This window comes from Salmo salar, chromosome 10, assembly GCF_965601325.2.
Source record: "Salmo salar chromosome 10, fSalSal1, whole genome shotgun sequence".
Lineage (NCBI taxonomy): Eukaryota > Metazoa > Chordata > Actinopteri > Salmoniformes > Salmonidae > Salmo > Salmo salar.
Window position 1 is genome coordinate 65,344,457 of NC_138300.1, and position 72,089 is coordinate 65,416,545.

General features: G+C 41.9%; 1 long non-coding RNA gene across 2 annotated transcripts; it reads left to right on the forward strand.

The window, feature by feature from the left end:
• The first annotated feature begins 32,171 nt into the window (after positions 1-32,171).
• Positions 32,172-54,638, forward strand: LOC123724435 (uncharacterized). 2 transcript variants are annotated; one of them, XR_006756987.2, is made up of 3 exons: positions 32,172-32,423; positions 51,277-51,338; positions 52,624-54,638. It is a non-coding gene; the product is annotated as an uncharacterized LOC123724435 (long non-coding RNA). The 2 variants fall into 2 exon arrangements; XR_006756986.2 differs by having other exon boundaries at positions 51,277-54,638.
• Positions 54,639-72,089: the final 17,451 nt, after the last annotated feature.

Sequence of the window (72,089 nt, forward strand, 5' to 3'; positions counted from 1 at the left end):
TCCTTACAGGAAGTGCCCTGTCTGACCATTTCTTGCCCTTCTTGATTATCTCTATCCATTACAGGGGATCTCTGCTGTTACGTGACACTTCCTACGGCTCCCATGGGCTCTCAGAAGGCGGCAAAAAGCTGAATCGTGGCTTTGCAGGCTCTGGTTGAAAAAAAGTAGCGCGTTTGGATAGTGGCTGGTCACAGTACTGTGAGACTCAGGCTCGTGCACGAGGGGATCCCATGCTTTTATTTTCTCTCTCTTTCTACGTATACACGCTTTCCCGGTCGGAATATTATCGCTTTTTTACGAGAAAAATTGCATAAAAATTGATTTTAAACAGCGGTTGACATGCTTCTAAGTACGGTATTGGAATATTTAGATTTTTTTTGTCACGAATTGCGCCATGCGCGCGACCCTGATTTACCATTTCAGATAGTGTCTGGGACGCACGAACAAAACGCCGCTATTCGGATATAACGATGGATTATTTTGGACCAAACCAACATTTGTTATTGAAGTAGCAGTCCTGGGAGTGCATTCTGACGAAGACAACAAAAGGTAATCAAACTTTTATAATAGTAAACCTGATATTGGTGAGTGCTAAACTTGCCGGGTGTCTAAATAGCTAGCCCGTGATGCCTGGGCTATGTACTTAGAATATTGCAAAATGTGCTTTCACCAAAAAGCTATTTTAAAATCGGACATATCGAGTGCATAGAGGAGTTCTGTATCTATAATTCTTAAAATAATTGTTATGCTTTTTGTGAACGTTTATCGTGAGTAATTTAGTAAATTCACCGGAGGTTTGCGGGGGGTATGCTAGTTCTGAACGTCACTAGCTAATGTAAAAAGCTGGTTTTTGATATAAATATGAACTTGATTGAACAAAACATGCATGTATTGTATAACATAATGTCCTAGGGTTGTCATCTGATGAAGATCATCAAAGGTTAGTGCTGCATTTAGCTGTCTTCTGGGTTTTTGTGACATTATATGCTAGCTTGAGAAATGGGTGTCTGATTATTTCTGGCTTGGTACTCTGCTGACATAATCTAATGTTTTGCTTTCGTTGTAAAGCCTTTTTGAAATCGGACAGTGTGGTTAGATTAACGAGAGTCTTGTCTTTAAATAGCTGTAAAATAGTCATATGTTTGAGAAATTGAAGTAATAGCATTTCAAACGTTTTGAAAATCGCGCCACAGGATTCAACTGGCTGTTACGTAGGTGAGACGAATTCGTCCCGCCTAGCCCAGAGAGGCTAAACAACTACAGTCACATGTGATCTCCAATGGCCTCCTACGAGACTTTCCAGTCTGGTTTCAGGCCTAACCACAGTACAGAAACAGCCCTCGTCAGAGTGGTAAACAACCTCCTGTCAGCTGACAGTGGACTCCTGAGCATCCTTGTCCTCCTTGACAGTGGACTCCTGAACATCCTTGTCCTGCTTGACTTCAGTGCCGCCTTCGACACGGTTGACCACAGCATCCTCCTGGGTTGATTGAAGGAACACATAGGTCTTGACAGTACTGTCCTTAACTGGTTCACCTCATACCTTTCAAACTGCACACAATATGTTTTCATAGGAAATGCCAAGTCAGAACCCACCGCGATCACCTGTGGTGTCCTTCGAGACTCCGTCCATCCTATTCATCATCTACATGCTCCCCCTTTGTCTCCTTATCAGGAAACACAACATCCAATTCCACTGCTATGCTGACGACACACAGATTGTCAGTGTGCAGCGGTAGGACGGAGTCAGGCGCAGGACACAGAACTGAGTAAAAGACGTACTTTACTCGAAAAGAAACAACAATAATTTCCATGCAGGGAAAAACACACCAGTGCACAGAAGTCTAGAACACTAAACAAAGAACAAACACGCACAAAACCATGTGGGAACCAGAGGGTTAAATAGGGAATAAATTATAACGTAATGGGAACCAGGTGTGTACAATCAAGACAACACAAATGGAAAAAGAAACATAGATTGGTGGTAGCTAGAAAGCCGGTGACGTCGACCGCCGAACACGCCCGAACAAGGAGAGGCACCAATTTCGTCGGAAGTTGTGACACAGATCTACATAAAAACAACCACGGACTCCCTCTCTTCCATTAACAACCTCACCAACTGTCTGGATGACATCACGGCCTACAATTCAACAATACTAAAACAGAAGCAATCCTCATCGGCATTCCACTCCAAAACCACTCCCATCACCACCCTTAACCATGGCAGCCACTCAATTCCCCTGTCCTCCTACATCTCCAACCTTGTAAAGTTACTGAAACACTCCCTCTCTTTCTCCGTCCACATAAAATCTGTTTGCAAAAAAACATTATTTCACTTGAGAAACATCACCCGGCTTCATCCTGTTCTCTCCAAACCTGATCAGGAAAAGCTGGTCAATTCCCTCATCACCTCCCGACGCAATTACTGCAATGCCCTCCTTGGTGGTCTCCCCTCAAAAAGCATCCACAGGCTGCAGCTTGTGCAGAACAGCGCTGCCAGGGTCCTTAGAGGAACCCGGAGATCTGCCCACATCACCCCCATTCTAGCTACCCATCCAGTTCAGAATCAACTTCAAAATTCTCCTGTTAGTCTTCAAAACCCTCAATGCCTCTGGTCCCTAATACCTCAGTGAACTCCTCAGCCCCAGTCTTCACAGTCACTCCGGTCAAATGATCAAAGGCTCCTTGCAGTCCCAAAGACACGCTTAAAAACAATGGGTGACCGAGCATTCTGTTGTCCCGGCCCCCGGTTCTGGAACAAGCTTTCCCCCCACCTCTGCATGCCTCAGACCAACACTGCCCTTAAGTCTGAGCTCAAGAATCACTTCTTCAAACTGGCTTTTGCTTAATATGATCTCTGTTGTGGTGTGAATTGTTGGTCTTATATGTTGGTTTTGAGTTCTATTGTTCTGTCCTTGTTGCCTCCTTTATTATTTTGTGTATCTTGTATATTACTAGACCTCTAGCTATCTTAGAATGTTTTTAGCCCTTTTATTAAAGATTTTTATTTAAATGGTTGCTCTCTATTTAAAGAGCTTTGTGATTTACATATGTAAATGAAAAGCGCTCTACAAATGTCATTTATTATTTAACACAATATAAAACCTAATAGGCACAAAAAGTCTATCCCGGGTATTTTCACATCCACGTACTATAGACCTACTGCTCACTTTTGAGTCAAGTGAGAACTTGACTATGGAGGTTATGAATTTCAAGTTATTTGGAAGAATATTCCAAGGAACGGCAGTACAAAAGGTGGATTTTCCCATACCACTCTTAAATCTGAAAGGAACAATGTCGATTTCACTCCTTCTAGTGGAATAGTTATGGTTCAAAAAGGAAACGCAGCGTAGAAATATGTTTAACCATTTATTAAAGAATGAATAATGCAAATTGAATAGGCTTGCGGGTTCAGGTGCACTTGCAAGTCCAACAAAGGGAAACCCTGCTATTTACTTTTTACCCCCGGGGAGATGGTCAAGAGACGTGACCAGATGAATGAACTCATCAACGGTAAATGTTTTCCATGTGACTATTAGTCAAGTTTAGTTGGCTGTGTGTGAGTAATGTGTACAGTGCTCATGTTTCGGTGTCTGTCTATCTGTCAGTGTCTGTGTTTGTGTGATGAGGCTAGCTAGCTAGTCAGTCTACCTGTGTGATATAATTTAAATTATAATGCTACATAATTGTCATATTGGCCATCAAAGTTATTACATACCTTTATATCAAACATGAACCATTTATAATACTTGTAAAAGTGTGTGTGTGTGTGTGTGTGTTCATGCGTGCATTTCAATGAGGTTATGTGTAGTTATTGAAAGTGTGTTGATAGTACTTGAAAATGTATTGGCTAGAATAGATTATGATGATGGACTGAATGTTAAAGGATTATATATTGTTATTTTTCTTATTCTTCTGATGAAAAACATCTGCAAGAAAACAGTCAGCTAGAAAAGGAGCAAACAAAAATACATTTAATATCAGAGCTGAATACAATACTGAAGAAAAACATAAACGCAACATGTAAAGTGTTGGTCCGATATTTCATGATCTGAAAAAAGACCCCAGACATTTTCCTTATGCACAAGCTTATTTCTCAAAAATATTGTGACTGTATTTTAATTGTATTATCCACGTTTATTCGCTTCTCAGTCTCTTCAGACAACGAGTGGGTCTTAGTTTATGAGCTGTAGTAACGAGTGACTCTGGTGTCGGATTACATTACATAGCCACTGGAGGCTGGAAAAGTCCAGCATATTTCCTTCGCTGAAAGGCCCGTCACTTCTTAGCAGAAAGATCGCATATGCACACTGTCAAATGAAGCACAACGCTGGAAATCTATTCACATCCACATAAACTAGTTCAGGCATCGTTCTATGACAAACACAGAAGGTTTTATATTGAATTCAATAAAAGAAAACAGAGAGAGGGAAAGAGAAAATATACAGCCAAAACATTAAGGAACTGGCAGTCTCTCTCCCTACTTCTCTCGCTCTGTTTTCTTATATTGAATTTAATATATACTGAACAAAAATATAAACACAACATGTAGTGTTGGTCCCGTGTTTCATAAGCTGAAATCAAAGGTCCCAGACATGTTCTATAAGCACAAAAAGTTTATTTCTCTTAAATGTTGGGCACAAATTTGTTTATATCCCTGTTAGTGAGCATTTCTCCTTTGCCAAGAGAATCCCAACTCCTGACAGGTGTTGTATGTCAAGAAGCTGATTAAACAGCATGATCATTACATAGGTGCACCTTGTGCTGGGGACGTCTCAGGGAAGCTCATTTGCGTGTTCATCATCCTCACCAGGGTCTTGACCTGACTGCAGTTTTGCGTCATAACCGACTTCAGTGTGAAAATTCTCACCTTCTATGGCCACTGGCACATTTGGGATTGCTCTGGATCGACATATGACAGTGTGTTCCAGTTCCCGCCAATATCCAGCAACTTCGCACAACCATTGAAGAGTGGCACAACATTCCACAGGCCACAATCAACAGCCTGAACAATTCTATGCGAAGGAGATGTGTCACGCTGCAAGAGGCAAATGTTGGTCACACCAGATACTGACTGTTTTTCTGATCTACACCCCTACTTGTTTTTAAGGTATCTGTGACCAACAGATGCATATCTGTATTCCCAGACATGTGAAATCCATAGATTAGTGTCATGTGTGCTCCCTCTCCGGCCTCTAGGTCACCAGGCTGCTCGTTATGGCGCACACCTGTCACCATCGTTACAGGCACCTGCGCGCCATCAGACTCACCTGGACTCCATCACTTCCCTGATTACCTTCCCTATATATGCCACTCCCTTTGGTTCCTTCCCAGACATCATTGTTTCTGTTCCAGTGTTATGCCTGTGCGTTGTTCGTGTTGCTTGTTTTGGATTAAGTTGTGTTTATTTATTAAAACACTCACTCCCTGAACTTGCTTCCTGACTCTCAGTGCACATTGTTACAATTAGGGCCTACTGAATTTATTTAAATTGACTGATTTCCTTACATGAACTGTAGCTCAGTAAAATCTTAGAAATTGTTGCAAGTTGCTTTAAAATGTTAAAGTGGGCAGAAACAGTATTAAAAAGTTAATGACGTATTTAAGAAAGAATGAGTAGTAGGCATTATCATGAATACACATTAAAGGCATGTTTTAAACAATACATTTTGTGGTTTCAGAATTGATACAGATAAGCTGCCGTTTCTTATTTTAGTTGCTGCCTAGAGAGACCAGAGCCTCTGACTCTGACCCTTTTTAGCTCTCACCCCCTCCACCCCCTTCCCTGTTTTAGCTCTTTTCAGATGTTGTTCACTCTGTGCCCAGGGACGTGTCAGATGGAAAAATTGTGTTTGAGTATAGCCTATACACATTCTCTGTGACATGTATTTATAGGAGATTTTATTCAACTCAATATTAGGGTGTCCTTAGTGTTGTGTACACTCAGTGAATGTGCATGTACATGTGTGCACATGTAGGCCGTGCGCAAGTGTGAAAATAAGTGAATGTAGCCAATACATTCTGTTGCTTGTATGTGTAAACATATGTGTAGACATAAACGTGTGCACGTATATATGTGCACGAATACATGAGCACGTGTATGCATATATGTGCACTTGTGTGCGTGACAACAATGCAGACACTAACTGTATAGTTAGAACAAGATGTAATTTATATGTTGTGTGTGTGTGTGTGTGTGTGTGTGTGTGTGTGTGTGTGTGTGTGTGTGTGTGTGTGTGTGTGTGTGTGTGTGTGTGTGTGTGTGTGAGTTTGATATTTTACATTTACATTTTAGTCATTTAGCAGACGCTCTTATCCAGAGCGACTTACAAATTGGTGCATTCACCTATAATATCCAGTGGAACAACCACTTTACAATAGTGCATCTAAATCTTTTAAGGGGGGGGGGTTAGAAGGATTACTTTATCCTATCCCAGGTATTCCTTGAAGAGGTGGGGTTTCAGGTGTCTCCGGAAGGTGGTGATTGACTCCGCTGTCCTGGCGTCGTCAGGGAGCTTGTTCCACCATTGGGGTGCCAGAGCAGCGAACAGTTTTGACTGGGCTGAGCGGGAACTGTGCTTCCTCAGAGGTAGGGAGGCGAGCAGGCCAGAGGTGGATGAACGGAGTGCCCTTGTTTGGGTGTAGGGCCTGATATAACAGAAGACATCATCCCCAGAGAAGAGTAGACAGTAGAATGCTGCAGTGGCACATCTCAACCATGACATACCATCACATAGAGTAAAACAACACAACATACTCCCTAAAACTGCACCTAAACGGTAGCTACGTGTAACCACCTGTACCATCTAATTGGCCATTGGAACACAGGAGTGATGGTTGCTGATAATGGGCCCCTGTACGCCAATGTAGATATTCCATAAAAAATCTGCCGTTTCCAGCTACAATAGTAATTTACAACATTACCAATGTCTACACTGTATTTCTGATCAATTTGATGTTATTTTAATGGGCAAAAAATGTGCTTTTCTTTAAAAAACAAGGACATTTCTAAGTGACCCCAAACTTTTGAATGGTAGTGTGTGTGCCGTTAAGCCATGAGAGAAGATAGATGACCTGATAACAAGTAGAAATAGATCTGAGGAAAAAGGATTAGGGTTATGGTAAGGGTTAGCATTAGTAATAATTTTAAAATGAGCTGTTCTTCAGCTAGTTCCACAGCAGTGTCAATTCAGCAAAGGAAGCAAACACATACAGTGCCTCCAGAAAGTATTCATACCCCTTGACTTATTCCACATTTAGTTGTGTTACAGCCTGAATTCAAAATAGATTAAATGTGTTTAATCATCTTCACACAATACACTAGAATGTCAAAGTGAAAACATGTTTTTAGAAATGTTTGCAAATTGATTGAGAATGAAATGCAAAAATAGCTCATCTACATAAGTATTCACACCCCTGAGTCAATACGTTACAATTTACATTGGCAGCAATTACAGTTGTGTCTTTCTAGGTAAGTCTCTAAGAGCTTTGCACACCTGGATTGTACAATATTTGCACATTCTTTATTAAATAACTCAAGCTCTCTCAATCAATATCATCTTGGTAGGACACTCCAGTGTATATTTGGCCTTGTGTTTTAGGTTATTGTCTTGTTGAAAGGTGAATTAATCTGCGGATGTCAGGTACTAAACCAGGTTTTCCTCTAGGATTTTGCCTGTGCTTAGCTCCATTCCGTTTCTTTTTTATCCTGAAAAACTTCCCAGTCCTTAACGAGCATACCTATAACATGATGCAGCCGCCACAATGCTTTAAAATATGGAGAGTGGTACTCAGTAATGTGTTGTATTGGATTTTCCCCAAACATAGCACTTTGTTCTGAGGTAAAAAAATGTAATTGCTTTACCACATTTTCTTGCAGTATTACTTCAATGCCTTGTTGCAATCAGGATGCATGTTTTGGAATATTTTTTATTCTGTACAAGCTTCCTTTTTTTTCACTCTTTCAATTAGGTCAGTATTGTGGAGTAACTACAATGTTGCTGATCCATCCTCAGTTTTTTCCTATTACAGCCATTAAATTCTGTAACTGTTTTAAAGTCTCAGTTGGCCTCATGATGAAATTCCTTAGTGGTTTTCTTCCTCTCCGGCAACTGATTTAGGAAGGATGTCTTTATCTTTGTAGTGACTGGGAAATGTTCTTGTTACTTCCAACCTCATGCTAATCACATTAGTGCACGTTAGCTCAACCGTCCCGCGGGGGGACACCGATCCTATAGAGGTTTTAAGTTGTTACTGATATGCAGTTGAGATACTGCTGATAGTCTCCTGATTGTTTGTTGTGAAAGTGAGGGTACATCGTAAAGATGGACTATAGACTACCTTGTTGAAAGTTATGAGCTATACTGTTGAGGTACTACTGAAAGGCTACATACATGCTGTTGAACTGCTGCTGAAAGTCTACAGTTTGTTGAACATTTCTTGTTGAAAGTCAACAGACATGCAGTTGACATGTTACTGATAGTTTGTAGAGCATCTACATATGGACTATCCAAATAAAGTGTTATCGAAAGAGTGTGGTGTTTTTAATTTTTTTATTTCACCTTTATTTAACCAGGTAGGCTAGTTGAGAACAAGTTCTCATTTACAACTGTGACCAAGCCAAGATAAAGCAAGGCAGTGCGACACAGACAACAACACAGAGTTACACATGGAATAAACAAACATACAGTCAATAATACAATAGAGAAAGTCTATATACAGTGTGTACAAATGAGGTAGTGCTGACAGCTGGTGCTTGAAGCTAGTGAGGGAGATATGAGTCTCCAGCTTCAGTGATTTTTGCAGTTCGTTCCAGTCCTTGGCAGCAGAGAACTTGAAGGAAAGGTGGCCGAAGGAGGAATTGGCTTTGGGGGTGACCAGTGAAATATACCTGCTGGAGCGCGTGCTGTGGATGGGTGCTGCTATGGTGACCAGTGAGCTGAGATAAGGCGAGGCTTTACCTAGCAGCGACTTATAGATGACCTGGAGCCAGTGGGTTTGGCAACGGATATGACGCGAGGGCCAGCCAACGAGAGCATACAGGTCGCAGTGGTGGGTAGTATATGGGGCTTTGGTGACAAAACGGATGGCACTGTGATAGATTTGCTGAGTAGAGTGTTGGAGGCTATTTTGTAAATTACATTGCCGAAGTCAAGGATCGGTAGGACTGTCAGTTTTACTAGGGTATGTTTGGCAGCATGAGTGAAGGATGCTTTGTTGCGAAATAGGAAGCTGATTCTAGAATTAATTTTGGATTGGAGATGTTTAATGTGAGTCTGGAAGGAGAGTTTACCGTCTAACCAGACACCTAGGTATTTGTAGTTGTTCACATATTCTAAGTCAGAACCGTCCAGAGTAGTGATGCTGGACGGGTGGGTAGGTGTGGGCAGCGATCGGTTGAAGAGCATGCATTTAGTTTTGCTTGCTTTTAAGAGCAGTTGGAGGCCACGGAAGGAGATTTGTATGGCATTGAAGCTCGTCTGGAGGTTAGTTAACACAGTGTCCAAAGAAGGGCCAGAAGTATACAGAATGGTGTCGTCTGCGTAGAGGTGGATCAGAGAATCACCAGCAGCAAGAGCGACATCATTGATGTATACAGAGAAAAGAGTCGGCCTGAGGATTGAACCCTGTGGCACCCGCATAGAGACTGCCAGAGGTCCGGACAACAGGCCCTCCGATTTGACACACTGAACTCTGTCAGAGAAGTTGTTGGTGAACCAGGCTAGGCAGTCATTTGAGAAACCAAGGCGTTTGAGTCTGCCGATAAGAATATGGTGATTGACAGAGTCGAAAGTCTTGGCTGAGGTCAATGAATACAGCTGCACAGTATTTTCTCTTATCGATGGCGGTTATGATATCGTTTAGGACCTTGAGCGTGGCTGAGATGCACCCGTGACCAGCTCGGAAACCAGATTGCATAGCGGAGAAGGTGTGGTGGGATTCGAAATGGTCGGTGATCTGTTTGTTAACTTGGCTTTCAAAGACTTTTGAAAGGCAGGGTAGGATAGATATAGGTCTGTAGCAGTTTGGGTCTAGAGTGTCTCCCCCTTTGAAGAGGGGGATGACCACGGCAGCTTTACAATCTTTGGGGGATCTCAGACGACACGAAAGAGAAGTTCAACAAGCTAGTAATAGGGGTTGCAACAATTTCAGCGGATAATTTTAGGAAGAGAGGGTCCAGATTGTCTAGCCCTGCTGATTTGTAGGGGTCCAGATTTTGCAGCTCTTTCAGAACATCAACTATCTGGATGTGGGTGAAGGAGAAATGGGGGAGGCTTGGGCAAGTTGCAGTGAGGGGTGCAGGGCTGTTGACCGGGGTAGGGGTTGCCAGGTGGAAAGCATGGCCAGCCGTAGAAAAATGCTTATTGACATTCTCAATGTAATGTGTAATGCAAGGGTGAGAACTAACTGATGCAAGGGTAAGAAAGGTGAGGCAAAGGGCTGATTTCTGACCAATGCAGTGGTGAGGGTTGAGAAGGAGGGGTGACTGTTGACTAGTGGAGGGTTGATAGTTGACTAGAGGAGGTGTGAGGGTTGAGGAGGAGCGGTGACACTTGACTAGTGCAGTGTTGATACTTGACTAGGGGAGGGGTGAGGTCTGACGAGGATGAGGAATAATTAAGTTCACATCCACTACTGCTCCCCCCCATTCCTTTTGCCCCACTCCCTAGCCCCAATCCAGTGCTCTCCGCCTTGGCTCTCTGCCGTCAGATGTGGCCCAGCAGAGTGTGGAGCTGCCTGTTTCACAGTGGGTACTGGCAGTGGCCTTTGTGTGCGAGCATGCAGAGCAGCAGGTAGCCGACAGAAGCCGCACTGCAAGGCCCTTTGGACAGGAGTCAGCAGGGGCCACGTTTAGGGGGGATGGGGGCCGATGTGATGGTGGGCAGAGCAGCACTTTAATAAAGATATTTAATACCTTTTACAAAGGAGCCTTGCCTTTGAAGGGACAGGATGAAAAGGGATTTAGGGGAAACGGAGCGGGGGTTAGAAATGAGGGGTATCCCTCTCCCCCAGACCTCTCCAACCAATCATGGCTATGGATTATGGGGTTGAGGAAGGGAGGGGTATGAATGAGTTCACGCAACCGTCACACAACTCTCAATCTGCTAGTAATATCTGAGTGTGAGACGAACTGAAAGAATGCAGAGAGTGAATGATGTATGTGTTTAAGTTTGACACAAACTTAAGGTTTTGGTTTGGTCATGTGTTATTGTGACCAGAAAGAGGGCTGTTTGTATGTACAAGTGATAAATCAATTATAACAGTAGTAAGAGGAGATGTTAAACACACATACTTTTCTGGACTAGGCTAGTTAAAAAGTGTGTTGTAGACTGAAATGTTGAATTATTAATTTGCTCGGTCAAAATGACATTCAATATCCTTTAGGTATGTCCCAACGCGAAACAATGAACCACTGTTAATTGTATCATTGTGCTAGTAGAGGTGTACGAGAGACTATGCCACATTATAGGCTGGGGCAATGTGTAGGCCGTACGGCAGACATGCCAAGTGAAAGAGGCCTCTTGTGCTCAGGCCAGACCGTGGGCAGTAAATCTGACCGATGACTAGACCTGAGTTAGTCTCTCAGCCTCCGGTCTCCAGACAGGAACAGGACAGAGCCTTTGTCCCCCCTGCACCACGCTCTCCTCCATATTCATACAACTGAGGCCGACTTTAATAATGTAGGCTCGGAATGGCCTCACACAGAAAAATCAGTCATTGATTGTATAATGTCATGGATCTCATGGCCCAACAATGTGTGCCTTCAGCTCAGCCAACTGTGGGATTCTACAGAGGCTGGGAAATCTGTACCTTTATATGTCGTATTTTAACCAGGCATAAAGTTCTCATTTGAAACTGAGCATGGGAGAGGAGAATGAGTTAAAATGGCGGTAATTGAGCGTCAACTTTATACAGTCAAATATTATGCAAGACTGACATTCAACCTCATTTGTTTCTTGTCTTGTTTCTTGTTTCATTGTCTTGTAGTCCTCTTTGAAATTCTTTCAGCTATGTAGGAGTAAAAGCTATCCATCGTAGCTGTGTCTCTTCAGTCGATGTGAAAGACTCCATTGCAGTGCCGAAAGTTGCCTACGAAAGTTGCCGCTGCTGCCATTTCCATGTTGTTAAATTTACTCTGCATTTAATCACCACCTTCTCACACACATCTTAAAATTCTATTGGTTCAATAAATACTATTCATGTGTTATGAGTAACAATCGTTTTGCACACTTCAGTGCTGTTTAGTGGACAGAAAATCCCACCCTGAGTATTTAAATTGGCCTAGAGTATCCCGTTACTTTTGCCTTCACTCTCACTTTTTCCTTCTTGTCAAGTAATAATTTGTGACTCATATATTCCTGTCTCAAGGCCTAAAATGTTTTTCTTGTTGAACACTACCCCATAAACATACCCCATGTTTACATCCTAGCTTGCTGAAAACAAAACTCTGCCTTGCCCAGGAGAACATGTTTAACCCAGAGATGATGTGTAGACATTTTAACTGGTAACTAAAACTTAAACTTAAAAGTGTATTATTACAGTGCCTTCAGAAAGTATTCATACCCCTTTACTTATTCCACATTTTGTTGTACTACAGCCTGAATTCAAAATGGATTCAATAAATAAAAAATCTCACCCATCTACACACAATACCCCATAATGACATGTTTTATACATTTCTGCATATTTATTGAAAATGAAATACAGAAATATCTCATTTACATAAGTATTCACACCCCTGAGTCAATACATGTTAGAATCACCTTGGTAGCGATTACAGCTGTGAGTCTTTCTGGGTAAGTCTCTAAAAGCTTTGCACACCTGGATTGTACAATATTTGCACATTATTATTTTTTAAATTCTTCAAGCTCTGTCAAGTTGGATGTTGATCATTGGTAGCCATTTTCAAGTCTTGCCATAGATTTTCAAGGTGATTTAAGTCACAACTGTAACTAGGTCACTCAGGAACATTCAGTGTCTTCTTGGTAAGCAACTCCAGTGTATATTAGGCTTGTGTTTTAGGTTATTGTCCTGCTGAAAGGTGGATTTGTCTCTCAGTGTCTGTTGGAAAGCAGACTGAACCAGGTTTTGTGTTGCATTTGCCCCAAACAACTTTGTATTCAGAACATAAAGTCGATTTTATGCAGTTTAACTTTAGTTCCTTGTTGCAAACAGGATACATGTTTTGGAATATGTTTTATTCTGTACAGGCTTCCTACTTTCCACTCTGTCATTTAGGTTAGAATTGTGGAATAACTACAATGTTGTTGATCAATCCTCAGTTTTCTCCTATCACAGTCATTAAACTCTGTAAGTGTTTTAAAGTCTCAGTTAGCCTCATGGTGAAATCCCTGAGCGTTTTCCTTCCTCCGGAAACTGAGTTAGGAAGGACACCTGTATCTTTGTAGTGACTGGGGTGTATTGTACACCATCCAAAGTGTAATTAATAGCTTTGCCATGCTCAAAGGGTTATTCAATGTCTGCGTTTTTATTTTGTATTACCCATCTACCAATAGGTGTCCTTCTCTGCGAGGCATTGGAACACCTTCCAGGTCTTTGTGCTTCAATCTGTGTTCGACTGAGGGATTTAACAGATAATTGTATGTGTTGGGTACAGAAATGAGGTAGTCATAAACACTATTGTTGCAAGTCCATCCAACTTATTATGTGACTTGTTAAGCAAATGTTTACTCCTGAACTTATGTAGGCTTGCCATAACAAAGGGGTTTAATACTTTTCATTTGTAATTAATTTCTTTAAAAAATTCTAAAAACATATTGTCTGTAGGCCAGTGACACAAAATCTCAAATTAATCAATTTTAAATTCAGGCTATAACACAACAAAATGTGGAATAAGTCAAGGGGTGTGAATACTTTCTGAAGGCACTGTACATTTTATACTACAGTACTATCAGGAAAATGGGGGAGATAGGAGTTTTGTTTTACACAGCATATTATACACCACTGTCCCTCTGCTGTAGCAGTTTCGGCTGGCCGCAGTTAGAAGGCCAATCTGGGGCCTGGAGCCAGGGGGTGTTGGGTTACAATTTAGAGAACAATAGAGATAATGCCTGAGTCAGCATTCTGTCTCTCTCCCTCCTTCTCCCTCTTTCCCTCTCTGCACCAGAACTGGCCAACCAATTACATCTTATTCTCTCAATGCCAGTACAGACACAAGCCAGCCAGGTCAGTGGGGGAGGGTTATGAGAGAGAGGACAGACAGACCGACACACAGGCAGGCAGGCAGGCGAGAGATAGAGAGAAGCAGCAGAGTACAGCAGAGTATGATAGAGCCTCTGGCACACTCTCTCAATTCAATTCCATTCAAAGGAGCTTTATTGGCATGGGAAACATACACTGAGTGGACAAAACATTAGGAACATGACATATGTGCATCCAGGTGGAAGCTTTCATCCCTTATTGATCTCACCTGTTAAATCCACTTCAATTGGTGTAGATGAAAGGGAGGAGACAGGTTAAAGAAGGATTTTTAAGCATTGAGACAATTGAGACATGGATTGTGTATGTGTGCCATTTAGAGGGTGAATAGGCAAGACAAAAGATTTAAGTGCCTTTGAACAGGGTATGCTAGTAGGTGCAAGGCGCACCGGTTTGAGTGTGTCAAGAACTGCAATGCTGCTGGGTTTTTCTTGTTCAACAGTTTCCCCTGTATATCAAGAATGGTCCACCACCCAAAGTACATCCAGCCAACTTGACACAACTGTGGGAAGCACTGGAGTCAATTATGGGCCAGTATCCCTGTGGAACGCTTTCGACACCTTCCATGCCCTGACGAATTGAGGCTGTTCTGAGGGCAAAAGGGGGTACAACTCAACTTTAAGAAGGTGTTCCTAATGTTTTGTACAGTCAGTGCATGTTTTTTATTTTACCTTTATTTAACTAGGCAAGTCAGTTAAGAACAAATTCTTATTTTCAATGACGGCCTAGGAACAGAGTGTTAACTACCTTGTTCAGGGGCAGAACGACAGATTTTTTTTACCTTGTCAGCTCGGGGATCGATCTTGCAATGGTTACTAGTCCAACGCTCTAACCACTAGGCTACCTGTCAAAAACAAAAAGCGAAACGAAACAAATTTAGCAATATCAACAAAAACTATTAGAAATTAACCTCTTACATCTAGACGTTCCGCTCGCGGAACACCGCTCCAATATCCAATGATTGGGCGTGGCGCGAAATACAAACTCCTCGAAAATCCGAAAACTTCAATTTCTCAAACATATGACTATTTTACAGCATTTTAAAGACAAGACTCTCCTTTATCTAACCACACTGTCCGATTTCAAAAAAGCTTTACAACTGGCAGCCTGTGGCGCGATTTTCAAAACCTTAAAAATCCTATTACTTCAATTTCTCAAACATATGACTATTTTACAGCTATTTAAAGACAAGACTCTCGTTAATCTAACCACACTGTCCGATTTCAAAAAGGCTTTACAACGAAAGCAAAACATTAGATTATGTCAGCAGTGTACCAAGCCAGAAGTAATCAGACACCCATTTTTCAAGCCAGCATATAATGTCACCAAAACCCAGAAGACTGCTAAATGCAGCACTCACCTTTGATGATCTTCATCAGATGACAACCCTAGGACATTATGTTATACAATACATGCATGTTTTGTTCAATCAAGTTCATATTTATATCAAAAACCAGCTTTTTACATTAGCATGTGACGTTCAGAACTAGCATACCCCCCGCAAACTTCCGGGGAATTCGCTAACATTTTACTAAATTACTCACGATAAACGTTCACAAAAAGCATAACAATTATTTTAAGAATTATAGATACAGACCTCCTCTATGCACTCGATATGTCCGATTTTAAAATAGCTTTTTGGTGAAAGCACATTTTGCAATATTCTAAGTACATAGCCCAGGCATCACGGGCTCGCTATTTAGACACCCGGCAAGTTTAGCACTCACCATAATCATATTTACTATTATAAAAGTTTGATTACCTTTTGTTGTCTTCGTCAGAATGCACACCCAGGACTGCTACTTCAATAACAAATGTTGGTTTGGTCCAAAATAATCCATCGTTATATCCGAATAGCGGCGTTTTGTTCGTGCGTTCCAGACACTATCCGAAATAGTAAAGAAGTGTCGCGCGCATGGCGCAATTCGTGACAATAAAATTCTAAATATTCCATTACCGTACTTCGAAGCATGTCAACCGCTGTTTAAAATCAATTTTTATGCCATTTTTCTCGTAGAAAAGCGATAATATTCCGACAGGGAATCTCCTTTTCGGCAAACAGAGGAAAAAATCCCAAAGGCGGGGGCGGTCGGGTCACGCGCATAAGCCCAGTGTCCCTTGATCGGCCACTTGAGAAAGGCGATAATGTGTTTCAGCCTGGGGCTGGAATGACGACATTCTGTCTTATCCCGGGCTCTGAGCGCCTATGGACGACGTGGGAAGTGTCACGTTAGAGCAGAGATCCTTAGTAAATGATAGAGATGGAAAAGAAGTTCAAGAAATGGTCAGACAGGCCACTTCCTGTAAAGGAATCTCTCAGGTTTTGACCTGCCATTTGAGTTCTGTTATACTCACAGACACCATTCAAACAGTTTTAGAAAATTTAGGGTGTTTTCTATCCATATGTAATACGTATATGCATATTCTAGTTACTGGGTAGGAGTGGTAACCAGATTAAATCGGGTATGTTTTTTATCCAGCCGTGTCAATACTGCCCCCTAGCCCTAACAGGTTAACACTAAACATTGCACTCAAAAAGGTTTCAAAAAGAAAAAGACAGTTCAAAGATTATATTATCAGCATTTTAGCAATGTGCAAATAGTTGTAGTACAAATAGTGGGGGGAGATTGAGGGACAGACGTTCCGCTAGCGGAACGCCTCACCAATATCCAATGGTAGAGCGTGGCGCGAAAAACAAATACCTCAAATGCTGTAACTTCAATTTCTCAAACATATGACTATTTTACAGCATTTTAAAGACAAGACTCTTGTTAATCTAACCACATTGTCCGATTTCAAAAAGGCTTTACAGTGAAAGCAAAACATTAGGTTATGTCAGGAGAGTACCCTGCCAAAAATAATCACACACCCATTTTCAAAGCAAGCATATATGTCACAAAAACCAAAACCACAGCTAAATGCAGCACTAACCTTTGATGATCTTCATCAGATGACACTTCTAGGACATTACGTTAAACAATACATGCATGTTTTGTTCAATCAAGTTCATATTTATATCAAAAACCAGCTTTTTACATTTGCATGTGATGTTCAGAACTAGCATACCCACCGCAAACTTCCAGTGAATTTACTAAATTACTAAATTATCTATTCTGAGTAGATAGCTCGGCCTTCACAGGCTAAGCCCAGTCAGATTCCTCCCTCTGTGGCTCCAGTCTTAAATCAATGCCATAAAGTCAGAGGAGCCCGGCTCCAACCGTTCCTCAGAGCCACTGTTTGCCCATAGCTGATAAACACCAGGGTCCTCACAGGGGCCCCTCAACTAGACTGAGAATGCTCTATCCAAACGCTGCTTTTATGGCAGGTGATATTGAGGGGAGAAGGTGAAAGGTTAGTTCACAGTGACAGTGAGACGTGCCCAAAGGGAAGTTGTATCGATGTGGTCACTGTGTCAATATGAATTAATGGGGGGGTTGGTGGGGTGAATGGATCGGACTGGGGTTGTTGGAGCTATGAAAATACAAATGGCTTTTGGACATGAGCAAGTAGGAAACTGCTGCAATTTTGTTTTGGTCTGAATCTGTCTTCTCTTTCTTTCTCTCTCGCTCCCCCTCTTCCTCTCGCTCTCATACACGTGTCTGTGTATATCGGAGAAAGGGAAGCCCTTGGATGTGTGATGAGCTATGTATACTCAGCTCAGTGTCACTTTCCATATCTCCATACTAAAGCACATGTCTTAAACCACAGACACTGACAAAGGGAAACGGGACATAGGAACCAATAAGAGACTGGTTTAGAGAGGGAGCGACAGATACAATTATACGAAGAGGAATGGAGAGCGGGAAATAAACGTATAGACCATGATGTTAACACTATAGTGAGGTCTGTGGTTGAGTATGATTTTTATCTTTGTGTTGAGTGTGATGTTGACTACATTAGGTGGTATGGTTTAGGTGTGGCGTCACTGTTTGGTGTTTTCAGGCTGTTTGCTCAGGCAGTGTCCCAGCTAGCAATGAGGAATTGGCCCAGAAGCGGCCCTCTTTCGGGGCCCGGAGCTAATTGAATCCGGCCGGAATCAAAATGAATGACTGCCCAGAATCGGCCCAAGTACATCGGCTCGTTTCCGTCTACCAGAATACAGCCGACTTTGCCCGGCATTTTACCAGAATCCCCCCAGAAGTGGCCCGATGCAAATTTAAATAAATCTATACAAAATTACCGATTTAGTAATTTTAAATACTCTATTATACATTTTATGCATACAAATTATACCCATCCACCCCCAAAAAATGTATGTTGGAAACACTGTAGACCTGGTGACTGTGTCAGCGTGCATGTGCATGGCCCGCCACAGGAGTCACTACAGCGCGATGGGACAAGGACATCCTGACTGACCAAACCCTCCCCTAACTCGGACGTGCGTCGCCTCATGGGTCTCTCGGTCACGGCCGGCATCGAACTAGCATCTGTAGCAACTCAGTTTGCACTGCAATGCAGTGCCTAAGACCGCTGCGCCATTCTGGAGGCTCCATCCACCAAGTTTTTAATGCTTATCAATTACCTTGCACAAAGTATCAAAATACTAAAATACTACACAGGACTCCTAAAGAATTTCATTTAAATGTTACATTCATTTTTGGATCACAGAAACAAAGAGAAAATATGGCCAAATAAATAATGAAATACTAATTATATAAAGCAGCCCGTATAATCATCTGCCAGAGAGTAGGTCAATCGGCCTGAGACCCAAGTAATACATTTGAGCCAGATAACTCACATAGAAATCGGCCCGAGCTCAAAACCTGCATCCTAGCCATAAGTAATACTGCCGAAGGCGGCCCAGACTCGGGCTACATGACATCGGCCGAGTTTGACTCTCAGCCGAGTGCCCCAACTCCACTGTGCTAGCTGGGGTGTGATCAACTCAGAGAGTTTGTTGGTTTGTTAAATATCTATTACAACACATCTGTGAAGACAAGCTGCCTCCCACTGTGTGTGTGTGCATGCGCACATATTTATGTGTGTGCGTATCTGTGTGTGAGCTTGTGAGTTCATGCACATACAGTACCAGTCAAAAGTTTGGACACACGTACTCATTCAAGGGTTTTCTTTTTGTAAACTATTTTCTATACTGTAGAATAATAGTGAAGACATCAAAACTATGAAATAACACATATGGAATCATGTTGTAACCAAAAAAGTGTTAACCTCTCTGGGCTAGGCGGGACGAATTCGTCCCACCTACGCAACAGCCGTGTAATCCAGTGGCGCGATTTTCAAATACCTTAGAAATGCTATTACTTCAATTTCTCAAACATATGACTATTTTACAGCATTTTAAAGACAAGACTCTCGTTAATCTAACCACACTGTCCGATTTCAAAAAGGCTTTACAACGAAAGCAAAACATTAGATTATGTCAGCAGAGTACCCAGCCAGAAATAATCGGACACCCATTTTTCAAGCTAGCATATAATGTCACAAAAACCCAGAAGACAGCTAAATGCAGCACTAACCTTTGATGATCTTCATCAGATGACACACCTAGGACATTATGTTATACAATACATGCATGTTTTGTTCAATCAAGTTCATATTTATATCAAAAACCAGCTTTTTACATTAGCATGTGACGTTCAGATGAATTTACTAAAAATGTACTAAATTACTCACGATAAACGTTCACAAAAAGCATAACAATTATTTTAAGAATTATAGATACAGAACTCCTCTATGCACTCGATATGTCCGATTTTAAAATAGCTTTTCGGTGAAAGCACATTTTGCAATATTCTAAGTAGATAGCCCGGCATCACAGGGCTAGCTATTTAGACACCCAGCAAGTTTAGCACTCAGGCCATTGTCCTCTGATCGGCCACTTGCCAAAAGCGCAAATGTGTTTCAGCCTGGGGCTGGAATTACATCATTCAGCTTTTCCCCGCCTTCCGAGAGCCTATGGGAGCCGTAGGAAGTGTCACGTTACAGCAAAGATCCTCAGTCTTCAATAAACAGAGGCAAGAAGCTCAAGGAATGGTCAGACAGGCCACTTCCTGTAAGGAATCTTCACAGGTTTTTGCCTGCCATATGAGTTATGTTATACTCACAGACACCATTCAAACAGTTTTAGAAACTTTAGGGTGTTTTCTATCCAAAGCCAATAATTATATGCATATTCTAGTTTCTGGGCAGTAGTAATAACCAGATTAAATCGGGTACGTTTTTTATCCGGCCGTGTAAATACTGCCCCCTACCCCCAACAGGTTAAGTAGGCAGATACAGTAGCTGAATGATGTTAACATCTTCAGGTTTTATTTCATTAAATGTATTTTATTTAATCTGGGCGCTTACGTCACCTACTAACACCCTGGTACAACCCGTAGCTCCCGTTCTCCTCAGTCCGAGAAAACACTGAGAGAGAAAGGTATGTGTTGCAGATTACTCCTTTGTAGAAGTCCATAACGTGAAATAAATAAAACATCCCAAGGTTAATGCTGTAGATATTGTTATAAGGGAGTGTGAGACTATTGAAACATGTAACTTTCAGAGTTTTATTGTTGTTATTAATATAATTTACAGAGTGCTAAAAAGTATTGCTGTTGCTAGCTAGCATGCCTTTCTGTGACGCAAACGGTTAGCTGAGCTGCCGACTGATGCTAGCATTGCATTATGGGAGATGTAGTTTTAGCCCTCTAAGGTCTGAATGGGATAAAGGCGATTTCACGTTGTAGCTTGTATTACAGTGTTTTTGTACATGAGTTGTTGTATTTTAATACTGTCAACACTGAAAGCACCTAGCAATGTATTGGGGGTGTGAGACAGGATATGTGTTTTACGTTTCTTCATGCTCCTGTATAGAACAACTTGTCAGATGGTGCATTGGAGACTGATATGTTCCTGTCCTGTCATTTCATAATACTATTGCAGATCGATATAAAAGCCAAAAAGACAGCCGTGGTGTCGCTCTTCATTTCTTGGTTCTCCTGTGGTACATATAAAGACCGCTACACTAGCAATGCAAATATTACTACACAGAATAATAGTAATAATATTCCTACACAGATCATACATGTAATGTTAGCTAGCGAGCCAGCCAGCTAACATTACCTAGCTAGCTAACAGTACGCTATAACTTGCAATAAAAACAACTTTTTGACAAAATTAGAAACGTATAATATCTGAATATGTAGCTAGCTAGACTTTCTTACCCATATACATGGTTGAACGCTTCTCCCTCTCTGTCACGGATACCATGGTTGCCCTTAGTTTGAAGATGTAATCCGGAGACAGATGTTTTATACAACAGCCTTCTTTCTGTGTGTTCTCTTTTCGACACCCTCCGCATATTTGCAATCAAACCCCAGAATTTTCTCCGTCTTCTTAGCTATCATAATCCACCGGGCATTCCATTGATTTCAAAACTCGGTCCTCCAGAAAGTGGAGAGAATTAGCAACACTTTTGCAGTTCTTCGTGATATCTTAAAAAAAAGCTGCATTAAAAAGGATCACCTACACACATTGAGCAGCTCATGTTATAGACAGAAGCCCGCTGCATGACAGACCAATCCGAACTCATCTCTCGGCATGTCCAGCCCATCCATTATCTCAGCCAATCATGGCTAGCGGAAAGGTTCCTGTCTTTTTCTGTGGCTAAACCAACTGGGCTCATAATTTAATGTATTTACAAATGTCATATACGTTTGTTATTAAGGCACATGAAAGTTCACATGCTCCAGAAGGCATTTCTGCCAGAAAATGCATTTTAACAAAACATGTATGTTTATGTTATGCCATCATTGTAAATAAGAATTTGTTCTTAACTGACTTGCCTAATTAAATAAAGGTTAAAAAAAAGTAATACGTTCCAATGGCTCTGCTGTGAAGTATTGGTGCGCAACATACGCCTAGTTTCCTGAAACAAGTCACATTTGCTTGCCTTGACCTCTATAGGCCTGTGTCTCAGCCTCTCTGGGACCTTGCAGTGTGCCTTGTGGGGACGTCTAGTACACGGTGGGGACCAGGGTCCCATGAACCTGCTGGGTCACCATCTGCTCCGTGCTGGCATGAAACCTGGTCCAGCACTACGCTCCACTGCACTGCCCCGCCGTGCAAGAGTACTCCCCTACATCCTCTCAGTCTCACACTTCATGTGGGGGGGGAGCTTGCGCGTGTGCTTGTATGAGAGAGAGAAAAAGCACGCCTGTTGGTTGTTTGGTGTGCGTGCGGGTGATATTGTTTCGTTTTGTGTGTTGGAATCTGAGTTTCTGCAATGTGTGTTTTTGTGTGCATGTACGAGTGAGATAATATGTGTCTGACTGTGTTCGACTTGAGAGGTAAGAGAAGATGGTACAACTGTTTATGTGTGTACTTCTGTGGGTACAAACAGCCATGGCCTGTCGTTGTTTTGGGAAGAGTGGGTGGTGTAGGTTTGACGGTAGGGGTTTCCTTGGATACACAAGGAGCAGGGGTCCTTATCTGCCACAAACCCAACAGCTGTTTCTAAAGGCTGGCACACAGCCTATTTTCCTGCCTTTGTCTTATCCTGTGTTCTTCAATGTTTTACCTCACTGAAGACACCCCTAGTCAAGAGTTGAGCTCTAGCATAAAGCACAAGCCCAAATGAAATAAAGGTCATTGTAACCATAGTTTATACTTGTAATGTGATGTTTCACACATGCACATATGTCTAAACACACACAAGTTAAAAGGATCGCTCTGAAAAGGGACATCTCTGTCTCTTCTTGTGAACCAACCCTCACTTACTCAGTCTATTCCTCCCTCCTCCCTCCACACTCCTGCACAAAATGACAACCAGATGTTTGTAAGCCAGCTGACTAGTGCATGTGTGAGTCACAGTCAAATGGACAGCATGAGTGATACATTTTCTCTCTGTGAACAGTGTTCACGCATCTCAATTTTTGGCAGAGAAACTGAACAGAAAAAGGAACAACTTAAAAAAAGGTAATGTTGGCAAACTTTTTTTCTCCCACAAGTGATGTTTTATTCATTATGTGTATCAAAACACAGTCTAAACATTGCTTTTGTATCACTAAGCTGAATTACAGAATATAACAAAATAAAGATATGTTTAACCAGGATTCAATTCATAGCACTGACAATGCAGCTTTCACAGGCATGTTCGTTGATGATCACAGTGTCACGCCCTGACCTTAGAGATCCTTGTTATTCTCTATTTTAGGTCAGGGTGTGACTCGGGTGGGAAAGTCTATGTTTTCTATTTCTTTGGTTTTGGCGAGTGTGGTTCCCAATCAGAGGCAGCTGTCTATCGTTGTCTCTGATTGGGGATCATATATAAGTTGTCATTTTCCTTTTGGGTTTTGTGGGATCTTGTTTTCTGTTTAGTGTCCGTGCCTGACAGAACTGTGCACTTTCGCCATTTTGTTTGAGTGTTTTGTGAATAAAAGAATCATGAACACTTTCCACGCTGCGCTTTGGTCGACTCTTCCTACCACCAACGAGAGCCGTTACACACAGAGATCGCATGTCGGCTCAATCGGAAATTACCTTTAAAAGCAATTGAACATAATAAGCAACTTCTCCTTTTGAAAATGGACTATTTGGCATTGACATGAGCCAGAAAAATGCATTCTAGTGTCAAAATGGACTACAAAGTGTTGGCTAATTTTGGTCATAAAATCTGTCTCATCCAAAACGGAGATTTGTGAGAAACTCTTGAAAAAATTAAATGTCATGGAAGGTTTTCCTTCCTTGGGTTGAGTTTATTTCAATTCTGCCAACGCGACCCGATCATAATGCCCATGGCTAATTTGGTTTCACATTCGATATCCCTATGGGGCTAGCTAGGGACCATCATTACACAATGTACACGGGACAATATTTTAAAATGTCAATAGCTCCAAATTTCAATGACTTAAAAACCTAAACCCAACTACAAATTGCAGAAATGAATATACAAATATTGAAAGCGTTTAATGAGAACTAAAATAGGGCAGCAGGTAGCCTAGCGGTTAGAGGGTTAGGCCAACTGAAAGGTTGCTGGTTCGAATACCCGAGCCAACAAGGTGAAAAATATATTGATGTGCCCTTAAGTAAGGCAATAACCCTAAGTTGCTCTGTACTACTATGGTTGACCCTGTAAAAAAAACACATTTCAATGCACCTCTCTGGTGTATGTGACAAAAAAAAGGTGTGCAACAACAAAATATTGTCCCATTTACAATGTATAATTTATTGACAGTCCCTAACTAGCTCCACAGATAGGCTATCCAAAGTCAGACCAACTTTGCCACGGTCGCACACCGGCTGTATCTATTTGTCGAAAGAAGTTGGCTAGCTTGCTAGCTAGTCTAGGCTACTTCCAGACACAATACCTGGTTAGACTGTTTCAAGTTATCTAGAAGGGTGAGTAACTGTGTACTGTTTTGGCAGAGTGAAAGTACAAAGGCTTCCCACATTCAAACACACAAGAGACATTCACATCAAAGCACGCCTCCAGAACCCAAAATCTAATTCTCAGTCGCATTTCCTAATGAGGAAACATTTAACTGAGGCTAAATCAATAAGTTCAGCCCCCTTTAAATGTCAAGCTTGCTATAACGCGAATCTAGCACGGATTGGATTGAATCTCAGCCTAATTTAGAAAAAATTAAGATGTAAAGATAAAAACTAAATAAAGACTCACCTGTCACAAACAACCTGTCCTCACATATAATGGAAAATTGGAAACATCTACCCATGAAAGGAGTCTACCTGCTATTTATTCAGTGTCCCAAACCATTGAGCAATGGTTTATTTCAGTGTTTCCCAATTCTGTTTCTGGGGTGCACTTATTTTTCCCTAACAGTAACACCTGACTCAACAAATCAACTCATCATCAAGCCTTTGATTAGTAGAATCAGGTGTGTGCATTTTTTTGCACCCACTTGTATACCCAGGACCAAAATTGGGAACTGGTTTATTTGATTGTGGAAATGGCATATGTTGATGATACTGGGTGGGTAGGTATGTTACAGGGTAAGAAAGTGCAATTGAACCTTACTTCTGCATTCAAGCGTGGTAGCTAAGTGAACACTGGATCCGCTGACCAGCCAACCAGTCATGGACCAACAGGACACCGGTCATATCAGCCAGAGAGAGACGCTGACTGAACGGCCACTGATACAGACAGTGTTTTTGTGTATGTGTGTGTGTGTGTGTCTCCAAGTGGAGCCGATAACCTGAAACACCACACATTAACCCTTGTGTCTCCAGGAAGACCACACAGTTGTTGCATCTCTGTGTGTGTGTGCGTGCACTTTGTGTGCATGCAGGCAGTGGACTGGCATTGTGTTCAGTGTTATCTACACACTCCAGATTTCTATTTGGATTGTTAGAACAACAATCCCCACTGTGTAAGAGGAGAAAATAGTTACCTTGGAAACACACAGGTTTCACTATCGGAAAGTTGAGTCACAATGGCTCATTAGTACAACGCTATGTTCACCCTTACATTGACATTACCTTTGAATCTGAAGCTTCATAGCACTTAGATTGAATAAGGTCCCATATTTTTGTATTATTAAACGTACTGTCAGCAGTAAGTAAGCAATAAGTAACCCAAAGAGGAAAAGTGCCCATATATGTGAAATTGAGAGGCTAACCTTTTCCCTTCTCGACAGCTCTCAAACACACCCCACACACACCTGTGCAAACTCCCAGGCCAACGTCCTGTCTCTCAACCTCTTCACCACACACATGCACAAGCACGCACAAACACTTTTCCTGTGGGCTCACACACTGGAAGGTCTGTTCACTGGGCATTGGTTACTGGTCAATGTGTACCCAGCCTACTGCCCCATTGCTCTGAGCCTGGCACACCATCACACACAGCATGCACACATGTACACACACAAACACACACACACACACACACACATACAGTACCAGTCAAATGTTTGGACACACCTACTCATTCCAGGCTTTTTCTTCACTTTTACTATTTTCTACATTGTAGAATAATAGTGAAGACATCAAAACTATGAAATAACACATATGGAATCATGTAGTAACCAAAAAAGTGTTAAACACATCAAAATATATTTGAAATTCTTCAAAGTAGCCACCTTTTGACTTGATGATAGCCCTATTTGGTAAAAGACCAAGTCCATATTATGGCAAGAACAGCTCAAATAAGCAAAGAGAAACAACAGTCTGTCTTTACTTGAAGACATGAAGGTCAGTCAATACGGAAAATGTCAGGAACTTTGAAAGTTTCTTCAAGTGCAGTTGCAATAACCATCAAGCGCAATGATGAAACTGGCTCTCATGAGGACCGCCACAGGAAAGGAAGACCCAGAGTTACCTCTGCTGCAGAGGATAAGTTCATTAGTTAAAACCTATTGAGGACAGACGTTCCGCTAGCGGAACGCCTAGCCAACATCCAATGGAACAGCAGGGCGCGAAATACAAAACCTCAAAAATCGAATAATTTCAATTTCTCAAACATACGACTATTTTACACCATTTTAAAGATACACTTCTCCTTAACCTGTTAGGGCTAGGGGGCAGTATTGACACGGCCGGATAAAAAACGTACCCGATTTAATCTGGTTACTACTCCTGCCCAGTAACTAGAATATGCATATAATTATTGGCTTTGGATAGAAAACACCCTAAAGTTTCTAAAACTGTTTGAATGGTGTCTGTGAGTATAACAGAACTCATATGGCAGGCCAAAACCTGAGAAGATTCCATGCAGGAAGTGGCCTGTCTGACAAGTTGTGTTTCATCTTGGCTCTTTTTATTGAAGACTGAGGATCTTTGCTATAACGTGACACTTCCTACGGCTCCCATAGGCTCTCAGAGCCCGGGAAAAAGCTGAACGATATCGAGGCAGCCTCTGGCTGAAACAAAGTATCGCTTTTGGCAAGTGGCCGATCAGAGTACTATGGGCTTAGGCGCGTGCCCGAGTCGACCCCATGTTTTTATTTTCTTTCGTCTGTTTACCTAAACGCAGATTCCCGGTCGGAATATTATCGCTTTTTTATGAGAAAAATGGCATAAAAATTGATTTTAAACAGCGGTTGACATGCTTCGAAGTACGGTAATGGAATATTTAGAATTTTTTTGTCACGAATTGCGCCATGCTCGTCACCCTTATTTACCTTTTCGGATAGTGTCTTGAACGCACGAACAAAACGCCGCTATTTGGATATAACAATGGATTATTTGGGACCAAACCAACATTTGTTATTGAAGTAGAAGTCCTGGGAGTGCATTCTGACGAAGACAGCAAAGGTAATAACATTTTTCTTATAGTAAATCTGACTTTGGTGAGTGCTAAACTTGCTGGGTGTCTAAATAGCTAGCCCTGTGATGCCGGGCTATCTACTGAGAATATTGCAAAATGTGCTTTCACCGAAAAGCTATTTTAAAATCGGACATATCGAGTGCATAGAGGAGTTCTGTATCTATAATTCTTAAAATAATTGTTATGCTTTTTGTGAACGTTTATCGTGAGTAATTTAGTAAATTCACCGGCAGAATAATTTTGCACGCCCAATTTTTCAGTTTTTTATTTGTTAAAAAAGTTTGAAATATCCAATAAATTTCGTTCCACTTCATGATTGTGTCGCACTTGTTGTTGATTCTTCACAAAAAATTAGTTTTATATCTTTATGTTTGAAGCCTGAAATGTGGCAAAAGGTCGAAAAGTTCAAGGGGGCCGAATACTTTCGCAAGGCACTGTATATATATATATATATGTATACTGCTCTAAAAAATAAAGGGAACACTTAAACAACACATTCTAGATCTGAATGAAAGAAATAATCTTATTAAATACTTTTTTCTTTACATAGTTGAATGTGCTGACAACAAAATTACACAAAAATAATCAATGGAAATCCAATTTATCAACCCATGGAGGTCTGGATTTGGAGTCACGTGGAAAGTGGAAAACCACACTACAGGCTGATCCAACTTTGATGTAATGTCCTTAAAAGAAGTCAAAATGAGGCTCAGTAGTGTGTGTGGCCTCCACGTGCCTGTATGACCTCCCTACAACGCCTGGGCATGCTCCTGATGAGGTGGCGGATGGTCTCCTGAGGGATCTCCTCCCAGACCTGGACTAAAGCATCCGCCAACTCCTGGACAGTCTGTGGTGCAACGTGGCGTTGGTGGATGGAGCGAGACATGATGTACCAGATGTGCTCAATTGGATTCAGGTCCATAGCATCAATGCCTTCCTCTTGCAGGAACTGCTGACACACTCCAGCCACATGAGGTCTAGCATTGTCTTGCATTAGGAGGAACCCAGGGCCAACCGCACCAGCATATGGTCTCACAAGGTGTCTGAGGATCTCATCTTGGTACCTAATGGCAGTCAGGCTACCTCTGGCAAGCACATGGAGGGCTGTGCGGCCCCCCAAAGAAATGCCACCCCACACCATGACTGACCCACCGCCAAACCGGTCATGCTGGAGAATGTTGCAGGCAGCAGAACGTTCTCCACGGCGTCTCCAGACTCTGTCACGTCTGTCATGTGCTCAGTGTGAACCTGCTTTTATCTGTGAAGAGCACAGGGAGAGCCAGTAGCGAATTTGCCAATATTGGTGTTCTCTGGCAAATGCAAACACACATGTAATCACAACCCCCACCTGTGGACGTCGGGCCCTCATACCACTCTCATGGAGTCTGTTTCTGACCGTTTGAGCAGACACATGCACATTTGTGGCCTGCTGGAGGTCATTTTGCAGGGCTCTGGCAGTGCTTCTCCTGCTCCTCCTTGCACAAAGGCGGAGGTAGCGGTCCTGCTGCTGGGTTGTTGCCCTCCTACGGCCGCCTCCACGTCTCCTGATGTACTGGCCTGTCTCCTGGTAGCGCCTCCATGCTCTGGACTCTACGCTGACAGACACAGCAAACCTTCTTGCCACAGCTCGCATTGATGTGCCATCCTGGATGAGCTGCACTACCTGAGCCACTTGTGTGGGTTGTAGACTCCGTCTCATGCTACCACTAGAGTGAAAGCACCGCCAGCATTCAAAAGTGACCAAAACATCAGCCAGGAAGCATTAGAACTGAGAAGTGGTCTGTGGTCCCCACCTGCAGAACCACTCCTTTATTGGGGGTGTCTTGCTAATTGCCTATAATTTCCACCTGTTGTCTATTCCATTTGCACAACAGCATGTGAAATGTATTGTCAATCAGTGTTGCTTCCTAAGTGGACAGTTTGATTTCACCGAAGTGTGATTGACTTGGAGTTACATTGTGTTGTTTAAGTGTTCCCTTTATTTTTTTGAGCAGTGTATATTGTTTTTTTATCAATTAGTACAGTGACAAGAAAAATAATGTAAACCCTTTGGAATTACCTGTTTTTCAGCATAAATTGGTCACAACAATAGACAAACGTAGTGTGCTTAAACTAATAACACACAAATTATTGTATTGTTCTTGTCCATATTCATTGTCTATATTTTAAACAGTCACAGTGTTGATTGGAAAAAGTATGTGAACCCCTAGGCTAATGACTTCTCCAAAAGCTAATTGGAGTCAGGAGTCAGCTAACCCGGAGTCCCATCAATGAGACGAGATTGGAGATGTTGGTTAGAGCTGCCTTGCACACAACACTATGTGTGGAGAAAAAAAGGCACTGCAAACCAACATCAAAACCTCATCCCAATTGTAAAGTATGGTGGCTGGAGCATCATGGTTTGGAGCTTCTTTGCTGCCTCAGGGCCTGGACAGCATGCTATCATTGACAGAAAAATGAATTCCCAAGTTTATCAAGACATTTTGCAGGAGAATGCTAGGCTATCTGTCCGCCAATTTAAGCTCAACAGAATTTGGGTGATGCAACAGGACAACGACTCAAAACACAGAAGTAAATCAACAACAAAATGGCTTCAACAGCAGAAAATACACCTTCTGGAGTGGCCCAGTCAGAGTCTTGACCTCAACCCGATTGAGATGCTGTGGCATGACCTCAAAAGAACAGTTCATATTGGACATCCCAAGAATATTGCTGAACTGAAACAATTTTGTAAAGAGGAATGGTCCAAATTCCTCCTGACCATTGTGCAGGTCTGATCCGCAACTACAGAAAACGTTTAGTTGAGGTTATTGCTGCCAAAGGAGGGTCAACCAGTTATTAAATCCAAGGGTTCACATACTTTTTCCGCCCTGCACTGTGAATGTTTTCACGGTTTGTTCAATAAAGACATGGAAACATATCATGTTTTTGGTGTTATTAGTTTGAGCAGACTGTGTTTGTCTATTGTTATGACCTAGATGAAGATCAGATCAAATTGTATGACCAATTTATGCAGAAATCCATGTATTTCCAAAGGGTTCACATACTTTTTATTGCCACTTTATATTTGAGTTTAACCATAATGTTTGTTGTAATATTTGTTCTGTCTTTTCTGGTGGATTAAAATTGCAAACAACTTTCTATGGCTTGTTTTAAAAATAGTGATATTTTGGAGAGGATTTAATTTTCAAATAACCGAAAGTGAGATGTAATCTGAATAAAGGGAAAAAGGCAGTTCTTGAACATGGGGTGAGCCATTCTTACTCATCAGCTAGAGAACCATTTCGGATTTAAATATAACTTTTGAATGACTGAAGCCTTTACTGAGAGGTCTAGGCCTCCCTTCCAGTACTGGGGAACATTTGGTGCATGCTCGCGCCATGCCTATTTCTATTGGCATAAGCACTGTTCATGACACAAACTGTTCACATCCCTCTTGTTGGTGGAGAGAAACGTTTGTAGGTTTGAAGCTTATTTCCTACAATTCCATTGTTTTGTCATGGGGTGCAGAGAAAATGTTGCAGTTTTAAAGCTAATTTTCTTGCAATTCTATACATTTTGCCATGTCTAATGTGTATTCATGTGATATTTGAGTGACTCAAACATCACAACAAAATCTATGGGGGAAAAAACGTGGGCTAAATGTGCCACAAATCATCTATAACTGTATGTCATGCTTTATAAAAGGTTCATAAATGTGTCATAACAACCAACAATGTCAAATGGACATAATCCACTATGTCAAATATGACAAACATATGCTTGTTAAATTGCAGTTTCATAAAGCATCTATAACCCTCTAAAAATCTTCTAGGACAGCCCAACCTCTTTCCCTCTTGGGTGCATAGCGAATATTGGACCTGACCTGAACCTTCCCCAAAATGCTGTGCTGTCGGACACTCTCATTACACCAGGCACCGCTTACCTTGATGACAGCCCCCAACATAAGGAAATGGAAAGCGTCTTTCTTTCTTCTATCTTCCACAGTACACAAACACAACAACACAATGAGCCATACCGTGTGGTGCTGGACCCAGTCAGGTCTTTGACACATTCACACTTTCTCCACTGAAAGATCAGCCAGAAGGTTGGCGGCATTGGTTGTAATCAAGCCCTGGTCTCTAGCATGGAGACAGAAGAGGAATATGAGAGAGATGTCTCAGGTAGGACTACTCCAAATCATCTTTGCTCTCTCACACACACATACATGCAAGCCTTGCTGGTCCATCAATCCATCTAAATACTCTCACACCCTACAATAACCTGTGAATCATGAGAGAACCGTTTATAACCTACTCATTGACACTTTATATAGTGTCCTGTAATACTTTGTTTGAAGTGAGACTCCATCGCTCATTCATAACACATGACAGTGTACATACTTTAAAGTCAGACACCTCTAGTCATTCATAACAAATACATAAAGGCTTAGTGACGCAAACATGTATTGAAACTTAAGGAATTATCACTAACAACAGTTAAAACAAATAAACATTAAAAACAAATTTAAAACATACATTTCATTTTATTTTGTTTGTACTTTATTTGAAGTTTGCTTGTACTGTATGTAAACAAGCATATATGACAGAGCCAACATGCTGTTGCGTGAATATTAACGTGTCATATATGCTATGAAAGTCCCGCCTACTTCCTGGATCATGTCCCATACAGCTTTTGAATAAGCTTCAAGATTATATAATCAAACCAGGAAGTAGGTGGGACTTTCATAGTGTATTACAACAACAAAGAAGTTACTTCAAACAACGATCACTGTTTTTTTTTCTCTCTGACATCATTGCACATAATGGCATGCGCGATAGAACAGAAGAGTATGAACAAAACGTTTTTATTTTTTTTACCATGATGCTGGATTCTCCTCTGTTTCTTCAACAAAAACCAAACAAAAAAGAATGCAACGGAGTGAACAGTGGCACTGTTTCACCGTGGGGGGAATTCAGACCCAGGATACAGACACGTAAATGGATTCCTTAATTCCTTTTTAACACACTTTCCTCTCTGTGCATATTCTGACCCTGAATTAAAGCTTGGGGAAACACGTGCCAGCCAGCTACACGTATGGTGTGCCGATCACAGAAATGGAGGTGTGGGAGAGGTGTGTCAAAAGATACACATATTCTGACCTTGACTTAATTCCCTAATGCACTGTAATTTACAAATGGATAAGAGCTATTGATAAGAGCTAGCTAAATGAGTAATCCGTTTGGATAAGGGGATTGTAAATGTAAATGATAATAGTTTTAGATACATTTTATCTTATGATCGCTGGAGATGTGAAACCAGTCATATGGCAGCAAACTGAAAAGCAAATAAAATGTGATTTGTCACATACAATACAATACAATACAATACAATACAATACAATACAATACAATACAAGTGTAGACCTTACTGTGAAATGCTTACTTACAAGCCCTTAACCAACAAGGCAGTTTTAAGAAAATAAAAGTTAAGAAAATGTTTGCTAAATAAACTAAAGTAAAAAAATAACCCAATAAAATAACAATAATGATGCTATATAAAGGGGGTACCGGTACCGAGTCAATGTGCGGGGATACAGGTTAGTCAAGGTAATTGAAGTAATATGTACATGTACAGTCGTGCCCAAAAGTTTTGAGAATGACACAAATATAAATTTTCACAGTTTGCTGCTTCAGTGTCTTTAGATATTTTTTGTCAGATGTTATTATGGAATACTGAAGTATAATTACAAGCATTTCACAAGTGTCAAAGGCTTTTATTGACAATAATATGAAGTTGATGCAGAGTGTCAATATTTGCAGTGTTTTTCAAGACCTCTGCAATCCGCCCTGGCATGATGTCAATTAACTTCTGGGCCACATCCTGACTGATGGCAGCCCATTCTTGCATAATCAATGCTTGGAGTTTGTCAGAATTTGTTGGTTTTTGTTTGTCCACCCGCCTCTTGAGGATTGACCACAAGTTCTCAATGAGATTAAGGTCTGGGGAGTTTCCTGGCCATGGACCCAAAATATCAATGTATTGTTCCCCGAGCCACTTAGTTATCACTTTTGCCTTATGGCAAGGTGCTCCATCATGCTGGAAAAGGCATTGTTCGTCACCAAACTGTTCCTGGATGGTTGGGAGAAGTTGCTCTCGGAGGATGTGCTGGTACCATTCTTTATTCATGGCTGTGTTCTTAGGCAAAATTGTGAGTGAGCCCACTCCCTTGGCTGAGAAGCAACCCCACACATGAATGGGCTCAGGATGCTTTACTGTTGGCATGACACAGGATTGATGGTAGCGCTCACCTTGTCTTCTCCGGACAAGCATTTTTTCCGGATGCCCCAAACAATGGGAAAGGGGATTCATCAGAGAAAATGCCTTTACCCCAGTCCTCAGCAGTCCAATCCCTGTACCTATTGCAGAATATCAGTCTGTCCCTGATGTTTTTCCTGGAGACAAGTGGCTTCTTTGCTGCCCTTCTTGACACCAGGCCATCCTCCAAAAGTCTTCGCCTCACTGTGCATGCAGATACACTCACACCTGCCTGCTGCCATTCCTGAGCAAGCTCTGTACTGGTGGTGCCCCGATCCCGCAGCTGAATCAACTTTAGGAAACGGTCCTGGGGCTTGCTGGACTTTGTTGGGCGCCCTGAAGAACTTATTCACAACAATTGAACCGCTCTCCTTGAAGTTCTTGATGATCCGATAAATGGTTGATTTAGGTGCAATCTTACTGGCAGCAATATCCTTGCCTGTGAAGCCCTTTTTGTGCAAAGCAATGGTGACGGCACGTGTTTCCTTGCAGGTAACCATGATTGACAGAGGAAAAACAGTGATTCCAACCACCACCCTCCTTTTGAAGCTTCCAGTCTGTTATTCGAACTCAATCAGCATGACAGAGTGATCTCCAGCCTTGTCCTCGTCAACACTCACACCTGTGTTAACGAGAAAATCACTGTGTCACGTCCTGACCAGCAGAGGGAGTAATTGTATTCATTTTGGTCAGGACGTGGCAGAAGGTTTGTGTTTTGTATGTATTTCTACCTTCTGTCTAGTTTAGTTTTTCTATGTTTAGGTTTGGGTGTTGGACTCTCAATTGGAGGCAGGTGTTTCTAGTTGCCTCTGATTGAGAGTCCTATATATAGGTCTGTGTTTGGTTTGGGTTTTTGTGGGTAGTTGTATTTGCACTGCTCTTTGTTTAGCCTGCAAATCTGTTAGCTGTCGTTCTGTTTCTTGTTTTTTCCCGTTACTCACTTTAAATAATAATATTAAAGTATGAGTATTCAGGTACCCGCTGCGCCTTGGTCTCATCTCTTCGACAGCCATTACAGAACTACCCACCACAACAGGACCAAGCAGCCCCATTTTTTTTGGGGGGGGGGGGGGGGGGGGGTACAAGGGCAGTTTGGTGGGGCAAGGATGGAGCCCCAGGCCAGCTCCCCGTACCATTTTTGGGCAGAGACATACTGGACAGGTCCCGTGCTTTGGGGTGATGGGTGCTGTGGCGAGGCCGGGTATTTTCAGGCCGATACGCGCAGTACCAGCGCCCCGCATGTGCCAGGGGAAAGTAGGCATCCAGCCAGTAGGGGTGATGCCAGCCCTGCGCTCGAGACCGCCAGTGCGCCTCTACGGTCCAGTGTTTCCTGCTACACGCACTAGCCTTGAGGTGCGTGTCTCCAGGCTGGCACGTCCAGTACCAGCCCCACGCATCAGGCTTCTAGTGCATCAGCCCAGCCTCACCAGTCTGGAGCCGCCAGAGCCGCCAGCCAGTCTGGAGCCGCCAGAGCCGCCAGCCAGTCTGGAGCCGCCAGCCAGTCTGGAGCCGCCAGAGCCGCCAGCCAGTCTGGAGCCGCCAGCCAGTCTGGAGCCGCCAGAGCCGCCAGCCAGTCTGGAGCCGCCAGAGCCGCCAGCCAGGCTGGAGCCGCCAGGGTCATCAACCAGCCGGGCGCAGCCAGGGTCGCCCGCCAGCCGGGCGAAGTCAGGGTCGCCCACCAGTCCTCCGGAGCGGCCAGGGGCACCACCTAAGTGGGCGACGCCGAGGGTGGAGCGGGGTCCACGTCCTGCACCTAAGCCGCCTCCGATATAGGTGGGTTGGGGAGGGGGGGTGTAGCACAGTGCCGTCGTTGACGGCAGCCACCCTCCCTTCCCTCCCTTTAGTTTAGGGGGATATTTTTGTTGTTTGGGGGTTTTTGTCTTTTCTTTTAGGTGCATTCGGGGTCTGCACCTTTAGGGGGGGTACTGTCACGTCCTGACCAGCAGAGGGAGTAATTGTATTCGTTTTGGTCAGGACGTGGCAGAGGGTTTGTGTTTTGTATGTATTTCTACGTTCTGTCTAGTTTAGTTTTTCTATGTTTAGGTTTGGGTGTTGGACTCTCAATTGGAGGCAGGTGTTTCTAGTTGCCTCTGATTGAGAGTCCTATATATAGGTGTGTGTTTGGTTTGGGTTTTTGTGGGTAGTTGTATTTGCACTGCTGTTTGTTTAGCCAGCAAATCTGTTAGCTGTCGTTCTGTTTCTTGTTTTTTCCCGTTACTCACTTTAAATAATAATATTAAAGTATGAGTATTCAGGTACCCGCTGCACCTTTGTCTCATCTCTTCGACAGCCGTTACACACTGACATGATGTCAGCTGGTCCTTTTGTGGCAGGGCTGAAATGCAGTGGAAATGTTTTTGGGGGATTCAGTTCATTTGCATGGCAAAGAGGGACTTTGCAATTAATTACAATTCATTTGATCACTCTTCATAACATTCTGGAGTATATGCAAATTGTCATCATACAAACTGAGGCAGTAGACTTTGTGAAAATGTATATTTGTGTCATTCTCAAAACTTTTGGCCACAACTGTATGTATGGGTAAAGTGACTATGTATAGATAATAAACAGCAAGTAGCAGCAATCGTATGGCCTTTTAACTTGCAGGGATTAAACTTGTAGACGCAAGCCAAATGGGTACTGCAGCCTGGAACATGTGTTGGCGATGCAAAGCATTGCACAATGACAGTCGCGCCAAATGTAATCTTCTCAAATGTTTTTATGATATGCCACAACTTTCTCTGTGTCCTACTATTTTGAGAGTTTAGGACTATAGTTTTATCTCCATTTGTGTCAAAATTGAGTTATTTACATAGCCTTGTTCTGTTCAATGTTCTCTACCTATATGTAAAAAAGAATACAAGATCAACATTTCTGACAGAGTTCGAAACTTTAAAGCCAAACATCAGAGTCATGATTTTGCAGATAGGACCTTTTAGTTCCAAGCTCCCGATTTGGATAATGATAAATACTAGCCACTTCAGTAGCGACTGTCAGTAATAACCACACATACAAGTTACAATTTAGTTTTAGTTCCCTTCAATTGGTAGCCTACATTTCTTATCATTCCATTGTTTTGTTTACCTTTATTTGCATCTTCTTTACACGCTGGTACGTCCGTGTGATTGTTGCTGAGGATCACTAGTAATAGTTGATCATATGTGACTCACCACCTGGATTCGGTCTTATGTAGCAAAATGTGAAATGGTGTTTTTTACATTGGATAAAAGTAGAGACTCAGAGCTACAAAATGGTATATCATACACTGCATTTGAGGAACAATGGGAAAGTAATTCTGCTTTGAACGTTGATCAACTTGTAAACTCACTTTTGAGAAAATGGCCTTTGAATGTTTTGGTATCTGGTGAAGAGCTCTTCTTTGTCTCCACCCATTCAGCATTGTACACACCCTCTTAAGCTTTAGCCCCACCCATCTCATTTTGCTCTCAGAGCGCACACTTGACGCTCTGGTCGATGATTTGTTTACCTCTGGATAACATGAGAACAGCCTAACCAGCTCTGCTGGCAACAATTTCATTACGCTTTTTTGCAGACGTTTACTGACACCGGCCATATTCAATGAGTGTTGTATGCAAGTCATGTAACGTTAGCTAATAAGCCAGCCAGCTAACGTTAGCTAGTTAAACACTGTCTAATATTAGACTCTAACTAGAAAAGCAAACAGCTCTGGGAAACGAATAATAATGTCTGCTAGAAAGCCAGCCAGCTATCGTTAGCTAGCTAGCTAACAGTACACTTTAGCTTAAGACATATAGCTAGCTAGCTAGCTAGCTAGGTAAACAATGAACCTAGCTAGGTAAACAACGTTTAAGACCACACACGTCATGTAACGTTAGCTAACGAGCCAGCCAGCTAACATTAACTAGTTAAACAGCAATGAACATAGTGCCAACAGTACACTTTAGCTTGAAATGAAAGCACTTTGTCAAAATTAGAAACGTGCAATATCTGAACATGTAGCTAGCTAACGCTAGACTTATCTTACCTGTATGCATCAACATGAATCATGGACGCGTCTCCCTGTCACGAATGCCATACCACGGTTGCCCTTAGTTTGAATATGTAATCCGGAGACATGTGTTTTCTCCATCTCTTTAGCTATCATACTCTAATTCCACTGACTTCAAAACTTGATCCTCCAGAAAGTGGAGTGCAACACTTATGCAGCTGCACTACACAATACATTTTAAAAAAGCTGTGTTTGACAGGATTACCATCACAGACTGACAATCTCAAATAGACAGACACCTTCAATATGGCAGACCAATCCGAACTCCTCTCTCGCCATGTCCAGCCCACTCATTATATCAGCCAATCATGGCTAGTGGGAAGGTTGCCCACTTTTTCTGTGGCTTAAGAGGTTTGCTGTGCTTATGCCACCCTTTAAATAGCACAGGTGTTATATTTGACATAGTATATTTGACATAGTGGGTTATGTCACATTTTACATTAGTGGTTATGTCACACAGTTATGCCACATTTATGAACCCTTTATAGAGCATGACATACGGTTATAGATGATTTGTGACACGTTTATGTAGTGCTTATGAAGCCTTTAGTCATAAGATGCACTTTGTTTAAAGCGGAACCGGAAGTCCCATGTGAATGTCAGGTGTCATGTTTGAGAAAACTAGTGGTATCACCGTATTTATCCCTCTTTTAACCCCCACCCCCAACTCTCTATCCCCATTTCTCTGATAGAGTAGGTAGTACTATTCTCTAACCACTGATAGAGGACCAGGTATTCTTTTCATCCCCAAAATGGGTTACAGTTAGAGCTTCCCCTGAGGTCAGTGTTTGTGTTGTGTCTCTGCTCCTGCGGTGGTGCGCATGTCCTTGCACTATGGTACTTTATAGCAAACCAAGTGGCGGAGCCTCCGCTACCGTTATATTTTTTTAAAGAATGGGCCTTTAAGGTCTTGGCGTTTTTAAACGTCTGTTGTACAAATGTTAATAGTTTGGCAGAAGATTTGTATCCATAGCAAAACATTAGACCATGTTGGAATCAAACCCAAATATGGTGTTACATTCAGGTCCCAGCACACCGGATTCACATACCCATCGAACCATCACGCCCTTGATTAGTTGAATCAGGTGTGGTAGAGGCTTGAATAGAACAGCGGCTGGGGGTCCCCGAGGAATGGATTGGGAAACACTGGGAATAATGCCTTTCATACATATAGGTCAATGTATTGGAAGACTTGTTTTCCTGCTCGCTGACTTCCTTTGGGTGTGTAAGGGAATTCAGCTCACCTGCTGTTCACTGGTCTAATTGGAGGAAAGTGATCCGGCCGGGACACAAAGAGAGAGGGCGGTGGGGTCAATCCATTAGCAGGTTAATGCACTGAGATGTGTGTGTGTGTGTGTGTGTGTGTGTGTGTGTGTGTGTGTGTGTGTGTGTGTGTGTGTGTGTGTGTGTGTGTGTGTGTGTGTGTGTGTGTGTGTGTGTGTGTGTGTGTGTGTGTGTGTGTGTGTGTGTGTGTGTGTGTGTGTGTGTGTCGATGTGTCGGTGTGAGAAAAAGACTGAAAAATGTTGAGTATGGTTTTGGGCCTACCTGTCTTTTCTCTCCTGCTACCGGTAAACAAAATCCAGTTTCTTTCAAAGCACAACCTCCATGGAGAGAAGGAGGGCTATCTCTCCCATGGGAGGTGACCTCTACCTGTGGGAATGTATTTGTCTCACTCCCTCTCCCTTGCTCCAGATAATGCATTAGGAGGATGCATTAACCTATTTATATTAACTAAAGCTCTTCTCAAATTACACAGAGTCACATTAAATGTTCTCAATAATAATGTACCACTTACAATACTATACAGAAAAAGCACATTATCTGGAAAGCGGGAGGATATACTGTATATAGAGAGAGAGTTAATTGGTGAGACTCATGGAGAGCACTGTGACTGCTACTTAACATTTTTAAGGTTTAACTTGCAATGATTGTTCTATGTGGTCGTCTATTAAGTAGACAGTGGGGTGCACATTTTGTTCTTGCCCAGTACTACCACATTTGATTGTTGCTGAATCAATTGAGTGTTTTAGTGCTGGGCTAGAACATAATGTGCCGTCCCCCTGGGGTTCCACTAGGAAGGGATTGAGAACTGCATGTGATAAAATACTGAAGAATGACCCACCCCCAAAATATGAACAAAGATACAAATATGAGGTTGTAGGCATGCAGGGAGGTAAATAGGGGAATAGAAATAGAGAGATACAGGAGGCAAGAGAAAGAGAAAGGAAGGACAGGGTAGGGCAGGGCAGGTAAGCACCATTGAAACAGAGTCCCTGCACCTGCACAAAGCCTTTTCAAGCCTGCATGGGGACACTGTCATTGTGTCCCACGGGGGGGGGGGGAACTCCGGTTACATCTCTGGGCCCCATTGTGGTGTACAGACACAGGAAGCGTCATAATCACACACAGCTCTGACGCTGAGGCTGAAAGACACCAGGGACTCCCGAGAAGAAAACCGAGATGCGGGGCCCTGGGCCTCCTTCTCTGTCCGCTAGCACAATAGGACCATTGCACAAAGTCCCATTTGGTCAAAAGTAAGGGATATGAGGCCACGTGCATGAAGAATACAGTTGGGAACGGATATCCACAATCCTCTTTTATGTGGTGGGGATTTATGTGGTGGGGATTACGTAATGTTGTAAGAGACAAGAGTTGAGAGTAGAGGCTCAGTCAAAACAACAGTGTGGTTTTCACCTGAAGGAGGTGACATCATTGGGACAAAAACCAAAAACGTGCCGTCCACACGGTGTCTGGTACCTATAAGGAATGATGGGAAGAAGATTGTGTGTGGTATAGTGGTATAGTGGATCATTGACTTTTAAGGCATACAGTTATGGGTTGACCTTAGAGCACAGTGTTCCTTGAGTCTCAGCTCGTCCTGTTCCCTCCTCCTAACCTTGTATTGTGTCAGAGTGTGCTGTTCTTTACCATGTTGACCCCACTATGGAAACCCCAGTGGGGCCTATGTCCTTCTTCCACAGGACATTGAGTTGCCAGCGAGACAGACTTGCGGACGCTTGTGTGTAGGGGTTTGTTGTTGGAGGGATTGCAGCTGATTAGGTTTTGAGTAGATATTTTTCCCAAAAACGAAATTCAGTGTAGGCTACAATGGATGTATATTTATGTTTAAATCCTTATCTGATTAGTGCTCCCTCTTAAAGTATGTAAATACTAAATAACATGTCAATCCCTATGTTGCATTCCCTTTCGGTCTAGAAATATTGCCTACTTATTTACTGTGGCCAAACTGCTACCTATAACCTTATCATGACATGGTAATTAAACATGTTCATTTTGGATTGCTTTACAAGGCTAATTGCTTGATGATTTAACTTGAGTATAACGGCTCTCAGGATGCCACTGAATGTCTGTCTGTCGCTTCCAATGTAACATCTTTTGTTGACTCATAGCCTAACTTTGGTTAGCATTAGCATTGATTAGTATTTGGATTGATTAGTATTTGGATCTCGTGGTGTTCCCCTCTCTCCTTTGTTACCTGATCTGTAACCACTCAATCTGCTTCACCTTTGTCTGTGTAAAGTAGCACAATATTTTGCTAATTAGCTAGCATAGATCCAGACATTCTGGTCATAAATAATGCTAATGGTTAGTTCAATGTAGATCAGATTTCAGAGATAAACAACAGCAAACTACTTGACAAATGTGACAGACCACAGCCCCTTCAAATAATGACTAAACTACACATTCTTTCTTACAATAGTTAAAAGGCAGATCATAAAATGACTATGGCCGTGATTCAGTTCAATTCAAGGGGCTTTATTGGCATGGGAAACATATGTTAATGTTGCCAAAGCAAGTGAAGTACATAATATACAAAAGTGAAATAAACATTAAAAATGAATAGTAAACATTAAACTCACAGAAGTTCCAAAAGAATAAAGACATTACAAATGTCATATTTTGTATATATACAGTGTTGTAACAACGTACAAATGGTTAAAGTACAAAAGGGAAAATAATCTGAGTCCATGTTGTACCACGCTTGACATTGAAGGTATTTTCCATTTGAGATGATATCTGCAGCATTTACTGCAACATGTTTCGACCAAAGAACTGGTCTTCTACAGTCACAGTCAATAATATTACCACAGTCTTTTTTCTTTAGTGGTTTCACAACCCCTAGCACCTGGATGTTACCAATAAGGGGTGTGGAAAAGCCTGACATACAGATGTGGGATCTTAATTTGATCACTCTTTTGTTGCTGAGAATGTTCCTGCATAGCAGGAAATGCACATGTTTGTATTCATTGTTTTAAAGCTTACCTGCCCTGCCCTACCCTGTCCTTCTAAAGTTTGTAATTTCCACTTTAAAATATCAGACTTGATTTGCCCTAATGAAAAATGTATCAACACATACAAAACATGTCCATTAATCATAATCCACATAATAATTCACATTTCTTGTTGCTGCAGGTTCATTTTCTTGCTGTAGAAAACTGGCTCAAATTAAGATCCTACAACTGTAGGACTTGGATGATTCACTAACAGCATTCTAAGCTATGGCTGCTTCCCAAAACAGCCACTCCCTTACTGAGGCTATTGACTAGTAGAATATATAGTGCCATTTAGGACACCATCTATCTGTTGTGCAATGTTGCGTTAATACCTTTTATTTCTAGCTCTTGACTCATACCAGAAGTAACTATAACCATGTGAATGTCAGGCTCAAGGAAACAAGTTGAACTATTGTCGGGTTTTCCCCCCTTCTAACCTCAAGCTCATGTGCTGTCATGTCAGGCTTTTCTCACACATTTGCTCTCCTTATTCCTCATAATAATTTTCCTTCCTAGTTTCCTTCTCTTCCCCATGGGCTCTATGTCTTCCCCTTCACCTCTCTCTCTCTCTCTCTCTCTCTCTCTCGCTCTCTCTCTCTCCACCTATTTTTTTCTTCTCCCCCTCTCTCTTCCCTCCCCCCTCTCCCTCTCTGTCCTGTGGATGAACTCTCTGCCAGCTCCTCCTACCTGCTCAGCCTTTCCAGGAATCAAACAGTCCTTTCCCTTAGTATGAAGGGATGTGCTTAGCACTGAGCTCCAACAAAAGAGCAAGGAAAGGGGGGGGGGGGGGGGGGGTGATTGCCAAATAATCTTCTCAAGGTAGGTTTAAGACGCCCCGGCTTTCAACCAATCCAATGTATAGCTTACAGAAAACAGCCTGCCCCATCAAAATCAGCTTTTTATATTTCTAGCCTCGACTTCTCTTTCTCTTCCTCCTACTACTCCAGTCGGTGCCTTGAAGTTTGCCAACAACCTCAAGTCACAGGTGAATCAGTCTTTACCCGTTTCTTCAGGCCCGCAGGTCATATACGCTACTTGTGGTTTCTTCCTATTAAGAATTGTAGGGGTTGATTCCTTGGTATTGTTACTGGACTCCTCAGTCATGATACAAATTTTACTCTGTCATAATTAGCAGTCATAATAATTTATGTTAGATTTCAGGCATTTAACTTGACACACTCAAGGTTAGGGATGTACTTAGGGACAGATCGAAATTTACAAGGGGAGGAGTGGTTCAAAATAGGGTAAGGTTATTCAACTTTTTTTTGCTTTGGGGAGGGTTGTGTGTTTTTTGGTGTGCACAGAGGAGGGTAATGTATTTTTTTCCCTGGTTTACTGTCACGTCCTGACCAATATTTAGGTATTATTTCTATTATATTTGGTCAGGACGTGGCAGAGGTATATTTGTTTTGTATTATGGGGTTTTGTGTGTGGTGTAGTGGGGTGTATTAGTTTGGTATAGGTTCTAGGTTTGTTTTTCTATGTGTAGTTTTGGGTGCTGGACTCTCAATTGGAGGCAGGTGTTTCTAGTTGCCTCTGATTGGGAGTCCCATAAGTAGGTGTGTGTTTGTTTGGTTTTCGTGGGTATTTGTTTTTGCACTGCGTGTTGTGTGCCTGCAAAACTGTTCCTGTCGTGTATATTGTTTTCCAGTGGATGCGTTACTCCTTTTTTTGAATTAAAACATGAGCATCCATATTCCCGCTGCAGTTTGGTCTATTCAACACGGCTCTTTTTGTGACATTTACATTCACTCTTCTGCTTGTATTTTCCCTATAAACAATGTAACTGTTTGTTAACCGATTAATGAGGGTCAGTTAGTCTACAGCAAAATTGACCGAAAATGTGCATCCCTACTCAAGATAGGTACCAAACCTGAATAGTGGTATTATGTTTGCATGTAGCTGAAACGTCAAAAAGTCAGTCATTTTCAATGGAAGAACCCAGTACGCAAAAACACTTGCTATTTTCCGCTTTTCCTATGCCCAAGGCTATAAATTCCTACCGCCAGCAGTCGAGTGGAGTTTGCCATTCAAGACTTGATTTGCATCTCTGGCGGGTAGCCCCCACTCATAGGACCGCTATAAGCCCTTGGCAGGCCACTTTTGCATCTCTGGCGATTTGCCTCCACTCAGAGGATAGCTATAACCCCTAGGCGAGCCATCTAGCCATGAGTTAATTTGAAAGAAAACAGCAAGGAATTTCTCTCATGTCAAATTCGGCCTGCCATCTTCAAGCTAACCACAGCCAGCCAGAGGCTGCAAGCTTTTTTTATTGTTTCTATGAATGCCTTACATTTGTTCTGATTTTCATTTGATGTATTTGCCAATTTAAAATACAACCACATATGTGAACATAATGCATTTAAAATCATTGAGGATGACACAAAAAGTAATAATTTACAGTTTAAAGCAGGAATCCGTAGGTCGGGGCGACCCTATGCTGCCCCACTTCTTGTGTAGTGTTTTCACATTGAACGAAAACAAAGAGGTTGAGCCCTGAGACGCCTTGGGCTGGCCTTCTTGGCAGGGTGTCTTTGCATGAAATCCTGCCTACTCGAATGACCCTGCTGCCATGGCCCCGGAGCAAAAGTGAAAGTCAATTTCAATCTAACTTTACAGACGTCAGAAACAAACACAGAGCAGACGAAGTCAACAAGCTAGCTAACTTGTTTGCAAATAAACTGTCCTTGTATCAGGGACAAAAGAAACAAGCATAATTCCTGGTTCTTGGATCTGAATCAATTTGACCTTTATTTAACCAGGTAGGCCAGTTGAGAACAACTTCTCATTTACAACTGCGACCTGGCTAAGATAAAGCAAAGCAGTTCCACAAAACAACAACACAGAGTTACACATGGAATAAACAAACATACAGTCAATAACACAATAGAAAAGTCTATATACAGTGTGTGCAAATGAGGTAAGATTAGGGAGGTAAGGCAATAAATTGGCCATAGTGGCGAAGTAATTACAATTTAGCAAATTAAACACTGGAGTGTTTAATTTGAAGATGAATGTGCAAGTAGAGATACTGGGGTGAGAGGGAGCAAAAAAATAAATAACAATATGCGGATGAGGTAGTTGGATGGGCTATTTACAGGTGGGCTATGTACAGGTGCAATGATCTGTAAGCTGCTCTGACAGCTGATGCTTAAAGTTAGTGAGGGAGATATGAGTCTCCAGCTTCAGTGATTTTTGCAATTTGTTCCAGTCATTGGCAGCAGAGAACTGGAAGGAAAGGCGGCCAAAGGAGGAATTGGCTTTGGGGGTGACCAATGAAATATACCTGCTGGAGCACGTGCTATGGGTGGGTGCTGCTATGGTGACCAGTGAGCTGAGATAAGGTCCCTACCACCCCCAAAGCCAATTCCTCCTTTACCTTATCATGACCAATCCAGAAACCAGATGAACATTGGAATTAATTTTGAAAGGTGGAAGAGGGATGCATAAATATCCACCATTCTCATGGACTGGTAGCTAGGTAACTGTTTGGTTGCATTTTTAGTTTGCTAGCTACATTACCTACTAACCACGTTAGCTGCTAACCTTAATGTGTTCGATGTTCAAGCTAGCTAACCCAACCACTTAACTAGCGAGATAAGATTTTATGTATTCGGACTGTTTTGTACTCAAAGCAATCTCGCAATCCATATTCATATATTTATATGTACATATTCTTATTCATCCCTTTACACTTGTGTGTATTAGGTAGTTGTTGTGAAATTAGAATGCTTGTTAGATATTACTGCACTGTCAGAACTAGAAGCACAAGCATTTCGCTACACTTGCATTAACATCTGCTAACCATGTGTATGTGACCAATAAAATTTGATTTGATAGCATCATGTAGCTACACTGCAATAAACCCCACAAGATGCCCAATGCCTTTATTTCAACTAGCTAATGTCAGATATGCAGATTTTTTACATGATAATATTAGTGTCTTTGGTTTGTAGATGATAATGTTAGCAAGTTCGACAGGAACCTGAGGTGGTACAAGTTGTGGTTGTGCAAACCCCAACACTGAAAGAGAGGTAAGAAATGCTGTATGCATTTTTTGTTATACTTTGTGATTCAATAATTACTTTGTTGGTAATAAATCAAAATAGCTAGCTACATTGTTTGCCTGCCAGTTCAGCACATTGTCTGCCTATACACAGTACATCATTGATTTCTACCTAGTGTGAACTACCGACCAGAATGGTCAGTCAAGTAAAGAATGGCTGGCTCATCTGCATTACATATTGGTGGACTATGGGCCATCAAGTAATAGGATAGTGACACTAGCATGACCCATATTACACTGGTTACAGAACAACATCACATCCTATTTATGTAAAAGAACCCTGCTGTGACAGAAAATAATTTGTTGCTCTTCCTAGAGCTGGCCGCCCGGCCAAACTGAGCAATTGGGAGGGAAGGGCCTTGGTGAGGGAGGTGACCAAGAACATGATGTCCACTCTGACAGTTTTTAATTTTGATAAAATTGCAAAAATGTATAAAAAACAGTTTTTACTTTGTCATTATGGGGTATTTGTCACATCCTGACCAGTAAAAGGGGTTATTTGTTATTATAGTTTGGTCAGGGTATTGCAGGGGGTGTTTGTTTTGTGTGTTTCGGGGTTTTGATGTATGTTCTATATTTCTATTTCTATGTTTATTCTAGGTTTCTCTTTCTATGTTGTGTTTTTCAATTACCTCAAATTAGAGGCAGCTGGTGGTTGTTGTCTCTAATTGGAGACCATATTTAGTGTGTTCGTTTTCACTTGTGTTTGTGGGTGGTTGTTTCCGGTTTAGTCTGTGCACCTTACTGGACTGTTAATATCGTTATTTTGTTTAAGTGTATTTACCTTCAATAAATACGAAGATGAGCAATATACCCGCTGCATATTGGTCCGATGATTTCTCCTCTTCAGACGACGAAGATTATGACAGTATTGAATCCGTTTTACAATAAAGCTGTAACGTAACAAAATGTGGAAAAAGTCAAGGGGTCTGAATACTTTCTGAATGCACTGCATATACAGTGTATATATATATATGTGTGTGTGTGATGGCTAGGGCTGCACATTTTGGGGAATATTCAGAGGTGGAAACTTTCTGTGGGATTAACGGGAATAAATGGGAATTAATGGAAAGATATGGGAATTAACGGAAATATTAGCAAATTAATGTTAATACCATTTTATATGTAGATCTTTTTTGCATTGGATATATTTACCATATCATAGAGAGACAGAAACAGAAACCTTAACCCTTAAAACAGGAGTGATGGTTGCTGATAAGGGGCCTCTGTACGCCTATGTAGATATTCCATGAAAAAATCAACCGTTTCCAGCTACAATAGTCATTTACAACATTAACAATGTCTACACTGTATTTCAGATGAATTTGATGTTATTTTAATGGACAAAAAAAGTGATTTTCTTTCAAAAACAAGTACATTTCTAAGTGACCCCAAACTTTTGAACAGCAGTGTAATTGATAATGATCAAATCTTTCCAATATACATTTTTAAAAACAATTTAGTTATGAATTTACTTTAGTTAAATGAGTTGACTCTTCCCATGGGATGATTTCAATGAACAACAAAAGAAAGGGAATATTGAATGATCCCCAATGATCGATCGCATCTCCCAAAAACGTTTTCAACATACATCTGTAAAATGATAGACAAGAAACTAAAGCTTTGGTTGTCTTCCTCTCAGGCTTCCAAAACTGCAGTTTCCTCTGCTTGGAGCAACAGTGAAGTGGGCAGGGCAGTACGGATTTCTTCTCTTAGATCTGCAAGCAGAGTCTGAACATCAGACAGGATGGCATTGTCTCCCTCAATCCGTGCAATGGCTACTGCTATAGGTTTCAGGCTACTTACCACTCTCTCCCAAAATACATCATCCAGGAGGATCCTCTTGATGGAGCTGTAAATATTGGCAGACTGTGATATGGCCATTTCTTGGAGAGACTCCTTCCCCTCCAGGAGACTGTCAAACATGATGACAACACCACCCCAACGGGTGTTGCTGGGCAGCTTTAATGTGGTGCTCTTATTCTTCTCATTTTACTTGGTGAGGTAGATTGCTGTTATAACTTGTAGACTCTTCACATACCTAACCAATTCAATGCATGAGCAGCACAGCCAATGGGTGTGACGTGAGGGTAGGACTCCTCCACTTTCGACCAAGCAGCCTTCATGTTCGCAGCATTGTCTGTCACCAGTGCAAATGCCTTCTGTGGTCCAAGGTCATTGATGACTGCCTTATGCTCATCTGCAATGTAGAGACCGGTGTGTCTGTTGTCCCTTGTGTCTGTGCTCTTGTAGAATACTGGTTGAGGGGTGGAGATGATGTAGTTCATTATTCCTTGCCCACGAACATTCGACCACCCATCAGAGATGATTGCAGTACAGTCTGCTTTCTCTATGATTTGCTTGACCTTCACTTGAACTCTGTTGAACTCTGCATTCAGCAAATGAGTAGATAAAGCATGTCTGGTTGGAGGGGTATATGCTGGGTGAAGACCAATCAGAAATCTCTTCCAATACACATTACCTGTGAGGATCAGAGGTAAACCAGTTGCATACACGGCTCGAGCAAGACATTCATCAGCATTTCTCTGACTACGTTCCTCCATTGAGTCAAACAAACTTCTGATTCCAGGAGGACCATGAGCTGTTGCTATCGATTATGTGTCTGATTCATAATTTTCACCTCAAATAGAAGTAGAAGGACTTTTGTCAGAGGTTGCTTGTTGTGAGCGCTGAGGGAAATTTATGCACTTGGATGATGATTCTGCATCTTTGTTGCATTTTTCACATTTTATTTGGCACAGTATTTGCAAATGTACACAGCTTTTCCTTCTACATTAGCTGCAGTGAAATGTCTCCACATATCAGAGAGTGCCTGTGGCATTTTCCTGTAAAGATTATAAAAAATGACTAAAAAAACAAATACAATTCCATGTACAGATAAATAGTTAAGCAGTTGGATTAAACAACTCCTTTGTAAGATAACTGTTTTAAAATGAAACATGTATGGAAATAGGTGAATTAACACTCCTCAATTAGCAGGCTCAAGCAAGCTAAAACCCACATGGTAGCAAAAACTAACTAGCAGAAATTATTAGAAATGATTAGTTAGAAATTATTTAAACACACTTTGCTGTACTATTTACTAGTTAACAAAAAAGCATGTATGTCATATAAAATATAATCACCCCACCCAGTATTGTAATCAAAACTTACCAGAAAGCATGTAGTCCTTGGCTCAGACAGTGTAGTAGTGTGGTCTCAATAGCATATCATTAGTGTGCAAGATCTTGAGAATCAGCTGTACATGTAATGGAGGAGTGCACTGCACATGTGATGGAAGAATGCACTGTGCATGCAGAGGGTTGCAATTCCATTGAATTGGGGATAGTTTAACCAAAATATGCCACAAGACATAGAATTGCCTTTTGTGTATCCCACAAAAAAGGTTCTCTGTTATAAGCTAATATTTTTGATTCCAGGGCTTAACTTCTCATGGAAAATTTCCGGAAATGTACCGGAACATTTCCGAGCCTTTGCAACCCTAGCGATGACATGTATAGCCATTATGGACAGTATGTGGATAGAATATATAGTATATCTGAAGAATATGTGGATAGTATAGTATATGTGTTTATGTGCTTGAGTTGTATTCAGTATGTGCTTGGGGTCATTGTCCTGTAGGAAGGTAAATCTTCACCAGTCTAAGGTCGTTTGGACTCTGAAGCAGGCTCTCATCAAGGATTTGCCTGTATTTGGCTCCATTTAATGTTCCCTCTATCCTTACCAGTCTCCCAGTCCCTGCCGCTGAAAAGCATGATGCTGCCACCACCATGCTTCACGGTAGGAATGGTGTTAGAGGGGTGATGAGCTATGCCTGATTTTTCTCCAGACATAGCGCTTTGCATTCAGGCCAAAGAGTTCAATTTTTGTTCAAATCCTCTGTAATTCATCTGCTGCGTCTTTCAGATTCAAGCTTCATTACCCATAACAGCAAAAAATGAATGATGAGAGTGTAGACAAATGAAGAAAGAGCAAAATGAGATAAATTAAGATTTTCAAAGAGAAAATGAAAAAAGAAGTCATCAAAATTAATTGGAACTCATTTATGACACACCAGTACGTGAATCGAAGTAAAATAAAAACAAAAATCCCAATTAAAATCCGTCAGTTTTAAACTAGAGATAACATTTTTATTCCACTGGATGCTTCTCATTCCTCCATAACCACTGATGTCACACCTCTGCATCTGTGGTGAAAGGTGGCAGAGCTAGAGCGATGTTTGACAAACCATGAGACATCCTGAAAATCTTCTCACACAAACTTCTGTAGCTCCCGAACGGTTTGACGTACAAAATCTTTTGACCATTCTATGGAAAGGGGAGACTCTCACGATTACGATGGTGTTCTTCATCGATCGTGTTTGTGAGAGTCTCCAAATGTTTTGCCTTATGCTCTCAGAGTCATTCATGTGCAATTTTTGCCAACTCCAGGCATGATGTTATGTGCCTTTTTCTCAGGAGTGGCCTCCGTCTGGCCACTCTCCCATAAAGCCCAGATTGGTGAAGTGCTGTAGAGACTGTTGTTCTTCTGGCAGGTTCTCCCATCTCAGCCAAGGAACTGTGTTATTCTGTCAGAGTGGTCATTGGGTTATTGGTCACCTACATTGGTGTAAAGTAATTAAGTAAAAGTACTTGAAAGTACTACTAAAGTAGTTTTTGTACCTTACCTTACTATTTATATTTTTGACAACTTTTACTTTTACTTCAATACATTCCCTGACACCTAAAAGTACTGGTTACATTTTGAATGCTTAGCAGGACAAGAACATTATCGTCAACAAGGCCAATAACGCAAGCTAGCTAGTGAGCCTAGCTACTTAACTTTACTTGGCTAGCTTGCTAGCATTAGATGTCTTGCTAACAGTAGCTAGCTAGCTAGAAACATGTACTTGGACGTTGCTAGCTAGCTAAATGATGGTAAATGCTGTTAAGTTCACTAGTTTGCTATCTGATTGTGTCCTTGCTAGCCCAGTTACTTGGCTAGCTAGCTTGCTATGTTAGATGGTTTGCTAACTTAAGTTAGCTAGCTAGCGAACAACATTGACTAAATTTATATGTACATTCAGAGGAGAAAAAAGCCCCTCTATTCATGTTGCTAATCGGTTGTGTCTTCAATTAGGGCAATGGCCAGCCCCAGCATCGTATTCACCACAGCATCATACGGATGTGATAGCCATGGAGGTATGTAATGTTACATTCACTTAGCCTAGATGAGACTTTGCCTATCTGTTCTTTCTTGCACAGTATTTACTTAATGTCAATGTAACATTATTGTTTCAAACAGTGTCACTTCCTGACACTTGTAAGAGGTCATTTGCCATAGTAGAGTGGTCAGGGCGTGGCAAGGGGGTTTGTTTTGTAGGTATTTGGGGTTTTCTGTTTCTATGTGGGTTTATTCTTAGTTATCATTTTCTATGTGTTGGTTTTCATGTTCGGCCGGGTATGGTTTCCAATCAGAGGCAGGTGTCTTTCGTTGTCTCTGATTGGAAGCCATACTTAGGCAGCCTGTTTTTCCTTTGGGGTTGTGGGTAGTTGTTTTCCGTTTTTGTCTGAGTACCTTACGGAACTGTTGGCTGTCGTTCTGTTATTTTGTTTAAGTGTTCTCGTGAAATAAAGTAAGAATAAGCACTCTACACGCTGCGCCTTGGTCTCCTCTATACATTTACATTTACATTTCTCATTTAGCAGACGCTCTTATCCAGAGCGACTTACAGTAGTGAATGCATACATTTCATTTCATGCATTTTTTGTATTTTTATAAAAAGCTTTCAAATGAAACAAGCAATTTTACACACGGTAAAAAGTAGTTATCTTGACAATACTGCGTTCCAAAAGAGTAGCAGATTTTAACATTAAACATGTTTGGCTTTACCTTAGGCATCCCTCTCAAGCCCTGTACACTGAGAAGGGACAATAGCAGATAAGGTCAGCTCTAGCAGAGATACAGTGAGCTCAAAGTATTGGGACAGTGTGTTTTGTTTTGGCTATGTACTCCAGCACCTTCGATGCAGACGGTCAGCTTTAATTTGAAGGTATTTTCATCCATATGAGCCGTTTAGAAATGAAAGTACTTTTTGTACATGGACTCTTTCTCCCCCCCCCCCCATTTTAGGGGCCCAAAAGTATTGTGACAAGTTCACTTGTGTGTATCAAAGTTATCAAAAGTTTATTTGGTCCCATATTCTTAGCACACAATGATTACATCAAGCATTGGATTCATTTGCTGTTTTGTTTGTGTTTCAGATTATTTTGTGCCCAATTTGTGTTAGGAATATCGGACCAAATACATTGGTGAATTTGTTCCAATACTTTTAGTTCCCCCATTTTAGGGGACCATGTACAAAAAGTCAGTCGTTTCAAATTCAAAGTGCTGGAGTACAGAGCCAAAACAAATGGACACTGTCCCAATACTTTTGGAGCTCACCGTATTTCTAAACTATTTCTATACGACGCCTGTGACAAACAGGGCCATGAGTGAGACATTACTACGGGGCAACGATGCCAAGTTTGGGCCGCAGACATGAAGGTAAGAACATAACTGAAATGTAAATACTTATCGGACATATCTGCCATCTGTCTTTACAGACTGTCACAATAAATGTATATAAAATATAGGGGTAGTGGAGGGAAATATGTTAACATATTGTGTCATTTCTAATACCTCTCTTACATTTTGTAGCTTAGGTTTCTGGCTGTAATGGGTGCCTTGCATTCTGTCAAACCGTCTTGCCATCGCAACAACCTGGACTGGGGCAGGGCATAAGGCCTTTTTCAGGGACTTGTTTCTGAAGACCAATCTTCGTTTTGTTACAAAGTAAATTCTTAAACTCATGTGCGATTCAAATGTAACTCAATGTTCTTTCTTTGTGTATAGGAGCCATTCGGAAGAACCCTGCAACCCGGGATGCCACAGATGAGGGGGTCCAGATTCAGGTCCCCCGTTACCTGAAAGGGGCCTCCAATTTTGAAGGCGGGAGGAGGCAGCGCACATGGGAGAGGGATCCGCTGAAATGAGGGTCAACATAAAGTCTCGGACCACTTGTCTCAAAGCTAGCCTCGACACCCAAGCCACAAGACTGTTCCAACAGCTGAACTCTGGGCTGACTACTGCACCCTATCATACACTTAACATTTATTCATATTCTGTACACACCAAGGTGACTCAGCTCCCCTGAATGAGAAGTTAGCTCTCCTAAATGCAACAAAAGCCCAACTTTGGGCACTGATATTGGGCAATTAGGCCTGGCTCGTGGTCGGTGTTCCTACTCATTCCAAAGGTGTTCGATGGGGTTGAGGTCATTGCTCTGTGCAAGCTAGTCAAGATATTCCACAACGATCTCGTCAAACCATTTCTGTATGGACCTCGCATTGTGCACAGGGACATTGCCATGCTGAAACAGGAGAAGGCCTTCCCCAAACTGTTGCCACAAAGTTGGAAGCACAGAATTGTCTAGAATGTCATTGTATGCTGTAGCATTAAGATTTCCCTTCACTGGAACTAAGGGGCCTAGCCCGAACCATGAAAAACAGCCCCAGACCATTATTGCTCCTCCACCAAACTTTACAGTTGTCACTATGCATTGGGGCAGGTAGCATTCTCCTGGCATCCGCCAAACCCAGATTCGTCCGTTGGACTTCCAGATGGTAAAGCCTGATTCATCCCTCCAGTGATTGCGTTTCTGCTGCTCCAGAGTCCAATGGTGATCTTAGGCTGCTCGGCCATGGAAACTAATTTCATGAAGCTCCCGAGGAACAGTTCTTGTGCTGACGTTGCTTCCAGAGGCAATTTGGAATTCGGTAGTGAGTGTTGCAACCGAGGACAGACGATTTTTACGCTCTACGTGCTTCAGCACTCGGCGCTCCCGTTCTGTGAGATTGTGTGGCCTACCACTTCAAGCCTGAGCCGTTGCTGCTCCTAGACATTTCCACTTCACAATAACAGCACTTACAGTTGACTGGGGCCGCTCTAGCAGGGCAGTAATTTGACACACTGACTTGTTGGAAAGGTGTCATCCTATGACGGTGCCACGTTGAAAGTCACTGAGCTCTTCAGTAAGGCCATTCAACTACCAATGTTTGTCTATGGAGATTTTATGGCTGTGTGCTTGATTTTATACACCCGTCAGCAATGGATGTGGCTGACATAGGCATAGGTCTATATGGAATAGGCCTACATTATTTTGGATTTGTGTGCACATGCGAACTGTTTTCAGGGCAAAACATAATGAAATGTTACGTAGGCATAGCTAGACTTACAGTGCAATTTCTGAGGTCAGGGTTTAAGTTCAATGTTCTAATTCAATAAATGCTTAATAATGACAAATAACACTGTCATAAATGTCACTAATGTAAGTAAAGAAAGGTTGTATTTTATGTCATATTATCTGTGAAGACTACAAACATTAACTCGTGTTTATGGACAACTCATGAACTTGGGTGTAAAGAATGTTTTGATTAAACTCATGTATTATATTAAATGTAGGCTACCTGTTCTGCGTGTGTTCATGTGTGTAAAATTGCCTCGGCTGAGAGGGTAGGGTACTGGCAGTGGTGTAGGCCTAGTCCTTACCCATCTTCTTCAGAAAAATGCATTGAGGGAGCGTTATTTTCTTTTACCGCGACCGGCAATCAGAGTTTACCCACTTTCTTTTTTTTACCACTACATCACTGGATACCAGTTCAGGGTAATACACATTGTAGCCTAGTCTAGTAAGTTAAAGGTGTCTGTTAGGGTGACCATCACTTTCTTCCTGGGACAGTTTCAAACCCAGTTCAGATGTCCCAACTTTTCAGGCTAAGAAAAAGGTACATTTGTCAGCAATACACATCAATTAATGCAGGCCTAATCGATGGAATGTCATTAGAAACACTTTTTGGTGTAATGTAACAGATGTCTATTTCCATTCATCAATGGCATGAGTATAGGATGCTGGAATTCTTTTGGATTGGACGAACATGTAGCCTACTTTTTGAAGTGATTTGTTTGATAATCGGATGAAAATATCATGAATGGTTGTGTTCATGTAACATTAAAAGGTAAATCATTTTTACCGTTATTGTAACGGCTGTCATCGCAAGAAAACCAAGATGCAGCGGAGGTTGTGTGTTCATCTTGATAATTTAATAAAAATGAACCACTACAAACAAAACACTTGATAGCAATGACAGCAAACAGTCCTGTCTGGTCCCAACTGAACAAAACAGAAAACAATCCCCCACAAAACCCAAAGGAAAAACCTGCTCCTTATGTGTGACTCCCAATCAACAACGAACTTCAGCTGTGCCTGATTGGGAGTCACACACGGCCCAAAACAAAGAAATACAAAAAACATAGAAAAAGAACATAGAACGCCCACCCAATGTAACACCCTGGCCAAACCAAAATAAAGAACAAAAAACCCCTCTCTATGGCCAGGGCGTTACAGTTATTAGGCGCTTGCACTCAATAGAGACCCCTGAATGTCATGGTGTGGTTCGCACTCTAGTACACACTGAAATGTTTGTCATCTTACTGCACTACTAATGTATATACTTTCATAGAATTATATGCTGCTAATGCAATGTACCTTATTCCACTCACTATGCACACGGGCAAACAATGTCCTTACTATATAGGCTATTTTTTTTTTTAATCTTATTTTCATTTATAGATTATTTTCTTTTATCACACGCCTCTTGTGCTTGATTTAGTTAACTTTGTCTTTTACTAGTACGTTATATATTTACGTTGTCACTTATTTGATTGCGTCCTATGTTACTTATTTGAATACTATGTCACTTTTGTTGCCATTGACAATAACATTTGATTTCATTGGATTTGATTTGTTGTCACCGGTGGATCCAGGTGACCAGGACTGTCCCTCGTTATCTGATATATTTTGCAAACACATAATCAATTACAGTACTTTCAACAAACCGTTTTCAAATGGCAACCGATGTATCAAATAATAAAAATCCATAAATATATACAAATAAGAGGCGACAGGGAGTAATCATGCCGTCGGCTTGACGCTGAAAAAAGCATCCCGCCTCCGACTGGCAGCTGTCACCAGTCGGGAGAAGGGAGAGAGGGCTGTGCAAAAAAAGCTGTTGCATGGCGCCCGGCACCTCTGGAGGGACGCTGACCTTCTGAGTGCTTATTGCTAACTGGGAAGACCTGAGCAATATGACTAGACATGTCAACCTGATAGATTTCTCCAGCTTTGATACTGTGCTGGATATTGCTTAAACTTATCCAGTTGATTTGTATCTACAAACTTCTGAGAGAAAGGACTAGATGTTGTGTCTTGGACCAAATTGCACCCTATTCCCTTTATTGTGCCCTACTTTTGACCAGGGCCCATAGAGAAATAAGTAGAGAAATAAGTAACACACAGTATTAGAATCTTTACTTCTCTTTCTCTGACTCACTCCACTCTTTACTCATCTAGCTCTCGTTTCCTCTTTCTACTCTGTTTTTCAAGGATAGTCGACATGAAAGTGAAATCTCTGTCCTGTTGTAACAGGCAATACTTATATCTACTGTAGCTGTGTGTCTGTTTTTGTGCCTGTGCTTACAGCGTATTCGTGTGCATAGACATAGACATGCATAAATATATCTGAATAGCATGCGTATCTATGAATGCCTGTCGGCACACTGTGTGTAAGCTGATACTGCTGCATTACTTTTGTATGACCTTATTATAATTCAGCGCATGCCCGAAGTCTTGACGGTGCAAGTCAGGGCATATTGAAACGACAGGAAAATGATATTTTCTAATTAAGAAAGTGTGGGCTATGCCAAATCACGCTTAGTTATCCTGTGTTCACACCGCAAGTTCATTTGAATGTACATACTGATTAGGAAGCCAAACTGTGAGTTTTGTGATAACAGATTGCAAATGAGAAAAATGGCTTGGAGCAGATTCCTATATGCACAGATGTTTTACCTTATGGCATACTGTAATGCCTATTGTCATTATTAATCGTTGTATAGTGTGTGTCAGTGCCATGTTTAGCTTATGATATCATCATCATCACAAACAAACATTCAAGATTGGACAAGTCAAACATAATAAACAAACACACAACCAACCCGGAGAGCCAAAACACAGCCCACACCTCCAGCCATAGCGCTAGTTGAAGCCAACTGCATCCATTTGCTTTTATTGCCAGAAATTCTGCAAATGATTATAATGAAAGGGCTAGGCAGGCATTCTGAGGCTTCTGTTTTAACGACAGCTTGATTCCAAACAACAATTTCACAGTAAGAACCTTCCTAGACGCAAAAGTGTTGTCTGGTGGAACATAAAAGACGGTCGCCCCTAAGGGCAACTGTGTCTGGCAGGGGCTCCATTCAGGCTCCACTGGTCTAGCCTTAGATGGGGACCCTTCATATGCTTGTCTGATCAGTCCCCTTGTAATTCTACCCTTGTCCCATTTAGTGGTTGGAGGCAGGCAGACTGATTAACCCCAGGTCTACAGGTTCCAGAGCCAGTCTGGAGATGAAACCTTGCTCATTGTGCAATTAGGTCCTATTTTCAACAAGCTCTCGTAGTCTCACTGCAGAATTAGACGTTTATCCACATTGCTCCTAACGTCCAATTTCGAAGTGTTTCTGACAACTTGGGTTGACTCCTCCTGCTCAGTATTGTTCCGTTTCTCCAAATGTCAAATTTTGAAGTTGTTCCAAATGGCAAATTTAGAAATGTAAGGGTTAAGGTTTTGGATAGGGTTAAAACATGAAGTTTAGGCACTCATTCCGAATGGTGAAGGTAAGGGTTAAAGTTTGGGATAGGGTTAAAGCAAAAAAAATAAACACTCAACCTTCTGATCCAGAGTCAGGGGATTACACACATCCGCCACCCCTGTCCACAACGCCCTCGGAAAACTCAAGCCTACTTGATGGTAATAGCACTCACTGTTGCTAATAGTGGATGGTTTTGAAGGCATTTCCCGACGTCCGCAGGACATGGATATTTTACGTGGGCCATTGTGTGGGATTGTTTTAGCAGAAGCTCCCATGCCCTGTCCGCCCACCAGTGTGTGTGTGCATGCGGCGCTCGTGTGTGTGTGTGTGTGTGCGTGCATGCATGTCTGTGTGTTTGTGTAATTATAAGAGTTAAACATGAAACACACCGAGAATCTGACTGCCAATAGACTGCCGATAGGTACTTATCACTGTAGGAGGCCATTCATTCTCTTGCTATAGAACAAAAGACGTACCTGCTGTGTACCGACCTGGTACTGCCGTTTCTACTTGTAGAATTGCAATGCTCGGCAGTGGCCGAAAACTTGACTTTGAGCCAATCAGAGAGAGCCGACAGGAGTGACAAGAGAAAGGAAAAAAGAGGTGGTCTGGTCTAATCCACTCTTTTCAGGAGAATTGTTCTAACTAAAACGATAAAGCTGCCTAATACATATTTGTTTACATCTTTTAGTCTAGCTAAGGAGTTTTGTGCTTGAAGAATGTTTTTTTTTTGGTTTGATTTTATAAATGTGCACTAGCTAGCTAACTAACATTAGATTGCTGACTGAGCAAGGCAGTCACACACTTTCTTCATATGAAACAAATGAGGTGGTAGCTAAATGCAGCACAATGCACACAACACCAAATGCTTTACCAAGCTAACTATCTGGCCACTCTAGTAACATTATAATTCATTCACAATGGATCTGTTTCCACGAAGCAGCTGCCTGTAGCTGGCTGCCGAGAGTGAATGCAGTGTCTTTACTTTACCTAGCTAGCACAACAGCTAGCTAGCGAATCATGCTAATCGTTTAACTAACGTTAGCCAGCTACCTAAAAATGTATCTATGGTCTGTATGTGGTTATGGAGAGTGAATAAAATTATTTCTTTGTCATCTTGCTAGTTAATTATCTAGTTGTGGCCATCTGGTTAGTATCAACGAAGGCTTTCTTCACCAATAGCAATATTAGCGCAGCTAACTAGCTAACATTGACTAGACCATAAAGCTCCACGCACGGACATGCATTGCAAAACAACGCTACTGCCACCTTGTGGTTTGGAGTATTTTACTAAGACTGAGTGGCTGATGATTTCAAAGCAAGGCCTTTGCTGTGTGAACACAAAACAGATTGACTGCCAACACTCTGTTCAGAGGTGCTAAGCACTGTCGGCAGGCAAATGTTTGACAATCCTACCAGTGTTTCTGAGCTATTATGGGAACCCTGTGATGTTTGCTGAGGCAAACATATAGCTGTGTAGCCGCAGCAGTCATGGCAAGGTTTAAATGCATCTCTGGGTCTCCAGCTAATGAAAAGCCTCTCAGATAAATTAGGGGGGGCTCCCCTCCTCTCCCTCCCCTCCATGGCCAGCTGGAGACATTGCAGACTCCTATACCTACTCATATCATAACCCTCCGAACCCTCGCCCACTCTCACCCGGCTGCATCGGTTGGTACTCTCAACTGATAGACTAGACTGTGTTAGACTCGGCTGGTACTCAAGCTGGTTTCCTGGACTGAGATTAAGCATAGTCCTTCACCAAAAAGCATGTTCAATGCAGATTCTGAATTGAAAGTGCTTTTTTAGTCCTAGACTAGGCTTAATCTGTGTCAAGGAAACCTTCCCCTTGGCAAGTCACTTTGTTTACACTTGGTTACACTTTCCATGAGCCACCTTTGTCTACTTCTATGTCTTCAATTGCAACTGGGTTTATGACTATGGTAATAATTGTGCAACTTTCATCTCTTTCTTGGAGTTGTATGTACCTCAAAGGGAGTGCACTCTTTATTTCCTTATTATGTGTTGTACAGTTGTAGCCTACTGACCTTTCCTCCTATTATTTTGTACTACAGTGGGGTGCTTTTAAAAGGAGAGAGCTATTGAGGCCTCCTCCTGATTCAAGGTCAGGTTATTAATAAAAACGATAGCAGGCGCGACTATCGTACACACTCCACTTTAAGTATGCTGGGTAAAGAAGTTGCTATCTGCCTTCTGACGTACTGTGTTGTAGGCCATGGTTGAGTGTGTGTGGGGAAGGGACAGGTGATATTTACATACACATGCTGTACATACACATGCGCATACACACAAGCACACACATGTATAGACACACACTGTTCTAACTCCTGTCTCCCTTCTCAAACTACCTACCCTGTCTCCCTCTCTCTATCCATCTTTCTTTACCCCCTCTCATTCCCCAAATGCACTTGATATACTGTATCTCTCTTCTCCCGCTTAACGCTCTATCTTCCTTTACCCCCTCTCATTCCCCAACTTCACTTCATATACTGTATCTCTCTTCTCCCGCTTAACGCTCTATCTTCCTTTACCCCCTCTCATTCCCCCCTCCTCTCTCCATACAGTAGATACTATCTGGAGTCCGGGAGTGCAGCAGGCAGTGAGTAGTGGACTAGGGAGGGAGGAGAGCTAGCTAGAGCTGCCAGCTAGAACACTGCACTGGGGGGGGGTTAGAGCACTTGGACTCCAGCCAAAGGCCTTAACGTTTTGGATGACTGGAGCACACACTGACCTTTAGGGGGAGGAGAAGACAGAGAGGCAGAGAGGCAAAGGGGTCGTGAGACTGAGGTCCTATTCCCACTACGAGATATGAAGGAGTGTCTGAGGAGCGGGTGGTGAAAGAGAATTCTACTTTTTAATTTTATATTATATCCTTGCCTTACCTTTCGTTGTGGTTGGCAAAGGGTTTATTTTCACGTCTGTTAACACTCGTTACATTTTAGCTTCAAGACAAAAGCACAGAGTTTCAAATAGCATGCCTTCATCGAGTAACGTTAGCCTATCAAAAACGAATGATTCACCCTCTCACATGAATATAAAAGTACAGTAGGCCGACCTTACAACATTACAACAAACCAGGCTTAATTTTTATCCATATCATGCAAATTATTACATGTAAAAGCAAATTGCAATGGAAAACGTGTGTATGTGTGAATTCAGTGCAACAGTTGCAGGTAGCCTAGAGAAGCCTATGATCCCATCTGGGCCTGGCCAGTGTAAACCTAACGTCACGTTTTATAGCCCAAGCTATGTATTTATAGCCTAAAATAGGCCTATTTATTTGTGTTCTGAGACAATGGGAATGTGATCAAATTTGGTTTATATTCACACTTCGGGCCTTTTTAATACAAAATTATTGACTGGAATAATTAATTTACATTTTTTACATTTTATTCATTTAGCAGACGCTCTTATACAGAGCAATTTACAGTCCGTGCATTCTTCTTCAGATAGCTAGGTGGGACGACCACATATCACAGGCATAGAAAGTACATATTTTCTCAATAACGTATCAGTAGAGTCAGAACTAGAAGGAGAGTTTGGGGAGGGGGATTATTTAAGATACTGTTTGAAGAGGTAGGGCTTCAGATGTTTTGGGAAGATGGGCAGAGACTCTGCTGTCCTAGCTTCATGGGGAAGCTGGTTCCACCATTGGGGTGTCAGGACAGAGAAGAGCTTGGACTGGGCTGAGCGGGAGCTGCCCTCCCGTAGGGTAGGGAGGGCAAAGAGACCTGAGGTGGCAGAACGGAGTGCTCCGGTTGGGTTTGAACCTGAAGGTAGGGAGGGGCAGTTTCTCTTTCTGTTCCATAGGTATGCACCATGGTCTTTTAGTGGATGCGTGCTTTGACTGGTAGCCAGTGGAGTGTGCGGAGGAGCAGGTGTGACATTAGAGTACTTGGGAAGGTTGAAAACCAGGCGGGCTGAAGCGTTCACGAGAAGTTGCAGGGGTTTGATGGCACAAGCGGGGAGCCCGCCAATAGTGAGTTGCAGTAGTCCAGATGGGAAAGGACAAGTGCCTAGATTAGGACCTGCGCTGTTTCCTGTGTGAGGTAGGGTCAGGTCACTGCCTTGATGTTTGCAGAGAACGACAGGGGGTTGTCCTGGGTCACGCCAAGGTTCTTTACACTCTCGGAGGGCAACATTGTGGAGAGGTCAATTGTAACGGAGAGGTATTTGAGTGGGTAGGCCTTTGGAGGATATGACGGAGCCATGTGACTTGGTGTATAGAGAGAAGAGGGCCTAGAACTGAGCCCTGGGGGACACCAGTAGTGAGAGTATTTGGTGCAGACACACGTCACGTCACCTGGTAGGTGATGACATAATGTGTAAGTATCTTTATTTATTACAAACTCAAAGGCCTACATGATGCATCCCTATTTTTTTTTTTTTTTTATATACCATATAACCTGATTAGAAAACTAATCTGGTCCCATCATTACACCCCCCCCCCCCCCCCCCCCCTACCACTCTGGGAACATGTGGTGCCTCCTCTGAAATCACCACATAATGTTACAAATGAAGAAAAAAAAAACATATCCTGTTTGTATGATCTATATTTAACATGTTTTGGTGGTGGGGATGGGCTTCCATAGTTTACATGGCTCAGTGCAGCCGGAAGCTACGGCCATCATTTCAGAATGTAACAGGGCTATTAGTGAAATTTCAGGTAAAAACTCTATAAAACAATTCTCAAATATTATGAAAATGTCTATACATCTCACCTGTTTCTAAAACATTTCTCTGCTATTACCATTTATACTGTAGGCGTGTTGGCTCAACGAGACAATTTAGTTTACACTGCCCTGCTTAGAGGGGGGCAACTGTCAGGCCACTGTCATGTGCTACCTCTGGAGGTAGCTGTCGAGACGTAGCAAGTATGCAAGTTTACATTTGAGTAATATGTGTAGCTGACTGTATTTTTACGAAAAGTGTAGTAAGTGTGAAGAGGCTCTGAGAGATGGCCAACTGGGTTGTAAGTGTGTGTTTTTTTAGCGGGAGGGCACAAGCACTGGCTGTAAAAGTGATTCAGTTAGTGTGTGAGTGATGAGTGGCACAAGCACTGGAAAAGTGCTAAATAAATCCACAACCAAACTATATAAGATGGGAAATACTGCCTGATAGAGTACACAAAGTTTTCATACACACCAAAATACATATTAACCTCTCTAGGGTATGTGGGACGAAATCGTCCCACCTACGCAACAGCCAGTGTAAACCCATGGCGCGAAATTTAAATACCTTAGAAATGCTATTACTTCAATTTCTCAAACATATGACTATTTTACACCATTTTAAAGACAAGACTCTCGTTAATCTAACCACACTGTCCGATTTCAAAAAGGCTTTACAACGAAAGCAAAACATTAGATTATGTCAGCAGAGTACCCAGCCAGAAATAATCAGACACCCATTTTTCAAGCTAGCATATAATGTCACATAAACCCAAACCACAGCTAAATGCAGCACTAACCTTTGATGATCTTCATCAGATGACAACCCTAGGACATTATGTTATACAATACATGCATGTTTTGTTCAATCAAGTTCATATTTATATCAAAAACCAGCTTTTTACATTAGCATGTGACGTTCAGAACTAGCATACCCCCCGCAAACTTCCGATGAATCTATTAACAATTTAGTAAATTACTCACGATAAACGTTCACAAAAAGCATAACAATTATTTTAAGAATTATAGATACAGAACTCCTCTATGCACTCGATATGTCCGATTTTAAAACAGCTTTTTGGTGAAAGCACATTTTGCAATATTCTAAGTACATAGCCCAGCCATCACAGGCTAGCTATTTAGACACCCAGCAAGTTTAGCCTTCACCAAAATCAGATTTACTATAACAAAAATGTTATTACCTTTGCTGTTCTTCGTCAGAATGCACTCCCAGGACTTCTACTTCAATAACAAATGTTGGTTTGGTCCCAAATAATCCATCGTTATATCCAAACAGCGGCGTTTTGTTCGTGCGTTCACGACACTATCCGAAATGGTAAATAAGGGTCACGAGCATGGCGCATTTCGTGACAAAAAAATTCTAAATATTCCATTACCGTACTTCGAAGCATGTCAACCGCTGTTTAAAATCAATTTATCTCGTAAAAAAGCGATAATATTCAGACCGGGAATAACCTGTATACGTTCAAAACGAAAGAAAGTCAACATGGACTCGGCCCGTGCACGCCCGTGCGCGCCCATCCATTCTCATTGTCCTTTGATAGACCACTTAGTGAAGGCGCTAATGTGTTTCAGCCTGGGGCTCCAAAGCCACGATTCAAATTTCCGGCGCCTTCTGAGAGCCTATGGGAGCGTTAGAAAATGTCACGTCATGCCAGAGATCCCCTGTTTTGGTTAGAGATGACTTAGAAGGCCATGAAATGGTCAGAGAGAGCGCTTCCTGTTTGGAATCTCTCAGGTTTTGGCCTGCCAAATGAGTTCTGTTATACTCACAGACACCATTCAAACAGTTTTAGAAACTTTGGAGTGTTTTCTATCCAAAGCTAATAATTATATGCATATTCTAGTTTCTGGGCAGGAGTAATAATCAGATTAAATTGGGTACGTTTTTTATCCGGCCGTGCAAATACTGCCCCCTATCCCCAACAGGTTAACAAACAACTCTATTTTACCTGGGTGTCTAATACACACACGCTCGCACACATGGACGCACGCACGCACGCACGCACGCACGCACACACACACACACACACACACACACACAGACAGACAGACAGACAGGTGTGCTTATGAGAGGTTATTGTTTGGGCACTACAGCTGAAGCAGGTGCACGGTTGGCTGCGAGACATGCAATCAGCGACTTTCACTCCGTTGGACCAGATTAACCACACACTGTCACACCATGCCATGCCATGCAGAACACATGTTCCTTTCAAAGTCAAATGACCATCCCAGAAGTGAGCACACATACACACCTGCAAATGGAATCACGTGGTAGAGGACTGCCCTTTGCCTCTATCACGGCCTATTATGACAGGCCTTCATTAATGCATATAGGAGCTCCATTGTCTTTGTTCATGGCACATGGCTCAAGTTGATTGTTATTGTACAGGATAAGGGAGCCTGAACTTAATTTTGAACCTAGTGACACGGCTTCCCTGAAAAGGGATCATAACGGATGAACCTAGGTTGTAACAAACCACTGAAATATTTGGGCAGCTGCTGTCCCATTACAGAGGTCAACTGGTTGGCTGACTCAAGGTTAGTTTGTGCCCAATCAAAGAGCCCTCCCTCTGTCTTGTGTGATGGGGGTGCACTTTCGGACACAGATCTCACCTCTACAGATGCATTTTAGGCTTGAGGGGTATGACACACAAGTTGAAGTGATTTTCAACTGTCAATAAGGCCGTTCCAGAACTCATAAATAATATTGATACTAAATACTAAAACATAATAAACAAAAGTTTACTTTCATACCGTTTGTGTGCTTCTTCCTTGACTAATAAAGTTTGCTCCAAAATGTTGCTCCTTGGTTATTATGATGGGAGATCCAGGACATGGGCTTAACTGTTCATTCCTTGAGCCCGGTTTCGTTGTCCTCATCGTGGGGCAGCTAAAATCAAAATCAAATCAAAGTTTATTGGTCAAATGCACAGGATACAGGTGTAAACGGTACAGTAAAATGCTTATTTGCTAACTCTCCTCAACAATGCAGGTGTGTGTGTGTGTGTGTGTGTGTGTGTGTGTGTGTGTGTGTGTGTGTGTGTGTGTGTGTGTGTGTGTGTGTGTGTGTGTGTGTGTGTGTGTGTGTGTGTGTGTGTGTGTGTGTGTGTGTGTGTCATAGCAAATAGTCTCTTAAGGTGAAGGCAGGTAGACAGCTGCGAAGCACTGAGAGTGTTAAATGTAACACTGTTCCAGTGTCTATACGGGTCCACACTTTTCAGTGCTAAATTAACACACTGCTTAGTGTAAATCCTTATTTGCATATTTCCCAGGTTGCTTTGCCTTTCAAGTGAATTGTAGAGTTACCACCCATGACTGTATTGGTAGCCAGGACAAACATTACATTCACAATTTCACTAATATCATCAAAATCAATCATAGAATGTTTTTACCTGATAAAGTAGAATCCTGTTGAAAAACAATGTTAAAAGTACAATTTGTATTCCTAAAATATACTTTGAAAATTATACCATTGCTGCTTCCTGTTGTGTGTGAAAACATTGGTTTTAGATATCCAAATTCATAATCAATATGCTGAAATAGGTTGTGATATTTAGTGTCACACTTGTTCAGATTACTTGTATTTTACTAAATTGGCACCTTATAAACTGCACATGGACCAATATTTACCAAGCGGTCACTCAAGGCTGGAATTGATTAGCTTGTTCTACTGTAATCAATGGTACGTGCAAATTAATCACATCGATATTGTATTGAAATCAACGGAACTAGGACATATACAGTCTGCACTCTTCTCTAACAGACAAACCTGAATGAACTTGGGTACACTACATACTGTATATCTGTTGACAGATGACAAACTGTCGTAGCCATTTACTATCAACTTATATCTCTGTGAGAAAATTATTTTGGTAGATGGCCAGTACGGAAAAGGAAACAACACTTTTTTGACTGGATAACTTCAACGAATCACCATCTCACATCGGTTTCTAAAAGGCCCTTCATGGTCAATCCGACGTCTGCAATGGCCGTACAGCATTTAATGCAATACGGCCTCGCAGAAGTCAGAGTAAACATACTTTTTGTGCTTTGTGGAGTGCAGAGCTGTTGTGTAGGAAGTTGTCAAAGAAGTGAGTTTGTGTTTATTCAGGACCTCCCGCCCCACCTACCATCAACCAATCATGTCAATGCAGAGCTACAGTATAGCCGAGCGCACCGCATTGTTACAAAATTTGAGAGGCGCACTATGATACGGTACGGATCTTGATTTGGACTCTGCATGCTTCTAGAGGCTCCGCAATTCAGTCACACCCTCCATACGAAGCCTCCAACCATAATTCCGGATCAAGCCTAAATTGGCTTTTAATAGCAACATGGGTTGGCTTTCATTTCAACGATGGCTTAACGCTCAAATCCATGAATTCATGTGAGGCCAGAGAAGTTTATGGGAGGAGTGCCTGAATTTCTTCAAGACACCATGGGCTAAAAATTACAGCTGCGCTCTAAAGTACCACTACTGACTGCTGTGTATGACAAAAACACTGGTAATAAACCAAAGATTTGGTTTAAGCAATCGTTTTTGTGAGATCGTGAGGACTATGAACTGTAATACTAACATCACCAATCTGAGGTAAAAAGGATGTATATTTCCTGTATTCCTGTATTTTGTAAACGCTGGGAAACACGTTCTGTCCACCGTAGGGAAATTAGTGTAATATAACATAACTAAATATCTCAAAGTAATTTAATATTTTTATATATAATGATAATAAATGTAGCACAGTCACACATTTTTACAACAGTGACTTGTATTTCGTTCTACTTTAACCATGGAGAGAGTAAACAAGTTATCCTAAGCACAATGTAACCATGCCCTCTGGACTAGTGTCCATAGGGTCTGTGCAGCAGGCTGAACATTTTACGTCCCTAATATTGGTTAGTGACAGAGACATGGTTGTTAAATTCATTCATTTGCAGTCCTGTGGCCTTCACCAAGTGAGCTCCTTAGTGTCTATGTTATCATTAAATGTGCATTATTTAAGACAATACAATACATATTTCAAAAGGCCTTATTTTGAGGGCCTGGTTTTCTGTGACAGCACCATTTAACTGAGCAGCAGCAGTTAGGGAGAGCTCCTCCTAAAATGTTATTATTTTTGTTAAATTGTGACCGACCAGCTTGATTCGGTCTTATGTAGCCAAATTTGAAATTGTGTTTTTTACATTGGATAAAAGTAGAGACAGAGCTAAAAATTGTATATCATACACCACAGTTGAGGTACAATGGGAAAGTAATTCTGCTTTGAAAGTTGACAAACTTATAACCAACCTCACTTTTGAGAAAATGGCCTTGAATGTAAACGTACTGGAGAGCTCTTCTGTGTCTACACCCATTCAGCATCGTTCACACCCTCTTAAGCTTTAGCCCCAACCATCTCTTTAAGGATTCACATGTGAGGCCATGTACTAAACAACAAACGTTTCCAGACTAAAGGCAGGTTTATACTACATCTATCAACAGTTGTCACAGTGACATCATGAACATTCTACTGAGTATAAGTATAAGTATATACACAAAAACAACAGCATTACATCAGCAGCCTGGTGGTCCAAAATAGCATAACTAGTGTATTTTAACACCAATAAAGTTATTATATGTCAATCTATCAAACCAGGCATCTAAAAGCAACTTTCTAAACAACGTTTTGGTTTCGTTTCTAGCTTGTTAGCAAGCTAGCTAATGTTAAGTTAGCTGGCTAGCCAGTTCAAATAATGACCCCATCATGTAGCTGACAACATCTTCACTTTAGCTCATTTGTCTTCATTATTACAGGAAAAACTCACAACAAGATCATTATTTACAAGTTAATGGCGAGCTAATTACAGAAAATAGCTTATGGTTGTGAGTATGATGAAATAAAAGTATGGCAATCTACTGGATAATTTTAGAACTTGGACACTGTCTCAATGGCCTAACATTATATCCTAATTTGACTTTGGTGCAGGTCATGTTCTTCACATTACCGTCTCTGTTAAACACATACTATATCAACTAAAATCACATGCACAGGTACAGAAGGTGTAGGGAAATGGTTACTTTGCCTAGTGAAGTCTTTTGTTTAGACATGTAGCTAGCTAGCTAAACAATGAACCATAATCCCACCTTATTACGTTACTGAATATGAATATGCAGGTAGCTAACCAACCAGGTTCAATGTTAGCTAGCTAGCTAACATTAGGCTATAACTAGCAATGCAAATGACTCTGAGCTACGAATAATATTACTACACAGATCAAACACGTAACGTTAGCTAACAAGCCAGCCAGCTAACGTTAGCTAGCTAGCTAACAGTATGCTGTAACTTTTTGACAAAATTAGAACCATATAATGTCTTAAAATGTAGCTAGCTAGACTATCTTACCCGTATACATGGATAGACACTTCTCCCTCTCTTATACAACAGCCTTCTGTGTGTTCTCTACCTTTACATTTTCATTGTGGTTCTGAGGCAGGATAAGGAGGAGCTAAGAGAGAAACTGTCAATGGTCGAGAGCATCATGAGGAGAGAGGTAGCTGACATCAGGGAGGAGCTACAAAGGGACTTGTCAGCAGTCATAGAATTACTACAACACAGAGACACCAGAATCCACACTCTAAGAGAACAACTGGAGCCTACCACAACCCTCACTACCACACCCTCACATCACCTCATTGGCAATACCACTGCTTCTCATAGGGAACCTCTGGAACACAGACTCAGCACAAGTAATCAAAACCAGAACAACTCCTCCTCCCACACCAGCACATTCCCCTTGTCAGTTAAAGATCAAACCTCCCCAAGATACTCACACCAGTGCTCTGCTGGGACCCTCAGGAGAGAGGAAGACAGAAAGGTCACCTGTGGTCCCCACACCACTCTATCCAAAGAACATAACTCCAGACACCACAGCCCACAAGAGCAGCGCACAGGCAGAGCACCCTATGGTCTTCATTTTATGTGACTCCAATGGGAAATTTATTACAGAAACTGCTATTCCCTGGCATGTCAGTCAGAAAGCTATGGTGCCCAACAACAGCAAGTGCCTTGAAAAGTTTGTCAAGCAACAAATTAAATGGGACCAAACTATAATTCACACAGGTACTAATGATTTGATGGCAATGAGAGGACATGTAGCTCCTGCAATGCAGCAAGTGGCAGCTAGAGCTGCAGAGAGATTTCCTAACACCAAAATCACTATGTCCACTCTGTTGCCATGTGGAGATGTTCCCTTCCACATTATTCAGAGAAACAACACTGAGCTGTGTAGAGGCTGTGCTCTCTTGGACAATGTTTACTTAGCAAACCACCATTCACATAGCTGATGTACTACGTAGTACACTTGAACCAACAGGTTGTCAAGGTGTTTGCTAGGAAACGGAGAGAAACTGCTCTGGGACAAAGGAAAAAAACAAAATAAGAGGAACTCTGCCATACATCCTGCAAGATCATGACCACCAGCCCCCACCCAGAGAGACCAGTATCACCCTACACCACCAGGCCACCTCTAGAGAGGACAGCTCTACCCTACACCAAGAGGCCCCAGCCAAAGAGGCAAGCTCCACCCTACACCATTGGGCGCCATCCAGAACAGCCAACATGACCCTGCACCATCGGGCCCCTACCAGAGAGGCCAGCTCCACCATACACAATCGGGCCTCTACCAGAGAGGCCAGCTAGACCTTACACCACCAGGCCCCATCAAGAGAGGCTAGCTCCACCATACACCATTGGTTTCCTGCCAGAGAGGTCAGCTCCTCCATACAACATTGGGCCCCATCCAGAACAGCCAACACCACCCTGTACCATCGGGCCCCTTCAAGAGTGGCCAGCTCAACCATACACCATCGGTTTCCTGCCAGAGAGGCCAGCTCCACCTTACAACATTGGGCCCCATCCAGAACAGCCAACACCACCCTGCACCATCGGGCCCCTTCCAGAGAGGCCAGCTAGACCTTACACCACTAGGCCCCATCCAGAGAGGCCAGCGCCACCATACACCATCGGTTTCCTGCCAGAGAGGCCAGCTCCACCCTACAACATTGGGCCCCATCCAGAACAGCCAACATGACTCTGCACCATTGGGCCCCTTCCAGAGAGGCCAGCTCAACTCTACACCATCAGGCCCCATCCAGAGAGGCCAGCTCCACCCTGCAACCTCAGGCCACTTCCAGAGTGGACAGCACCCCACTACCCCCCATGCTAACAGGACAACACCCCAATCAAAAGAGACCAACATTCCAGCAAGACAGCTATGCAGAAGTGGCACGAAGAATAGAGCACCCTGCTGCAGCCGAGCTAAACCAGATAAGGCATCTGCTGAACATAATCTGCTCAAAAATCCATTAAATCCTTCTTTGTTATATTAAAAATAGAAATACAACCTATTATCATTATGAGTTCAGTTTTATATAAGCTATCCAGGAAAGGGTTAAAGGTAGCTCATTTAAATATATGAAGCCTCAGAAACAAAATTCATGAGATTAGTAATTTCCTAATCTTAGATAATATTTATATATTTGCCATTTCTGAGACTCACTTAGACAGCACCTTTGATGATACAGCAGTAGGAATACAAGGATGTAACATCTATAGAAAAGACAGGAATGTCTAGGGGAGGTGTTGCTGTATATATTCAGAGTAATATTCCTGTAAAGCTCAGAGAGGATCTCATGACAAATGAAGTAGAAGTGCTTTGGTTGCAGGTTCACCTACTTCTTCTGAAGCCTCATCTTTTAGGATGCTGCTATAGGCCACAAAGTGCAAACTGTCAGTATCTGAAGAATATGTGTGTGATGTTAGATAAGGTTTCTAATGCTAATGGAGAAATGTTTTTTCTTGGTGTCCTCTCAAGCTTCTTGCAAGCTTCTTACGGTGACTAATGCCTGCAGGGCCGGCTCCAGGCCTAAGCGACATAAGCAACCGCATATGTCGGGGTCTCAACTTATTATTGAGAGTAAGAATAGTAAAATACACCAGGTTCAATTTCGAAATTTGGTTGTCCATCAGCAGTTTTTCTCTTGTTATGTAGGTCACTCAATTAGCTGACTATTTGCTATGTACATTTTTAGATTGGTAGTTTGTCAAGCCAGCTATCTAATCTTGTAGTAATCACTCAAATACTGACAGGGCACGCATGGGCCCTGTCCTCAAGGGACCCATTGATTTTGTTTGTCATTCTCACTCAAATATCATATTATCATGGCATGTCAAGGCAAAATGTTTAGAATTGTATGAATTTAGCTTTAAAGGCCCCCACCAGAAGGCAATGCCACCCCTATTTTGACGTAATTCCTGTCCTGTAGCGGAAATTCTCATTTCTATTCTGGATTTGTCATAAGCATTTAGGCAAAACTTTGCTACTGATGGATAGGGGAAACCAATGTCTTTTGTTATCTCAAAAGTTTTGGCATGTTACATAAATTGCGGCCGTGAATGCTCTATAGAAACAATAATCAGCTGGATGCTTACATTTGTCCTATGTACAAGTGCA